General features: G+C 34.9%; 1 protein-coding gene across 1 annotated transcript; it reads left to right on the top strand.

Moving 5' to 3' along the window:
* Positions 1–17,597: 17,597 nt before the first annotated feature.
* On the top strand, positions 17,598–67,654 carry LOC139699956 (zinc finger protein Xfin-like). The gene is made up of 7 exons (XM_071598349.1): positions 17,598–17,777; positions 21,434–21,777; positions 22,089–22,158; positions 39,801–39,914; positions 46,444–46,612; positions 67,143–67,354; positions 67,493–67,654. The coding sequence occupies exons 1-7, from the start codon at positions 17,598–17,600 to the stop codon at positions 67,652–67,654; spliced, it is 1,251 nt and encodes a 416-aa protein (XP_071454450.1).
* Positions 67,655–72,089: the final 4,435 nt, after the last annotated feature.

Raw genomic sequence — 72,089 nt, 5'->3', positions numbered from 1 at the left:
ATAGTCATGAGACTATACCTTGTTCCTGCAACAGATCTTTTCCCAAGCATTTCTCTTCCTGAGGAATGTCAAGGTGACAGTCTTCCTTAATATCCACTTCCTCATTAAAGGATAAGGAAACACCTCCATCTTCCAATGGGTCCTGAAAGACAAACATTACAGATGCAGACTTGTAAATGTATTTTCAAAGAATAATAATGACTAATAGATGTGTTTATATTCTCCCAACAACAACTCCCACAAGAATAGGAACTGCAATGCATAATGCAAAGTGCAACTGTCATGATAAAAAGGGGGATTGCTTAAAATAAACAGGAAAGTTTTACTTTGAAAGAGACTGGATTTAATGTGCAGATGGTTAATTGTGTACACATTATTACATATACACATGCAATATTTTATATACACACTCACGAAATTCTTTGCTTCCACATTGCTGCACCATTGACTTTTACATTCCTGAATTGATGCAACCATTGGCAGTTCTACATCTTTTTCTGTGGCAACAGAGCATCTACTAGAAGTGTCAGTGTCTTATTTTACAATAATAAAGTCATCTAGGACATTCACGGCACTACTGCCAACAGTGTCAAAGGCGAATGCATCCTTATCAATGTCTTTCTAGTTCTCAGTGGGCAACAAATGGAAAGCATAAACAGGTTATAATATTATAATGGCAGACGATAAACATTTACAAATAAGAGCATCAGGACAATACATCTTTCCAGCCAAGCAAATACTAGAACAGCAGTAAAAGACTTAATCACTTTAAGCTAATTTGGTAATTAACTTTGTGAAACAACATTTGTTTTTACTGCATTGCTAGTATAATAGCTCAACTCTATAGCCTAGATCAATACCTTGTAGAATTTATTAGTGGTAATCCAATTCTTCCAAGTGCCCACTGTATAATTGACATCACTATCAATAATTTCTGTTGAAGCCAAATTATATGAATACTGAATGCCCACAATTTGCATTCCATACCACAACCCATATCCTCTCCTAGGCTCTATGCAACTTTGTGGTCATTGCTCAGGACACACTCTTCTCATTATAAACCATTACCACAGCAATCAATGGGAACATCCAATGTTATAGTTCACCCAATGTTAACCCCTACATGTCATTATGTGAAAATTCACCCATTAGCAGTGAATTAATATTTGGGAGTAGATAAATTCTTTCCCTGTGCCACCAATGGTTTTTCAAGATTACATCTGGTATGGAAATAAGATTGAGAATGCTCACGTCTATGGTATAGAGTGACCAAACAGGCATATAAAAATCCAATTCAAGTCTCCTAGATAGGAATTTAATATCTACCACCTGCCTGACATATCTCAATCAACTACTTATAGCTCCTCTTAATCCTATTCAAAAAGAGAAGAAACATTCTGCCTTGATAACATTTAATTAAACCCTTTTCAATTAATTGGAAAAACATTTGGTAGGTCTTTGATGGAGAGTGGCACTACCAAACACAAAAACTAAATATCAACGTGGCAATAATATTAAATGAAAAAGTCAACATAAACCTAATACTCATTAACCTAGCAATAGAAGTACACAGAACTGACAGACTTGATCATTGATCAGGTTTTAATGCCTCTGAGCAATCCTAAGGAGGAATAAGTTGACATAATATGCCATCAAATAGAAGACATAATAGGGTGTGTTTTACTGCAGGGAAACCCTTGAAAGTGACTGCAGAGAGAGATGCGATAAAGGGCAATGGAAGAGATGGTGATGAGGAGGGAGACTACGGTTTATGTGCAACTAATGCCTGTAGGGAGAAAGAAATTGAGTACTGCAGGAGAAGAACAGGGGAAAGTGATCAGCAAACTTGACGATGACTAACGAAAAACAAAAAAAAGCATTTGAATATATGGAAAACTTATTCCAGGTGACTCAGAAGGTTATCGATAAGATTACTTATCATACTCAAGAAAAATTCGAAATCCATATCAGAGGAGATGCAACAAAAGATTCCTTCCAGCCAAAAGATGTATTCGTTTTTGACATAGTTCAATGTAATGAATTAGTTTTTTGGAATGCATTTCCATTTTTTTTAACTTTTTTAAACATGGAAAATTATGTCTCGTGACAAAATTTCCGAGAATATAAAATTTGAAAACTTTCATTTTGCATCATCCTAGGATTGGGTATTTTCGCAACACTTAAAAGTAACTGGCATTGATCATAATGTCCTTTGTGACGACAAAATTCTTTTCCCGCAGATTCGTTTTCACAGAAGGAATATAGTATTCGTTGTTGATATAGTTCAATTTAATAAATACAACTGACCTCTTCTCAATTGGTTATCCACTCCTTCGTCTTAAAATTGAACCCCTTTTTCATGCGATCATAGAAAACAATCGCCACATCGACGCTTAAATAGCCGGTATTCAGTCAGTAACTCCATGCAGAAAGAACACACCAACAAGGGATGAATTTCATCCTGCACAACCTAATAAAATATTTCATAAACAGATATTCACCAAATAACGCACTAAATCTTCTGGTCTTAATATCACCATTATTTTACAAAAGAGTATACGCGACATACAAACGAACGTCTATCTCATATAAGATTTTTTACACACATAACATTCTAAGCACTGAACACAGACAACTAAACTTACTTTGAAATCTATTAAATCTTCTATGGTCTTTTCCAGCAACATTTGTAATTTAATATTGTCGCCGAAAACATTGATCAACAGTCCACGACTGTTTAAACACAATCTACACACTTCAACTTCGGCTGTATCGCACATTATGAAAGTTTTATACTATTCCGAATGATTTACTGCACAATCTCACTCAAAATAATAATGCAATATATTAAAGTTTACTTGCAATAGACCTAAACTTTATTAAAACAGCCGAAACCTTAAGGTAAACAACTCAACAGCTGGACAGTTGCATTCCATTTTTCATCTGTCACACTCCTTTGAGAAGTTCACTTGAATTACAATGGTATCAATTGATATGGAAATAAAAGATCTTAATGCGAACAGTAATAATACGGGGTTTTTCAATGTAATCTAGTAATTAAGGGGATGAAAAATAATTCCGTTTTATATTATTTCATTAGTTGATGAGGGATGATGGGTATTATTTGTTATTAAATACAAATCGAAAAACTAAATATGTGTAATATGTTTCATTCATTCATTTTAAAGATCCGGATCAAAAGATTCAGATACGTTTTACTTACGATTCCTACTTGTAAGAATAACCGAGTATTTATACAAGCGATAGTTATTCTGTGTTGTAGACATACAGTGTATTAAAAATATTACAAGTTCCATGTAACCGTTTTTTCATTCAGTTCCTTCCTGAATAAAAATCAAAATAAATCTTCGACCCGTAGGAACGGGACTTTGACGAACTGAATCTTTTTCTGACGATGTGAATTGATGTCAAGGAAAATAGAAAACGTTGTTTGTTATGGTTAGTCAGATAATTAAGATCTCAAAATAAGCTTATTTAATTTTCACTCTCATTGTTACGTGATGCGTCTAATAATTCCCAAAATATGTTTCTATTTCTGACCCAGATTCAGATCGATCGTATCAATCCATTGATTTGCAAGAAATACTTCGGAAATAATATGAACAGATGAAGAACGAAACGCAAGTGCCAAGCTGGGAAGTTATGTTGTTTACTATTGTTGTTTTAGTAATTTTGTAGGCTAATTCAAGTAAATTGTGAACCTTATTATCATATAATTAGCGTTAGGTTCTTCAGTAAATCATTGGTAGTACTTGCAAGCGATAAAACCGAATTTAAACTTTGCAAATTGTGATTAAAAAATCGCGGTCTGGTGCTTAATGTAGAAATCGAAGTACTCCATTAACTACGAGTTTAAATAATTTTAAGATGCGGAAATTTATTTGAATTTGGTGATCACTTGGAGCCAATATATAACCAGATCGTCTCTCCACCTCGCGCTTAGTAATCGATTCAGAACGAACGACCCATCGATATGTAGTCGGCCATTTAGGAATCTATTGCTTACGAGTTTTTAATGTTGACAGTTGTAAGTTCTCCGAAGATGTCTCGAAAAGAAAATTTAATGTGTAGATTATGTCTTGGCCGTGGTGGTCGGTTGACAAATATTTTTTGTGAAAACGACGATGCTGAGCAGTTGGTGCGGGAAGCGATAGAAGAGTTATTGGAATTGAAAGTAAGCTATCCAATGCATGTTTACGTTTTCACTATGACGCTTTTATCGTAATTTTACCACAAAGTATTTGGTTGTTCCCGGATTTATGTCAAAAAAAAGCCTTTGCATTACTGTGTTCATAATTAAAACCCTTTTGAGAGAAGATGTGTGGGGTTTATTAGCTTGATAATCTTGTTTTCGTAGGTAGTGAGGGATGGAAGCCACCCGTGGATTATATGTTATCAGTGCTTTAAAATACTGACCGATTTCTATATGTTTAAGCAGCAATGCTACGAAAACAGTCTTATATTGGAGAGGCAAGCGGAAAACAAACAGCGAGATAGAAATATTAGTCGTTCAAAGGTAAGTTGTGTTCAACGTATGTTTTTATTGTATAACATTCTGAGCAATGTCCGTTATAACGATATGCGTTACGGAAAGTAAGGTATATTGATTAATAAACGTGTTTATATGAAATGAATTTCCTCCCTAGTGTGTAAATGCCTAAATTTCTAATGACCAAATGACATATACGGGCAATGACTTAAAAATTGCGAATATTGTATGCATTAGATATGCAAAAGGAAAAAAAACTGAATACTTATACGTTTATTATTAGAGCATGCGTAAGAGTACTTAGACTAGCTTACTTTGACGCGTTTTATTCTAATTACAATTATGGTGTTTGTAATCATTATATCTTAACATTTGTTTTGCATGCTTTGTAAACATAATTAGTGTTAAATACAGTAATTTCCAATGCATTGCCAAAGTTATTCCTCTGTTTTTTGGTATGTTTACCACTCTGTCAGTTGCATTAATATATTAGTTTTTAATAGATGTACGTGTATACAGAAATATTTCATTCATGTAAACATTGATTAAATGGTAGTTTTTCATTTAACCTTGGAAACATACAATTTTCCAAGAAAATGACTAGCAACTTTTCTTAAAACGTTAAAGTTATCGGGTCATATGTTCTAAACATACAATTTTGAATGCTTCCTGAAAAAAGAAGAATTTGCATTTAGTCATTGTGGAATGTCTTAGATTTACATTTTCACTTCATGTTTGTCTGATGATAACCTAATATAATTCATTGTTATTACTGAATATCTTTAAAAAATTCTCATCCCTAAATATTAAAATTGGCAAGCAGGTAATTTATTTTTGGATTTTATAATTATTTATCTTATTAATTGGTTTTGCTGTGATATCTAACTCTGCTAGCTATATGTATGTATGTGTCTGCCCACACGTTTAAATGGAAATCTGCTATGCCTTAAGCATAATGTTTTAGCATGAAAGCCTTGCTGTTTAATTTAAAATTGCAGTCATCGCAATCATTTTCATTTGATAGAAAAATTTTGATCATGTACAGATCACAGTGAAAAGGGAGAAAATGGATGTTGAAGAGCCAGAGATTATTGAAATTCCAGCTAGCAAGGAGGAAGTGGACCACAATATTCACATTCAGGAAGGGACTTCTCTCGAGGTAGGGGAAAAATTGAAGCATTTGTGCCATATTGACTAATGCTTAATTTTTCAAATCATGAATACCATGAGAAGAACAGAGGTCTATTTGTCATGCCATAAATGTAACGGTATTTATCCAAGTAAATGGTATAGGTCTTTATGAGGAAGACATATTTTTAGCCTTATAGCATTTTTGCGGTGGTCTGTATATATGTAATTCCTTTCCAATGAAAAAGGCAAAATCATGGAAATGATGCTGATGATATGAGTCATGTATTTAAATAAGTGAATATAGAGATTCATTTCTTAGGATGACATGAGGTGTGCCCAGGATTTTAATCTAAAGTAAGCTGTTGGGATAGGTAATGTCTATTGTGTAGCATGGCAAGTATAAGGTTTGTGAAAAAATTTTTGGGATTAATTTTGTAAAATTAAATTTTTGTAATGCACGATAAAATGCCTTGAAATAGATTTATATCCATTTTGGATGAAAAAAACTTCTAAGCAGATGTTCTACGGTTCGAAGGTGCCCTGGTAGGTGGATTTGGGGAGGTCATTAGGAATTTGAATAAGCAATTCTTTGATAAAACTTAAAGAGCACTATAATGGTATCCTTTTAAGCATGATTTAATTTCAAGAACTGAAAATAAATAGCTTTTGCGAAGTAAGGACTTAAATCAGATGTCAGGATCATGGAGATTAATCTAATAAGGTGAGGTGTATTCAAAAAGGTTAATGTAGTGTTTTGTCAGTTTTAAAGCAGGAAATACACGGTGCCATGTAAAGACTATAAGGATGAATCAGAATTGTAGAGATGCTGTTTAAGTGTTCTGTTATTCTGTAGCTGATAAGCCTGAATGCAATGTTCTGATACAATTTCAAATTCTGTGTGATTGCTGGGATGACTTAATTTATCCTTCTTCTTATTCTTTAAGCATCTCTATGTACAAATCATATTATTTGTTCCTTCTCTTAGACACATATCTATTATTTGTAGTCTGCTATATGCTTTCAGTGGGCTTGGTTAGGCTTGAATGCCTTTCATGACAAGAGGACTCAGATATGCACCATTTCCCAGTTCTTACCTGTCTTGTACTTGCAGGTTTTGAAAGGTTTCCAATCACTTTTATGGAGAAGTGGTCATTAAAAGATTGGTTGTGCGATGCAGGGTGATTAAGCATGGGATAGATAAGGATGATAAGAGTTTTAATAGAATAGTATTGGTTATGATGAAAAGGGAAAGGGTGGTGTTTCATTGACTGATGTACTAGGCTAGACGGAAGTTACAGTAGAGTCAAATTTAATGTTTTTTGCGGTGCAGGTGGTGTTGGATTGCAATTTGGTAGTAAGCAAGTTAAAGGGTGTAAAAAAATTCAGTATGTGCAGTTGCATACTCTGGCAGTGGCTTAGAAGCAATGGGACTGATGGGCATTTAAAATAGAGACAATGTAGCAATGAAAGTTTTGTGCACTGAATCTTATTAGTAATTGAGAAAAGTTAACAGATTATTTAATTTTATTGCTTTTTAATGTGAGATAAGGTTAGGACTTTTGAGGCGGTTTGGTTTAGGGAGAGGAGCTTTTCACGGTACCCACTTTTTCTGAGAAAATCAAGTAGCTGCTAGTAGTATTTTTATTGGAAGGTAGTGTTCTTGTAGGAACGGAAGCCACAGACTGAATTTTGAAAGGGATGAAGGATTTTGTTTGTGATAGATGACCCCAGTTGAAATAAATTTATTGTTAATTGTTGGTCAGAGACATTAAGACTGAAGAGTTAAAATTCTATTGGAAAGGTCTAATGTACCACATTTTACAAGGGCAATTTGGAAAGTAAAGTATTTTTTTATAATGAAAATCAAATTAATTCTCAACTTTCTGTACATCATAGGAAAGCCTAAGCATTTAGAGTTGCCTTGACAATCAATCATGTTTTTCATCCACATAAGCAGCTTTTTAATACTGGAGTCATGCTTTCTCATGCCACATCATGAAGCTAACTGACTACTGCTTCTCGCACTTCCTCGTTAGAGTTGAAATTCTGTCCTCCAAGGCATGTTGTGAGAACAGAAAACAAATGGGAGTCTCTGGGGGCAATGTCCAGGCTTTAAGGAGGTGAATCAATGATATTCCTGCAAAATTCATTCATTAAACCTTCATTCATCAATTTTCACATCAAATGACCAGCCAGAGTAGGGTGGTCATTTGATGTGAAGCCATGTTCACATGTATTGTCATGATGTAAACACACTCCTTTGATGAGACAAGTTGATGTAACCAAGAACCTTTGACACAATATTCTGCACAGAAAAGTTTTCATTAAGTATTCATTAAGGCCTTTTCTATCTCATAAAGAATAATTTCCTGGTTATTGTGGGCAAACTTGTCAAAAAAGGCCACCATTGACTCCGGCAAATTTAGTCACCCCCATGGCTGCTAATCTAGGAAATTTTCCTAGCATCTAACAACATCCTGCACGTTTTTAGCGTGTATTCGATGTCTATACACCTCTCAGCTTACCCTTTCACTAAATGGCAATGAATTTATATTGGGTAAGAGGTCATCAGTTGGCTTCCTGATGCAGCAAGAGGAAGGTATGATGCTGGTATTAAAAGCTGCCTAAAAGGATGCAAAAAGTGATTGATCATCAAGGTGAAAATATAAGAATATAGCTAAGTGCTCAACCTTCCCAAAGATATATGCAAAATTGAGAATAAATTTCATTTTTCATGAAAAAAATAAGGGACCCTACTTTTTGAATCACCTTCGTATATGCAGATGTAATTTGTCCTTTAATTTGAAAGAATTTTAGATGCAGACAGCTTGGGTCAGTTGGAAGAGGAAATAAATGGATGGGGTATGTTGTGGTTTATAGGGAAAGGTTATGCCTCAGGGCTTCAAAACCTTCTTTCTTCAGGGAATGTAATGTATACTGTGGCCTGGAGAATTGTCATTCTGTAAGGAATTTGGATTGAAGTCAATGTTTCAGGAAGTGGTACAAATTTTGCATGCAAGAAGGGTTTGAATTGGCTATAGGTTGAAGGTGGTGGCCTATTAATTCTGAGTTTTGTTCACCAGGTGAGTTGATTCTAGAGACAATGAAGCTTTGGAGGTTATTGGTTAACTGAATTTTTAATAGCATATAGAATTAGGTTTCTCAGGATTATGCAAGGATATAGTATATATGAATACATATTATTATTTTTCTTTTGTAATCTACTGGTTAAGGTAGGTTTTTGGATGGATACAATTACTAATTAAATAATTCGTGAGCCCTAGTAAAACATAACATCCTACTTCACAATGGAATCTTCAAGTCCCTCTACAGCTCTGAGTACTATTTTCCTCTCTTCATCCTGTATAACATCCCTATCCTGTTCTTCCCTTTTCTCGTTTGCCTAACATTCTCCCTTCAAATAGTCTTCAACATCCCACTGCCGGTCAATACCCCCTTCATCCACTTTTCCTGCCTCCATGGAATTGCTCCAAACAAACCCCTCTCTTTGCCCACCATACCAAGTACTTCTTTGTTTGTTTTCTTCTCTGTCCATTTCACCTTCTCCATTCTTCTCCACACCCACATTTCAAAAGCCTCCAGTCTATATTTATCCTCCTGCTTCAATGACCAAGTTTCTGTGCCGTACATAGCTATGCTCCATATCAAAGTTTTTAGGAGTCTTTTCTTAACATCCTTACTCAATGCCCTCATCATCAACTCCCACCTCCTTGTGAAAGTCTCTTTTCCTAGCACAATTCTTCTCATTACATCCCTACCACTTTGAGCGTTGGTCCAAAACACTACCGAGATTTGTAAACTGTTCTGCCTGCTCCAGTTTTTGCCCTCCTATTTTAATGTTAAGCTTACCCTTTTTCCTTCTAGAAAATTGCATAACCTTTGTTTTATTAATATTGATTCTCATCCTATACCTGTCGCACTGAATTTCCAATTCACTCAGCAATGCTTGCAACCCCTTGGCTGACTGACAAACCAAAGCTTGGTCATCAGCAAACTGAACTGATTTCACGAATTCCCCGCCCACCTTCATTACTACCTCTAGTTCTTCCCATGCCTCTTTAATCATTTCCTCTGCATACAGGTTGAACAGCAATGGTGATAATGGGCAAACCTGCCTTGCACCTTTATTTAACACTGCACAACCTGGACTCCCCATTCCCCACTCGTATCTTAGCCTGAGACATGTACAGGTTGCAGATTTGCCTCATTTCCCTCCAATCTATTCTTATTTACTGCAATATACTCATTAGTTTTTCCCAATTCTCTCTATCTTATGCTTTTTTGAAATCTACAATACAGGTAAATACCTCCTGGTTGTTTTCTATATTCATCTCGATTAATAATCTCATTACTGCAATGGTATCATGCGTACCTCTCCCCTTCCTAAACCCAAACTGATAATCCCCTAAGTATTAATGCTTCCTACTCTCTATCCTTTTGTTTATGATCCTAAGAATAACTCTAGCTATGTGGGATATCAAAATTATTGCCCTGTAGTCCTCACATGGTGTAGCCTAAAACTAAAACTGTATGTTACTGATGTAACTAAAACTGATCTCAAAAGTCTTCCGGCCAGATACCTTCCTCATAAATACTACAGCCCATATAGATTTTTCCTTTCACCTTTTCCTAAGCATTTTAAAAGTTCCGCAGGAATGTTATCCATCCACTTGGCTTTATTTAGTTTCCTCTCCTCTAATGCCCTTTCTATCTCCTTGTCTAATATGCTTGAACCTGGGCTATCTTCCTCTATATCATGTTCCTTTCCTATGTCTAACTTTGTTGGTTTAAGCTCTTTACTATACAGTTCTTCTATATATTCCTTCCATTTCTCTTTGACCCTTCCTGCGTCCACTATTACCTTACCTTCCTTATATCTAACTGCTATCGTTGATCTCCCTTTCTAACTTCCCGATAAAGATATAACTTTGCTGTACAGCCCACTGATTTCACCCTTCTTCTGCAGACTTTCCATATCCATGCACATCTTCCACCATGCTTCTTTTGCTTTATTTGTTGCCTGCCTCAAAATATTGTTATTGTATTTCTTTGTGCTTCTTTTTGCCTAATTCTGTATTTACATTCTTTCATATTTGCCGCTCATCCATCTCTGCAATCATCCTATCCCCGATCCATGGTTTCTTAGTCCTTTTATCATTAACCAATAGTGTCTTTTGTGGCTTTCGACTGCCCTTTCTTGAATCTCTCCCACTTTTCTTCGATAGAACTTAGATCTTTACAATTCTCCATGATTTCCCCCACTGCATGTTTGTATTCCTTCCTTTTCAAACCATTTAATGCTTCTACATTCCATTTTCTAACTCCCCATCCCTGCCTTATCTTTTTGAAACATATGCTACATTTCATAACAACTAAATTGTGATCTGAGTCCGCATCCGCTCCCGGGAAGCTGTGGGAATTTATCACACTCTTCCTAAACCTGCGTTTAACCAGGATATAATCTAGCTGATACCTTTCTGAGTCACCTGGCATTTTCCATGTATACCTATGTCTTTTGTGGTGTCTAAACCAAGTATTGGTGATGACTAACCCCTGTCTCCTTCAGAACTCAACTGCATTCTCTCCGCGCTCATTCCTCATGCCTAAACCGTAGTCCCTGACTGTCATCATGTCTTCCTTTGCCTAACATCGCATTTCAATCTCCCATCACTATCAAATGTTTTCCTGCAAGAGTACATGCAAATATGTCCTCTTACTGGTCATATATATCCTCTTCTTCTTTATGGGTGCTTGGTGGCATGTATACCAGAATAATAACTAAGTTTATTAGTTTTGCTTTTATATCTACTAGTAGTATTCTATCCGTTAAAAAGTTAATACATAGAAAACTAACATTACTGTGAAGAAGAAGAGCTTAGGTCCAGGCAAACTTGATGATGACATAGACAGGGCTGTAAAGCAGATAAAGTCTATAAGGTGGTAAGGCTAGACTACATGTTTTCAGAATTACCAAAAGGTTTTGGGAAATTTTGGAAGAAAAGTATATGGACTGATTTGTAGGAGGGTAGAGAAAAGAATCTGGCCAGAAAACTTTGTATGATAAGTTTTAATTCCTTTCCAAATACGGTAAAGGTTATATCAAGACTACGGAACAATAAATTTGAAATACTGCACATCTAAAGTGGTTGTTTGGATTTGTCGATAAAAGGATAGTCAAGCAAAAAATATATAGAGGATTTTTTGTCTTGTTTAATAGCAATAATTGAGAACATTAATTGAAAGGAATTTAGATTATAATCAGTATGTACTTATCTGTTTTGTTGATTTCAAAAGAGGGTCAAGATGGTGTAGGGGCTAACATACTGGCCTCCCACCCAGAGGGCCTGGTTTCAAATCCTGGTAATTGTAAATGTTTTTCAGATGTATCTCAATCCCTACTTGAGGTGCTTTGTAAAGGGCAGTTTGAGTGGGTACGCTATCCGTCAGATGAGATATTAAGCTTCAGACCCCTTGGGGCCTTTTGTAAAGAGTAGGCTAACGCTGACGCCAGGTTTTTTCTTCACCCTTCAACCTTTCCTGTCCATCCTCAATGGCGGAAATGACCTCAGCTGTCGTTCGCCTCCCCTGAGTACTTCTACTTGATTTCAAAAGTGCATTTGATGAAGTGAATTGCAATAAACTAATGAGTTAAATGCAGGAAATAGGAATAGATAGGATAAACTGAAGGCTAAACATTAATCTGTACATATCTTAGACTGGGAAGGTGGGATTGAAGAGCAGATGGTCTGGTTGCGCAGTGCTAAGAAGGGATATAAGTCAGGGTTGTCTATTATTTGATAGATATTGAATGAGATTCGAAGTTAATGAAATAAAGATTGTAGAATTTTGAAGAAAAGGCTAGATTAAAGAGCATTACAAAAGTAAGGCAAAGACTACGAGGTTTACGTATCTAAGAAGTGTTCTGTTGCAATGCTGTCAATGCAGCATTGAGATAAGGAGATAACCTGCACTAGGAAATGTGGCATTAAAATTGAGGAAATTGATGACAGCACATCTAGTGTAGATGTAAAGAAAAGATTTGTTCAAATTTGATATGGGACATTAACAGAAGAGTATTGTAGGCTGTTGAAATGTTTGCATCTATAAGGATGAAGAAAAGGCAATTGACCTTAAAGAAAACAAATCAGAAATTTCTCGGCATTATGGGTTTGTCCAAGAAATCCTATGATGGCAGGAAAAATTGCAGGAAAGCCATTTTGACTGTCGGTGAGAGGCTAAAAACTAATAGAGGGGAGAACATTAGTCAAACAAGGAAAGGGCAGGAACAAGATAACAATTTTGGATTGGGTGAAGGGAAGAAGTACTCAGAGATGAAGGATTACTTAACGTGAAGCATGCCCCTGGATTTTTTGTTGTAAGCAGTCCCAAAATGTTTTATTTGGTACTTATGTCCATCCATAATCTACCTAAACTGGTAATTACCTAAATCAAATTATAATGCATATGAAGTTAGCGCTAGTTGGCAAAGTGTAAAGCCTTAGTTCATGGGTTCCTAATATCTGTTCAATAAGGCTGAGGCCAAATCTCAAGAGGGGTTTCTTTTCATCACATTATATTTTTTTAACCCTCTTAGTGCTGTGGGGATTTCGGGGGTACTAGTGAAAAGTGCAAAGGGTAATTTAAGAAAATACGTCACCTTAGGAAAAAAAACATTATAAAGTTATTTGTTTTAGATATCCATATGCAGTTTTTTATTTTAAAATATAATATTGTACTTAATAATGATGTAATACATTTAAATCATCTGAAAAATAAATGTAATTATTACAGTATCATAAATTTGAAGAATATATTTTGAGTAAAAATATTTCAATTTTTAGACACAAAACTAATATTTTTTTAAAATCATTTTTCAATTAAACTACGATATTTAAATGTGATAAAGAATCAAGAAATCTTGTAGAAAATATTATAAATAAATAAAGAAAAACCAGTGAATTGCAAATTTTTTTTCTCAGCCTCCGCAGAGTTCGACTTTGTTGAAAAGGCTGTTGAATCTCACTGAGTCAAATTGGGACTTTTCCCCTTTCCTTGAGACTGCGGCAATGTGCTAACAATCTAAAGGCAGAAAAAAACCAAGTTTTAACTCACAGAGAACTGCTGGAAATCCATTACACAGGGCGCAATGGATTAGACACGCTGACGGGAAAAGAAACCGAAATGATTGCAAGGCAGTGCTCTCATTTCCATCATCTCAACAAAGTCTGAATAAGCAGATATATATCAATACCACGACACCAAAACACATTCAAGAGATTGCAGATGAAAACAGATTAGTTGCCTTTCAGTGCCTTTTCATAGTGGAAAGACCACTCAGAAAAAAAAAATGAGAAAACAATTAGGCAGAGCTTCCAGTCATGTACAAAACTAAACGAAAAATTATGGTAAGAATTACACTTTTTGAAAAGCATTTACAATTGCTAATAAAAAATTTAAAAAAATATTTACGCAATTCTATGTAATTCAACCTATTGATAGCAGAAAAACCATATATTATTAAAGATAAAACCATAAGTTACAACGATTTAAACAATAGCCTATGCAAAAGCCGATATATTGGCCTGCCACACTAGGAGGGTTAAAGAAAAGGTTTGAAGTGTTTTTCTCTCTGTAAAGTCATATACAGTTACTTCTCTTGTATTTCTCAACAAAACCGGCTGACAGAAAACTACAGTAATATAGTGCATTCAAGTTAACACTTTTTTATCTATATTTACAAAATAATATGTTTTTAAAACATATTTTGCATGGATATCCTGAAAATCTGTAATATTTTTTCTTGCAGGATCATTTTGAAGATGCAGAAATAAGTATGCCCTCTGTGGAGGAAGTACACATTAAGGAAGATTGTGAAACTGAAATTCCTCAGATAGAAGTAAGACTTGAAGGGGAGGTGTTGCAGGAACAAGGTAAGGAGAGCTAAGGAATCTGCTGTCACTTCACTTTTGCTACTCTCTGGTGTAAGACAACTATCGTTGATTAACCCCTGCAGTACTTTTAATGTATTTTTGAGAAACTGGGTTAACTAATAGAATTTCAAAAAAAATAACCGAAGGGCCATTTTAAATATTATGATAAATTGCAAAAAGATGATAATTTTATCATCTTATTCGCAAATATTTATTTACCTGCTCAGACTAGATCTTCTATTCATGTTGCTTTTTTTTCAAGTCTCTTCTTTTGTTTTACTTGATTATGCTAAATTTGGACTTTATCAGTCAAGAAAAATAAATGAAATAATTCAAAACAACCCTTTTTCCTTTCAATATCTTATGTTTTACCCTAAGTAAGATGTAAACATTATGTGAAAGGTGTCAATGCCATTCATTTTTTCTTTTTACATGCCTATATTTACAGTTAGACTATATTCTTTGATTTTTCATGTCTATTATTTCTTAGTAATGTGTGTGCTGCTTTTGTTTGAAGCAACAAGATAGGATTTATTTGTTTTTTTCTAATTGTCTCATAATTTCATTCCTCATAATATTTTCCTGCTGTAATAATTCATTCAGTTTCCATGGGAAAAAACCTCCAATTTCTTACCAAAGCACTTTTTAAAAGTATATAGCTTTTTGAAAAATTAGCCTGCCAAATATTATGCTCTAATTGTGATGTCTGCACAATAGATTTCATGAGATCAGAGTTAGGCTCTCCATTCTCAGGTTGTCCTCATATAGATTGTTTTTCTGACAACAGTTTTGCCTATGTGTCAACAAGCATCTTCAGGTCAAAGTGACCTGATCTGGTTCAAACTGAAGTTGCTCGTTGAAACATGGGCAAAACTGGTGACAGAAAAATAACATACATAGTGAATACCTAAAAATGGGGAGTCTTTCATCTCAATGCCACACAAACCTACAAATCCAAGATGAGAGTTAGTTCAGTGCTTTCTAATTTTACATTTACCCTAAGGGCCCCATGAGATATTGATATGCAAGATAGACTATTGGCTTGGTCAACTTGCTTAAATTTTTGCAAAAATTGATATTTTTTATTTTCAGTTGATTGAGATGTAAAAAAGTCATTTAATAAAACTGAATCAAAAGCAAGAAAAATTCTGAAAAATGCTTATAGAGTTACTTATATTACATTAAAAGAAGTTGCAAAATTAATTTGCTACAAAATAATTCAGTAATTCTTATAATTTAGCCAATCAAGATATACAATTTATGGTACCAACACAAATATTAGATTAATAAAATCATCTGGAAACCCTAAAAAATGTACCATAATTAAAATTAATTAATTGCACAACTTAATGTTAACTGCTATATACTCTGATTTTCCTAGTCCCAATCTTACTTTTTTCTTATTTATGTCATATCCATTGTTATTGATTTATTTTCTGCATTATGTTAAAAGCAGCAGTAGGAAATTTCCCCGATGTTTAAAAATCTTTTCATTGGAAAAAATATATTAATCCTTAAAAATATATTTCCTTTTCTTAATGCTAATTTTATTGTAAATGCTAAAGAAATGTTCTTTTTGTTCCTTCTAGAAGTCATTGTATAAAGAATAATTGTTCTTTCTGGGTAACATTAAGTAAACCCATGTGCAGGAGTAACGTGAGAGAATTATACATCCTTTTGTTAGATAATTTCTTTTTTTCTTTGTAAGAAAAAACAGTTCATTTTACTTCAAGTCTATATTATATTCTTTTTCTTTGCTCAACAATAGCAGTTTTAATCTAAATAATAAAATACTTCCAAGCAAAATAATAAAAATTGGCTCATGTCACTGGATTAAGCCCCCTGTAACTGCTTTAGGTTTCCCAAGCTCAAGAGAGACTTGAAAGGAAAGGACTTTGACACTGATGAAGGTAAAACAAAAAGTGCTAGAAGGCTTAATTCAGAACAGGATTAGGTGATGACAGATGCTTTGTTCTTGGGATTTCAGCATAGCTGATGTTGCTTACATACATGCATAGACAGATTAGTTTGTATAGGCAAGACTAGCCATGATTCTATACATTCATGTACACATATGATTGAATGAACACACATGAGTGAACATATATACCTATAAGTATTAATTTACATTAATTAGTTTATCCAAACTAGTGAAAACAATTTTTTAATCATAGGTATTAACTTATTAATGAATATCTACTTTACTTTATACTTCAAATTTTTCAGATAAACATAAAAAAACAGATGAGGCAGGGGAAGAAACTTCAGCCACTCAACTGCATCTGTGTGAAATTTGCTACAAGGTATTTGAACAAAGGGACCTTCTCAAAGAGCATGTAATGAATGTGCACCTTAACAATGCCATTCAATTCAAATGTGATGTTTGTTGGGAGGTATTTAAGAGAAAAAATGACCTTGCAAGTCATATCAAATTTGTGCATGCTCTTAAGAAGCACCAATGTGAATTCTGCTCCAAAAACTTTCTACATTTAAATGAACTAAAAATTCACATGCTGACATACTTTGGAGAAAAAGGATTATGTTCCAAAGGATTTTCTCGAAAGATGAATTTAAAGAGGCACATGTTGACACACTCTGGGGAAAGGAGACAGAAGTGTGATATATGTTTTAAAGTATTTGCTGATCGTGATTATATCAAGACCCATATGTTGACACACACTGGGGAAAAGTCATACAAGTGCATGATATGTCCAAAAGCATTCATTAAGAGTACTATGCTGAAGATGCACATGCGGACACACACTGGTGAAAAGACCCACAAGTGTCACATCTGTTCAAAAGCATTCGTCCAAAGTGCTTATCTTAGGGAACACATAAAGACACACACTGGTGAAAAGCCGTACAAGTGCATGATATGTTCTAAATCATTCATTAAGAGTACTTTGCTAAAGATTCACATGTGGACACACACTGGTGAAAGGTCACACAAGTGCAACATCTGTTCAAAAGCTTTCAGTCAGAGCAGTAAACTAAAGGTACACATAATGACACACACTGGTAAAAAGCCATATGAGTGCATGATATGTCAGAAAACTTTTAACTACAAGGATGTTCTAAAGAGGCACATGAAGACACATACTGGTGAAAAGCCACACAAGTGCTATGTCTGTTCAAAGGCATTCATTCAGCGTACTCACCTTATCAAACACATGAGGACCCACCCTGTAAAATAATCTTAAAAATGTAAGATATATCATTTATTACCTGGAGCATCATGAACAGAAGAGGGCCAAGGCAACATAAAATTAAAGTGCATTACACTACTGAGGATTAAATGTTATTCTTAAACCCTTCTCAAATATTTGCTTACACTCTGAGAAAAACCTTTGTAAAACATTAATTACAACTTTGTATCAAAATGTCATTATTTTCCCATTTTCTGTAATTTGTTTGAATAAAAATAATAGAGAAAGTTGAAAATCTCTGCATCGTTATGTATATTATGATAAAACTAGTCTAAACAGAAACAATTTAATCCTGTAAGAATTAAAATTACATAATTTTTTTACATGATAATCTTATAATTCATCATTAATTCAAACAATGATACTTTTCAATTTTGGGATCTCCTATACATGAATCAATTATACGGCTTCCATGGCAATGTGTAAATTATATCACCCATTTGTCCATCAATCGTGCTAGGATTGTTATTAATAAGTTCATCTCAATATTATCTACTATGTTTACTGTGTACAAGGAAAAACACTTGTGTCTCATGCCTTTTTGCCTGGAAATTTACCTCCTTTCAATTTCCTTGAGGAATAAGATGAAGAGATCCATTAAATGCAAAGTTTGTTATACAAGAGAAAAACTTTTGTTCACAGGAGATTTGAATATATATGTTTTCCCTTGTCAGTACCTGTGGAAAGCCTAAGTTGGGCAGGGTTTATATGTCAAGAATATTACTGAAGAAAATATATGCAAAAGTTTGGCAGTTCCTTGATGAATGTTAATTGATGGAGAATGAATTATTGCATGATGCCTCGGAAAGCAAGATGAAAAAGTCTTTAATAACACAGCATTTGGTTTGGAAGAAGTAAAGTATGTTTACATAGGTGCCTATATGTGAATACTGGAATGCTGTGAAAGTGTTCCCTAGTTCTTGGTGAATAATTTTAGGGATTGCATTGCTGACATAATCTTTGGGAAAGTGGACCTGGATGTAAAAAGTTTAGAGTATGTCATTATGCACAAAAATAGCATTGAGAACGCTGTTACATTCTGCTGAACTCTTATTCAGAATAATCAGGCATTGAGATATTTTAGTCTGGAACATCCTCTGGTTATGGATCAGCTGAAAATAGGGGGGTCTATGAAAAAATATCAACTTTTCTAGATGTTTTGAGCTTAATTACCTCATATTTCTCCTGCAACTTCTGATGCTTAGTGAAGAAAAGTAATTGAGTGGAGAATATAATGAAAGTTGTTCATAATAAGCATTTTAATAAGTGAGTTTGGATATGAAGTCCCTTTGGAAAACAAGAAACATTTGACTTTGGTTTTTTTGATGCTGAACCACAGGCTTCTAAAACCTGCTTTATCTGTTCTTTTGATGCATTTTGTGATGGACCAATATCTCATTCATGGTGTTAAATTTAAGGTCCCTTCATCTTGGGAATCGGTTGAAATATTATTGTAAAAATGTTTTTCATTTAGCTGGCATCCATCTTTAATCATAACTTGGTCTTCTCCAAGTTAAGGAATGCCATTTATAATGGCTCATATGCATGGCTCAATTAATATGCAGCATAAATTTTATCTTAATATCTCATTGATTCCTTTGGAATAATCATTAAGATACCATAACACCACAGATTTATAACAGATGATGTTGAATGGTTTCACTCATAAGAAGAGAATTATTGGAAAATAGAAAATCAATTTAAATTGAGCAGTAAATGCAAGATATATATATATATATATTTTTAATATTTTAAATGCATGATACAGAATTGTAAGATTTTGAAATTCAGAATGGTCAAATGTTGAGGTACTTTTATAGCTATTTTCCATATTTATATACCTAAAAGGTGCTGTTTATCTTTGATCTAAGACAATCATTTGGAAAATGGAGAATTGCAGTTGTGTTATGATGATGAAGTTGATAATTAGGAAGAGTATGACTTTGACATTCCACAAAAAGATGATGCCTTTGGAGAGGAAGCATTTTAGGTACAAGGTAGAAATGGCAAAGCACAAAAAATTTAGAACTTGTATGAGCTTGGTTTGTGCATCTATCTTGTTTGTGGTTCATCTTGAGGTATATTTCATGTGTGTGTATATAAGATATAATTCTTTGGTCATATTTTTTGTTAATCCTGCTGTAAGTCCTCAAGTGATTGTAATATTTGATGGCCAATAATTTGCATCCCTAAAGAGTGAGATGCACCCAAGAAAAAACATTTTTCCAGTCTTTACTTAAGTATGACTTAAAAACTGATGTGGAATTAATTTCAAAATATATTGTACAAAAATGCTAAATACATGGCAATATAATTCACATAATTTTCATTCTCAGTAATTTAGTGAGGTACTGTTTGTTTAAATGGAATTCTGTAATTATATATTTGAAAACTGTTGTAACATTTACCATTGTAATTAAAAAGCAATTGACTAGGATATTTAATGTTAATCAATGTTCATAAGATAAAAAAATTAGTTGTATTGAAAGAAAATATCAATTTCCAAGCATTTACTAATCTATTTACATCTTAATTTAAAAACAAGATTTGCAAAATAAAACTAGTCTGAAAGCAAGCTTTTCTAATTGTATTATATTTTTTACAGATCTGCTCCTTCTACAGTTACTTCATCTCATAAAATACATTAAAAAAGAAAAAAAAAATAATTTCTTTACCTCAATTATTCTATTAAGTAGTACTTGTTATTTTTACTGCATATATACATAAAGTATATCACATTATATACACATGCATAAATATATGGCAGGACAGATAGTTTGTTTGAATCCAGAATATTTGTCACCTATTCCACAATTAAATGAATAAAGTGAATTTATTACCTCTTCAGGCACATTAACAAGTTCACTCTCCGAAGTTAACTCTTCCTCTTTTTCTAACACTGGCATTGAATACTGTATAGTATCCGCCATCACTTTGTGAAAACGATTCTTTATGAATAAGAAATACTTAGTTTTTGCACAAAAACTTTATTTTTACGACCTGGTTTCAACGAGGATCGTCATCATCATCATCAGGTTGATGATGACGATCCTCGTCGAAACCCGGTCGTAAAAATAAAGTTTGTGTGGAAAAACTAAGTATTTCTTATTCATTACTGGCATTGAAATATTGCCCAACAGTTTTTCAAACCTATTTGTTACACAAGTGACACCCTGCCAACCTTCCAGGATCCCCTGGCTTATTTCTTCACAAGACATTCTTTTAATTCTTCTCGATTCTGTGTAGTCTTTCATGTAATACATCATTCACTTTTCCCAACTAGATTGTAACTTTCTTTTAATATATTTTTTATTTATCATCCTGAGAATAACTTAAGGTGCGTGGGATATAAAACTTATTGTCTTGTAGTCCTCACATGATGTAGCCTTTACCTTTGTTGGAATGGGAACTAAAACTGATCTCACAAAGTTTTCTGGCCAGATTCTTTCCTCATAAATACTACGGATCAGCCAATATAGCCTCTTCCTCCCACATTTTCCTAAGCCTTTTAGAAGTTCCAACAGAATGTTATCCACCCCCATGGCCTTATTTAGTTTTATTGCCCTTAATGCCCTGTCTATCTCATTGTCAAGTATGCCTGGACATACCTTTCCTACCTTATCTCTAAATGATAGCATAGATCTCCCTTAGGTACTTCCATGATGGGGGGGTTGCAAGCCAGCGTGCCCACAGACTCTGCTCATCATACTCTGCGTCCACAGACTGAGTCGCTTGATGCCGAAGAGGCATCTGCTGCAGCTAGTGCCCATCTGGCCAAGCTGAAGGCCTGGAGTGCTACCAGAGTGCCGGTTCCCCCAAGGTACCTGCCCAGGAGGGAGGGCCCCAGCCAAGGAAGGTGGCTGACAGGGGTCAAGTGGGAGAGGTCAGGATGGGGATGGAGGCTGCTCTTGTCTCTCTGGGGAAAATCCACCTTCCCCGTGGTCCAAGCCTTTGAAGAACAGGAGCCATTCTCCCTTCTGTGAGTTTAGTGAGAACTTCTTCGACCAATCCCCCTTCCAGAGCCAGTTCGAGGTGAATCAAATGAACCTCAACCTGATGGAGGACAGCAGCTCTAGCATGAAGATGTTACTAGAGTTACTAAAGAAGACCCCAGGGTCATTACCCCCAACCAGCCAGGGCCTGTGCACTTGTGGGCCAGGGGATGGAATGGCCGCACCACTACCAGCGGAGGCACATGCATTCCTTGCCGTGTGCCCAGACGCACCTCTCAATCAAGGAGTCAGCTTGAGAGGCAATCATCTCCAAAGAGATCTCTGACGACCTGCACAGCAAGTCGGAGGAGAAGTATGAAATGGAAATTGGGAAGTTGCTGGAGGACAGCGAGGACAGCATGGAGGTGGTGAGAATCATCTCGACAATTCCATACCAGATGCCGGCAGGATCCCCAGCAGTCAAACAGCATCATCTGCTGAGGTGGCGGTCAGCTCAGAGGTCATTTGTGTTGACGAGCCAAGGTGCAAGGGAATAATGAGATGGCACCCCTGGACGAACCGACCACCAGCACCAACTCGCTCAAGTTGGGTCAGGAGCAGTTCCTGTCTTTGTCTACATCAGACTCCAGCCACACGGACTCCTCCATGAGGGAGTTCAGCTGGTCTGAGGAGCTTGAACTCATAACATCAGAGGTGCGATGGAGACAGGGTGAACTGTTCCCTGCCCTTTGCTGGTGGAATGGATTCTTTAAATGATAAGGCTGAAATCAAAGAAAAGAAGAAATGAAATATGATCCATTCAAAGAAGTTGTATTTCAAAACAGTTTGTGGGGGAGAAGGGGGGGAGAGAGATCGAGGGGGTGATTTTCCTCCTTAAATTATATCCCAGCATCTTCCCACACCTCTGCCTCTACCTTCTTCAAATCCAGGCTTTCCAGTAAATAATCCTATTTTCTTGGTCAATATTTGCTACTTTTTCTTCCCTTGAATCAAATGCTTAAGGTGAATAAATATTCCATATAAATGACATGTCATTTTACTTCTAATCATTCATTTCAAAACCTGTGTGGCTGTCTTAGATGAACCCTGGCATTACAAATTAATGTGCCCTGAAATTCTGATATTGATGATATTATATTTAAGGATAGACAAAATAGTGAATTAAATGTCCATTAAAGAATAGTTATCATAGATCTATCAACTGATAGATTCTTATGGGTAGAAAGCTCATGGGATCAATACCCTTGATCATCATTCTGGTCTACATATGAAGGAAATACAAGCAGAAAGAAATTGATAGGATTTGCCACCTTTAGAGGACATAATATATCATGAGGTCTTGCAGGAAGAAAGGGCAGCAGTTAACGGTAACATACAATAGTGATTTAAGGTAAGAAAAAGATGAAAGGCAAGAAAAGATGGAGATTAGGTCAGAGAGGACAGTTAATGCACAAGAAATCACTGCATGAAGAAAGGAATTGTGTTCTGCAGGTTAAAGATATAGATCAGCCAATACATTCTCCTTGTGTTGACACCAAAAGACATATGTATGCAAGCAAAATGCCAGGTGACTCAGATAGACATTAGTTAGATAATTATTACTGAGATTTAAGTAGAGCTAAGCATTAAGAATTAAATAATAAATTAACAAAAATGAAACTAGTATAAATTGAATTGTAGAAAAGCTGTCAGAGGGTATTGTAAGTCTACAGAGTAAGGGTGAAATTCGTATACCATTGGGTAATGCAGATTAATTGTCATTTTTATATTGTCATTGGCCTTCTGCTCCTATTATATTTCAGGGAGAGAGTACTCGGAAGGGAGAGGGGGTGAAGAATTGAATCAATTTGTACAAGTGCATTAAACAATAAATTTATTTTCCACAAAAATGTGCATTATTTTATGCTGGAATATATATGATTAGTCACCATATTACCTGCCTCTTCATTGTCTGACCAATGACTGTTACCTTCCTGTGTTGATGCAACAATTGATGAATGAATATCACCTGCTGGAGAAATAGCGGATCTAAACGGCCTCCTCTTTGAAAATGATGATGTCATCTGGGATGCCACAGCCCTCTTGTCAATAGCGTCACTGTCAATTCGATACAACCTACCTCTTCTCGATTGGTTATTACGTATTTCCTTGAAGGATAGCTTCCCTTCTATATTATTATAGAAAACAAAAAAATCACTCGGCACATTGACGTTATAGCAGCCGGAATTCCGTTAGCTTCTCCACCCAAGGAGAACACACCAACCAGGGATAATTGGCATCCTCCACAACCTAATAGAATATGCCATAACCATGTATTAACAAAAGAATGCGCGTAACTCCTCTCGCCTAACCTTCAATTCACATTTAGACAACAGTGTTCGGAGTATATTAACCTAATACCAATTAATTTAGATATCTCCTGAAAATCTGTGATGTTTTTTCTTTGATCTTGCAGGATCCTTTGGAAAATGCAGAAATAAATATACCCCCTGAAGAAGAAGTTGATATTAAGGATGATTGTGATGCTGACATTCCTCAGATGGAAGTAAGACTGGGAGGGGAGGTGTTGCAGGAACAAGGTAAGGAGAGCTAAGGACTGTGCTGACACTTCACTTTTTCTACTGTCTGGTGTAATATAACCATTGGAGATTAACTCTTGCAGTACTACTAAGGTTTTTTGGAAAACCTGGGTTAATTTTTTAAAATTGTTTTTAAAATAACAGAAAGGCCATTTAAAATAGTTTGATAATTTGCAAAAAAGATATTCATTGCTTTTAGAATGATTTATAAATGTATATTATATTATTTATTAAGCAACTCAGACAAGATCTTTTATTAATCTTGCTCTGTTTTTAAGCTTTTTTCTTTTGTTTTGATAAAAGATTATTATTTTAGATTTTATCAGTAAAGAATGATATCTTAAGAAACCCAAAACAACCATTTCCCCATTTCAATATCTGGTTTTCACCTTTCACCAAAGCATTTGTGAGAAATATTAAGCTTATTAAAAAATTGACATGCAAAATTTTTTGATGTATTTGTAATGTCTGCACAATTCTTTTAATGAAAAATTAAGATGGGATTAAGACTCCATCTTGGGATTTCCTCCTATAGGTTTTTTTTTGACAACAGTTTTGCCTGTGTTTCAATGAGCATGTTCATGGCAAAGTTACCTGATCTGGTTTACTTAAACCTGAAGTTGCTCATTGAAACACAGGCTATACTGTTGTCAGAGAAATTACCTGCATGGTGATATCCTGAGAATGGGAAGTCTTTCATCTGAATGCCACAAAAATCTATCATCCTAAGATGTGAGTTAGTTTAGTACCTTCTAGTTCTACCCTAAGGTCCTCATGGGATATTTTGGTATGGCAAAATAGACAATTTGCTTGGGTAACTTGATTTAATTTTGCCGAAAGTTGATATTTTTTATTTTAGCCATTAAAAGTATATACAATTCATTCAATGAAATCAAATCAAAAGTAAGGAAAATCAATTTTTTGAATTAATTAAATTTAAGAAGGTCAGTACACAGCACTGCCTCACCATTGATCTTGTCAATAAGTTATCAAGATAGGCTAAGACATATACAGGATACCTTTAGTGCTGCAAAAATTTAGTGTGAAAATTTGATTAATTAGTTTTTTCATGAATCTAAAAATAATTTTAATGAAATATCTTCTGAAAAATGCATATAGAGTTAATTATAATTCATCATAATAAGTAGCAAAAATAATTTGCCACTAAGTAAATCATTATATTTTAGCCAAGAAAGATACAATTTATGTTCCCAACGCAATCATTAAATAGTTCAAATCATCTGGAAACCCTAAGATATGTACGATAATTAAAACTAATTAATTGCACTATTTAATGTTACCTGCTGCATACTCACATTTTCCTAGTCCTAATCTTAATTTTTTCATAATTATTTCATATCCATTGTTATTGATTTATTTTCTTCATTATATTAAATGCAACAATATGAAATTTCCCTGATTTTAAAAATTCTTTTCACAGAGAAAAATATATCATACTTTAAATGATATATTTCCTTTCCTGTATGCTATTAAATACTTCAGAAATATTCTTCTTGATCTTTTTTGAAGGTCTCATATAAAAAATAATGGTTTTGGTATCAGGGTAACACTAAGTAAACCCATGTGGAACAGTGATGTGAGACAATTATGACCCCTTTTATTAGCTATTTTCCTTTACTGGTTGTTTATTTGCAATAAAAAACCTGAGTACATTTTACTTCAAGGCCATGCTATATTCCTTTTTTTGCTCAGCAATATCAGTTTAAATCTAATCAATAAAATATTACCAAGCAAAATAACCTAGTTTGTATCTCTCATTTATTAGAAAGATATTGAAGATATTGTAAGTGACTTTTAGTACATACTTTATATTTTTACAAAGGATAAGGTGCTTATTGATTAAGCATGATGGATGAAATAAGCAATTGACATAACAACAGAAAAGGTAAAATTTTGCAGATACACAAACGAGGACCCTAAGGTATCAGAAAATTGGATGCAGTAGTCAATAAGAGCTGTTTCAGTGGAACAATTTTTTTTTCATTTTGCAAGAAAACAAGGTGGACTATTCAGAGTAAAATACTGCAGTATAATTTTATTTCCTGTTGGATGAATTACCAGTGCAACCATTAGTAATGCTCAAAACTTGTTATGCCAATCTCTTCTAAGGAAACCCAGAGTCTATGAGTGATTTATACTTTTGAGAACCAATTCAATTCAAAAGACCAATCACAGTCAGGCTACCCTTCAACATCAGCAACTGATCAAAATATTGACAAAATCAATGCACTCATTGGTGAAGATCATCACAGAACCATTAATCAACTCTGTAAGATTCTGGAATTTCCTTGCATTTCTTTTTGGTTGATTTTTTCTGAAGATTTGCATTTGAAAAGAAAGATTTTCATACCTTATTGCAGCCAAATTGGGCTCATACCCTTCTCTTTGTGATGCAATTTCTGAAAAAAATAGCATGACATCATTTCTCCACTCCCCCTACCCTGAGAAAAACATATTGACTCTGACGAAGGTAAAAAAAATGTGCTAGAAAGCATAATTCAGAATGATCTGAGGCTTTCCTGGCAAATACTGTGGATGAAGGCTTCTCCGGTTTTGCACCAGGTCATGTAGAGTAGCACCAACGTTTCGACAGCTAACTTTGCCATCGTCTTCAGGGTGAATTGGCATTGCCAGGAATGTGCCCGGGATTTATGTTTGCTCTTGAGTCTGCCGACTCGTGATTACTAATCTGGAATCAATTGTCTCAATTTACCTGGTTCTTGTTCAATCTTATGTGGACTCCTTCATTGACAATCCGGTCCCAGTATCCATTGGCTGGACAAAGGACCTTTGTCTTAGAGAATTCTATTCTATGTTCCTTTTCGGTGCAATTTTCTGCCACCGCCAATTTCTTGGTGTAGCAGAGTTGGATACATCTCTTGTTTTCAATGAGTTGCTTTTCCACTGTTCTCCCCGTTTCCCCAATGTATGATCTCCCACACTCGCAGGGTATTTCGTAAACCCCAGCTCTTTTTAGATTCTGGTCGTCCTTCAAGGTGGATAAGAAGGATTTCAACTTGCTCTGAGGTTTATGTATTGTCTCCACCTTATGTTTCTTAAGAATCCTGCCAATCTTTTTCAATATGGTGGACAAAAACAGGATGTAGGCTCTGGCAATCAGAAAACAGCGGACTCCAAGCCAAACATATAAATACTGGGCACAATCCCGGCAATGTCACTTCACCCTGAAGACAATGGTGGAATTATCTGTCGAAATGTTGGTGCTACCCAACCTGACCTGGTGCGAAACCAGAGAAGCCCTTATCCCCAGGCATAATTCAGGTCAGCTTTAGTTAATGACAGATGCTTTCTTCCTGGGATTTCAGCACAGCTGAACTTGCTAACATACATACATACATAGACAAATGACTTTTTACAGGAAAAGATGTGTACATGCATACCTATAATAATTTATTTAAAATAATACGTTTATCCAAACTGGTTTAAACAATTTTTTTCATTGCAGGAATATATTATTAAATGAATATCAACCTTACCTTATCCTTCAAATGTTTCAGATGATTACCAAAAACAAGATAATGCAGGAGAAAATGCTTCAGCCACTCAACTGAATGTGAATAAAATTTGCAACAAGGTATTTGAACAAAGGGACCTTCTCAAAGATGATGTAGTTCATGTGCATCTTAACAAGGTGATGCTATTCAAATGTGATGTTTGTTTGGAGGTATTTAAGAGAAAAAAACACCTAGAAAGTCATATCAAATGGGTGCATGCTCTTAACAAGGAGCACCAATGTGAATTCTGCTCCAAAAACTTTCTAAATTTAAGTAAACTCAAAAGGCACATGTCAACACATACTGCGGAAAGGCCATTTCAATGTGCATTATGTTTAAAAGGTTTCGCTAAAAATATAAATTTACAGATGCATATGTTAACACACACTGGAGAAAGACCACACAGGTGTGAAATATGTAGCAAAGAATTTGCTCTTAATAGTAACTTAAAGAGGCACATGTTGACACATACTGATGGAAAGAGGTACAAATGTGATGTGTGTTTAAAAGCATTTCCTTATAAATGTTTTCTAAAGGATCACATGTTGACACATACTGGTCAAAGGCCACACAAGTGCAACATCTGTTCAAAAGCATTCGCTCAGAGAAGTCATCTGAAGTCACACATGATTACACACACTGGTGAAACACCACACAAGTGTCATATTTGTTCTAAACCATTTGCAACAAAAGCTTCTTTAATAGGCCACATTATGACACACACTGGTGAAAAACCGCACAAGTGTGACATTTGTGCAAAGGCATTTGTTATGAGAAGTCATTTAAAGACACACATAATGACACACACTGGCGAAAGGCCACACAAGTGCAACATCTGCCCAAAAGCTTTTATCCAGAGCTGTGAACTAAAGGCACATATGCTGACACACACTGGTGAAAAGCCACACAAGTGTGTCATTTGTTTGAAAGCTTTTGCTGTGGGTAATCTTCTAAAGAGACACATGAAGACACACACTGGTGAAAGGCCATAAAAGTGCGATGTCTGTTCAAAAGCATTCATACAGCGTTGTCATCTAATCTCACACATGCTGACACACTCTGGTGAAAGGACTCACAAGTGCAATGTCTGTTCAAAAGAATTCATTCTGCGTACTCACCTTATCACACACATGATGACACACCCTGCAAAATGATCATAAAAATGTAAGATCCTAGAGCTTATTTCACTCTATAGAAACGATTGTAAAACTTTCATTAAAACTTTGTAACAAAGTGACATTATTATCCTGTTTTATGTAATTTCTTCAAATAAAAAAGAATTGATAAAATGACAAATCTCAGCATTATTATGTATATCATGATAACAATAATTAATCTTCTTAGTGCGGCGGGGATCTCAGGGGTACTAGTAAAAAGTGCGAAGGGTAATTTAAGAAAATGTATCACCTTAGAAAAAAAAATATGAAGTTATTTGTTTAGATATCCATGTTCAGTTTTTTTAATTTAAAATATAATATTATAGTTAATAATGATGTAATATATTTACATCATCTGAAATATTAATATAATTACTAAAGTATCATAAATTTGAAAAATATTATTTTAGTAATTATATTTCGATTTTTAGACACAAAACTAATGTTTTTTAAAAAACATTTTTCAATTAAACAACAGTATTTAAAAATAATAAAGAATCAAGAAAACATGCAGAAAATACTGTAAATAAATAAAGAAAAACCATTGAATTTCAAATTTTTTTGTCAGCCTCTGCATAGTTTGATTTTGATGAAAAGGCTGATCTCACTGTTTCAAATTGGGACTTTTCCCCTTCCATGAGGCTGTGGCAATATGCTTACAATAAAAGGCAGAAAAATCCAATTTCTAACTCACAGAGAACTGCTGACAATGTAATCCATTACACAGGGCGCAATTGATTAGATAGGATGGACGGCAAGAGAAACAAAAATGATTACAAAGCAGTGTTCTCATTTTTATCGTCTCAACAAAGTCTGTACAACTCTGGGGATTGTATTGCTGACTTCATCTTAAAGAAAGTGGGTTTGGATGTTTGGAGTTTGAAGTATCAGGCTCTGCAGAAAAATAGGTTTGGATTGCTGTTACCTCTTGTGGAAGCAGCCTTCTAGATAAATTAGCATTGAAGTAATTTATTCATGAGGACCATCTCTTGATGGAAGAAAGGGAAATAGGGGAGACTACCTAGAAGGTTCACTTATCTAGACATTTACAACTTCGGGTTCCGGATGGGTTTGCATATCAAGGCACTTTGCCAAATTAGATGGTTCTACTTGGGTATCTTTGGCACTAAGATTCTGGCTTTCAAGGAAGGCTTTGATGGATATTTTGTTTCTTGCTGGTATTGTTAGGAGCCATGTCTCATTAATTCTGATAATTCATAGCAAAAAATGGATCAGTTTCCTCTTTAATTATTTGAAAAATTGCTAAAAATTTGTTTAAACATTTGCTGGTAAATGGCTTTTAGCAAATGCAGGATTCACCTTGCCCAGATATTTCTTATCCCTAATTCCTTGTAAAAGTAATTTTGCTCCTTATTCGTATAATAAACTTGTGGCCAATCTATGTTTAATGTGTTGCTTAAATTTATGGCCACTCTTCAGGTGGATCATTTCCAAGGGATATAAGATCATGTTTTAATTAACCTTCCTAGTTTTTAATGGTTGATATTGAAGAACTAGAGTCACTGTATATTCAGTTAACTTTGGATAAATTTCCTCAGAGAATAATGCATCCATAATGAAGAATTCTGAGGCTGCAAGAAATTCAAGTTAATTTATTTCAACAGAAGCAATATAAGGAGCCACCTGCATGGGCTCCAGCCCTGCAGACACAATTTGATTCCTTGTCCTAAGAGATGCAGACCATTAAGCAATCGCAAATCTAGCCTGGTCAGTCAGCAAGACCAGTAACACCGCTACCACCAGCACCAAGGATGGCACTGGAGAAGATGTTTGTGGCACTACGCTCTGCAAGCCCGGCGACGTGGATCACCCCACCAGAGGACAACAATGAGGTCTTCACCATGTGCCATCAAGTTAAGGATGGCAGGAATTCATCTAAGCTGGCCCGGCATGACCTCCACGAGTTTCATGTAATGGTAGCCACTTTGGCCAATTGAATGATGCTCCTGGGCCTGGTAAAACATGTAGTATACAAAAGAATCTGGGTACTTGCTATCCTCCAGGCACATGGCTGGGAAACAGCCACGCGATTGCAAGAAACAATGGGTAACACCCTGCAGGGGCTGCCTTGGAATACAATCCAGCTACAGCTCACTGTTATAGTACAAGCTCCAGCACAACAACTATACCAGCCAGCAAGATAGCCCAGCAGACAAGCAGGAGCCAAGAATGCCTATACTCAGCCATCCTGGCAGCCTTTTCAGGGCAGAGGACGGTGTAGGGACATGCATTCCTGTGCCAAATGCCTATGCCCATGCCATCACACCCTGTGGCACCAAGCGATCTGAACAAGATGGCTAATGAACCTGGGGTCCTTGTTGAGTTTCTCAAATTCCAGAGCCCCAAGACACCAAGGAGTGGAGGACAGACTCCTTGTCTTCAAGAGAATCATTGGTAAATGACAGTGAGAAACAGGAATTAGTGACAAGTGAATCAAAACAGTGGGAGATAGTGGACTTGATATGGACCCATACCAAGAGATGAGTGTATAGCAATTGCCACTGCGACTCCCTATGCATGAAATGCATGACAATGACGAAGGCTTTGTTTCTCAGAGCTAGACAAGGAACAGGAGCCAAGGGAGCAGCCACTGTCACCAGGACTAGAAGAAGAAGGAGGCTCTTCTTCCTTAGCACAAGCAGATATCCATATAGATTTGCATCCCCCAGTTAGACCATTGGTTGGGGTGCCAACAAACTAAGACCAGAAAGGAGCACCCTATATCTTCCTGCCCACGTGGTCGACACCGGTGATCAATGCATATGTGATGATGCTGGTAAACAGTGGGATCCTGACAATGAAAAAGACGATGTGCACCTTTCCCTTTGTAGCAATCTTGAAAGTGGGAGGTGGCAAGAGGATCATTTAAGACTTGTAACCATCTATCAAGTATATCTGAACTCCAAAGTTCAACCTCCACTCAGCCACACAGGTGCCGGAGGTAAATCCCATCAATACCCAATTGATTAAATGGGATATAAAAGATGCCTTTTGACTTAGGAAAAATACTATCATTGCTTTCTACAAAATAAACTTTATTGGTCGTTTAGCTTTGTTACACTGTAACATCCTCAGGACTAGTGGTACAATATAGATTTATCTCAGTTATATACTTGGTTAGGTAGAGGTAAGGGATGGGAGATGGGGGAGTGTAATTAAGGAAAGGAGAGGTATAATAGGGGAAGGGGTAAGGGTTGGGAAGGGAGCATGGGTTTGTGTCATGGGGATTTTTTGGGGTGTAGAATAGGAATGTCCAGGAGGGATGAGTGGAAAAGGAAGAGGTGGTCATTAGTTATCTCTTCCTTCTTCTTAACCATATTTAGAAATTCTAACTGCTCCCAGATATCCAGCTGCATCCCTTTCCGCACTCCGTGCAGTAGTTCAGGGGTGAAATCTGCTCGGTGGCCTTCCTTCGTAAGATGAGTTGTAAATTGGGACATCCCAGTATGCTTTATAAAATCCGTCCGGTGTTCTTCCGCTCAAACCGTTAAACTCCTGCCTGTCTGATCAATGTACTTAGCATCATAGTTGCAACATTTCAATCCCCACTCTAGAGGGTTGGTTTCATGGGGTGTTTGACTGCCGGTAGCAAACTCCTTAGGTTTTTGTTATTGTAGAAGGCAGGTTTTATGTTCATCATCACTGAGTACAGGGCCTATTTTAAAGGAAGATTTTCCTACATATTTAATGCATCGCCATGACTCAAGGTCTCTAGGTGGGGGACAGTAAATTTCTCTGAATAAAAGTTTTTTTCCTTTTGTTATCTCAAGTCATCAATCAATTTTTCTGTGTGCCCATTGGCCAAAGCCATTTTTTTTCCAAAGCAAAATTTGTTATTTCCAATGTGAAGGCTGAGGGATCTAAAGGGATAGCTAATGCCCTGTGTATCATGCTTTGAAAGGCTGCAAGTTTTTGGGTGAAATGCATGTTTTGATGATGCATGGATGCCCTGGTCTGTACAAGTGGGCTTGTGAAAAATAGAAAATTTGTGTTTTTCCTCTTTAATGGAAATAGCTAGATCCAGGAAATTCAAATTAAAACCCTCTTGGACGTCCTTGGTGAATTAAATCCTTGAGGTTAAAGAATTGATGAGCTTTAAAAAATTTACCAATTGTCTCTTTGTATCTGTCCACAAACATAATACATCATCTACGTAACGGAACCAGTAGTGCATATTTTTGAGGAGAGGATTTTCACTTTTGAAAAGTTCCATTTCTAGGTTATTCAGAAATATTTCAGCCAGTAGAGGCGATAGGGGGGAGCCCATAGCTAGACCTTCCAATGGTTGATATAGGTTTCCATTAAACAAGAAATAATTCTAGGGTTGTGAAGTGCAAATTTGTAGAACATTCCCAATTTCATGGAAAATATAGCATAAAGAGCTCCATAGAACTGACAAACTCCTTAACACATATAACTCCACCAACGAATTCCATATTAGTGTCATTTGATGTTGTAAACTTATTCACAAGTGTCCCAAGAGAAGAAGCAGTGCTCCTAGCAAAGGAAGTGCTACTCAATGCTAAAACACCAGAAATTATTTGCAATGAAGTCATATCTTTATTGAAATTTTACATAAATTGCATGTTGTCAAATATTATGTTGACTTAGTTTTCTGGTGAGATTGAAAAAACATTGGTGACAATGCCAGTGATGCTGAAGAGAGTAAGGCTGTGAATGTCCATGATGATGTGATCCTTGTCAAAGAGGAGGTTCACACTTCTAGTGGTTGCTCTGTTGCTCCAGAAAAGGATGAAGAATTGCCAATCAAATCAATGCAAGGTGACTGGTCCAGCAATGATAAAGCAGAGAATTTGGTGAGTGTTCATATTCATGTTGTTTGCATACTTCGCACTCTGTGCTTTGAAATTGGTATTGTTCACAGTTGAACTTTGCAATTTGAATTTTTATTATCTTCCCTCTTAAAATGTATTTGCACTTTCTATTTTGTTATTGAATCTACTCACTTGAGTTATTGTGAACATTAAAGACGGCAGTTTATATACCTCTGTTTGCAGTATTGGTTATTAGAATGTACACAATTCTGTCAGTCAATATAATTAAGGAGTTATGAAACCATCTTTGCATCTCTAATGCTTTTCTTTGATCTTGCAAGATCATTCAAATAATGGATTATTCTGCTTGTCTTTAAATTAAGAATTGGAAATTAAGGATGAGTGTGTAATTTAGATTCCTTGGGAGGAAGGATGCCTGGGAAAGGATCAGTTGCTGGAACAAGATAAGATGGTCTCATCACTGTTGTGGGTATACTTTTTCATCAGCAAAAGCCTTTTCACTGCCCTCAGTTTTTCCTTTTTAATTATTATGAACCATCAGTTAGGGTGCATCAAATATAAGTAATATCAAAATGCAAATAAATTGTTTCAGTTAGGAATTTATAAATGCCATTTCAATATCATTGGCTAATATTTTATTCAATTTTTTGAGTGTTAATTTTGGTATAGAGGCAGTTTCTTTGTATGTGGTTAGTTTGCAAACCATGCCATTTTATATGTGCTTTTGGCTGAAACCATCAGATAGACCAAAACTCTGACTTCATCATTTCTTCCTCCTTAAGGTGTTTGGCAGCAGTTTCATCTCAATCTACCACTACAAATTACTCATTTGTTTTCCTTTCTCTCCACTTTACCTTCCCAAAACCCACATTCCAAAGATTATGTTTCTGATCGACATGAAATCAAAGCTGAATGATCCAGTCACTAAAATTATTAAAGGCTTGTTATATGATGAGGTACACTGTCTGAAGTGCCAATAATTCCTTGCCTTCTAAATTGTACAACTTACCACAACCCTTAATATTAGAATCAATAATTTCCTCAATACTCACTCTAAAATTCTTCCAATTGGGATACTTCCGATCCTAAAAAAGCCCCAGTTCCTTTCATAAATACTACAATATCTCCATTTTAATATCTCTCTCATCCTTATGCCATCAATTCAAACATATAATGACTAATTGATTTTTCAAATACCCAGGTGTTAATATTAGTTATTAATTAACTCAATCTTAACTTCTGTTCAACTTCTATCTGGGGAACGAATTAATGCAACTTTGGAAGGCAAATGTAATTGTAAATAGATATTAAGTGAGTATCTATTCATGAGCATATGGCCACCATTAAACATTCAATTCCTTCTGGGACAAACAATGCCTTGGGAGAAGACTTATGGAAGACATTAGAATGCAGATGGTTATGGATTGAAATAAATGATCTTAGTCTGATCCCAAATATTTGGGGCTATTTCAATGTAATCTAGTAATTAGGTAAATGAAAAAAACAACCCTTTTATACATGTTTATTAGGCGATGAAGTATGACAGGCATTCTTTGATATGAAGTGTAAAACAAAAAAATTAATTACTTCGTAAATGTTCCGTTTATTCATTCGAAAGATCTAGGAAATTTCGAAAACACACAATTAAAAGAGCTAGCGAAATAGACTTCTGAACTTACTTTATAATCTACTAAATCCTCTTTTTTCTTTTCAAGCATGAATTGTAAATTAGTCTTCTCGCCAAAACATCGATGAAAACGTCAACTACAACACAACCTGCAGACTTAAAGTACCGCTATATTGGAGAGTCTGATCGTTATCAAGTCTACAGAAGAGTTGAACTAAAAACCAACTATAGAAGTTAACAGCAATTTTTCACACATTACTTCACAGAGCATTTAAAGTTTTAAATATAGCAATAACACACAAAATACGTAACTCGTCTGCTGGTCACTTGCATTTAATTCCTTATTTGTTTTGAATGGAAAAGGAATGGGTTGGTGTGAAAGAGAGGATCTTATTCCAGATCACACATATTTAAACCTTCCTCTCGATTACTTAGATTTAATTCAAGGCTGAGTCATGGATAATCGGAATCCGCCTTTCTTAAGATATTTATGAGCTTTTGTAGTAAAATGAAATCATTTGAATACACATAAAAATAAATGAATGAAATCATTGCTGTTCCGTTGTTTAATTTCAAAGATCCGTGTCAAATGATTTACAATAAGCATTGTTTACGAAGAAAACATTCATGGATTAACCAATAATACAGGCATCTATTAGCCGTCGTATTCCTAGGGTAATGCAAATATATTATAAATTCTACTGTGCCGTTTTTTCATTCGGTTTCTTTCTGAGTGCACGTCAAATTAATTATTCGATAGTTGACGTCCCCGTTTCTGAAATTCGATAAATGTTGACCTATATTCCAACATAGATTAATGACTTCATGCTAATATTATTCATTTCATTAACCTGAGGTAAATTTATTTAAATATATTCGGTTATGATCATACATATTTATGTAATATACGTGCGTTCGTAAGCGAATATTTGTCATATTCATGAAATCAGTCTCACTTGATGAACTGCTGTAATAGTTATAAAATAGTAATGGGCATAGGAAAATCTGGGAGGTAGAATATCTTAAGATTATTACGTAGAGCCATTATACTATTATTATCTTGATCTAATGGAAAAATCTAATCGAACTGCCATAATAACGAACACCTACCTTTGTTTATACGAAGGTGGGTGGGAATAGTATCTAAGGAATATATCACAGATTGGAAATCAATAAAATTTCATAAACAGATATCCACCAAAGAACGCACTAAATCCTCTGGCCTTAATTTCACCATTCTTTTATACAACAGTGTACGGGACATACAAACGACCTTCTACTTCACATAAGATTTTTACACACATAATAATCTAAGCACTGAACCGAGACAACTTAACTTACTTTGAAATCTATAAATATTTTATAGTCTTTTCCAGCATGATTTGTAATTCACTATTCTCGCCGAAAATTTTGATTTACAGTCCACGACTGTTTAAACACAATCTGCACACTTCAAATTCGGCTTTATCAAATATTATGAAAGTTTTAGACTACTCTGAATGATGGACTGGACAATCTTACCAAAAATATTTCGGCAATATGTCACAGTTTACTTGAAATAGAAATAAAATTTATGAAAACAGGCGAAACCTCAAGGTAAACAACTCAACAGCTGGACACTTGCATTCCGTTCTTCATCTGTCACACTCATTTGAGAAGTTCTCTAGAATTGCAATGGTATCGATTGATATGGAAATAAAAGATCTTAATCCGATCACAAATATGTCGGGGTATTTCAATGTAATCTAGTAATTAAGGGAAGGAAAAATAATTCCGTTTTATATAATTTCATTAGTTAATGAGGGATGACGGGCATTCTTTGATATCATATACAATTCGAAAAAACCAAAAAGTTCTAATATGTTCCGATGAATCATTTTGAAGATCCGGATCAAAAGAATCATATAGGTTTTGCATGCGATTACTAAATGTAAGAATAACCATCCATACAAGCGACAGTTATTGTGCGCAATAGACATAGAGTGTAATCAAAATATTACAAGTTCCATGTACCCGATTTCTCATTCAGTTGCTTCGTGAATAAACATCCAAATAATTCATCGCCCCTTTGGAACGGGACTTTGACCAATTTAATCTTATTCTAACGATGTGAATTGTTGTCAAGTTAATAGAAAACGTTGTTTGTTATGGTTAGTCGGATAATTATGATCTTAAAATAAGCTTATGCAATTTTCACTCTCATTGTTACGTGATACGTCTAATAATTCTCAAAATACGCTCCTATGTTCTGACCCAGATTCGAATCAACTCTTCCCGTATTAATCCATTGATTTACAAGATGCAACGTAAATAAAATGGAAAGATTGAAAAAAAACGCAAGTTCCATGTTGGGAAGTTATTTTGTTTGTTAGAGTTGTTTTAGTATTTTTTTAGGCTAATTCAAGTAAATTGTGAACGTTGTTGTCGTATAATTAGCGTTATGTTCTTCCGTAAATCATTGGTAGAACTTGCAAACGATAAAGATGGGCGATAAAGCCGAAATTAAACTCTGCAGATTACAATTAAAAATTCGCGGTCGGTTGATGAATATAAGAAAGTAAAGTACTGAATTAACTAAGAGTTTAAATAATTTTAAGATGCGGAAATTAATTTTGAATTTTGTCATCACTTGGAGCCAAAATATAACCAGATCGACTCTCCGCCTCGCGCTTAGTTATCGATTCAGAACGAACGACCCATCGATATATAGTCGGCCATTTTGGAATCTATTGCTAACGAGTTTTTATTCTTGATAGTCTTAAGTGCTACGAAGATGGCTCGACAAGAAAGTTTAAGGTGTAGATTATGTCTTGGCAGTGGTGGTCGGTTGACAAATATTTTTAGTGAAAACGACGATGCTGAGCAGTTGGTGCGGGAAGCAATAGAAGAGTTATTGGAATTGAAAGTAAGCCAATCAATTGCATGTTTACGTTTTCACCATGACGCTTTTATCGCAATTTTACCGCAAAGTTTTTGGTTGTTCCCGGTTTTATGTCAAAAAATGCCTTTGCATTACTATGTTAATAATTAGAGTCCTTTGGAGAGAAGATGTGTGGGGTTTAAAAGCTTGATAATCTTGTTTTCGTAGGTAGTGAGGGATGGAAGCCACCCGTGGTTTATTTGCTATCAGTGCTTTAAAATACTGACCGATTTCTATATGTTTAAGCAGCAATGCTATGAAAACAGTCTTATGTTGGAGAGGCAAGCGGAAAACAAACACGAAGAGAGAAATATTAGTTCTTCCAAGGTGAGTTTTGTTCAACGTATGTTTTTATTGTATAATAATCTGATCAATGTTCGTTATAACAATATTCATTAGGGAAAGTAAGGTATATTCATTAATAAACGTGTTTCTATTAAATGACTTTCCGCTCTAAAGTACAAATGCCTAAATGTCTAATGACAAAATGACAAATACGGGCATTGACTTAAAAATTGCGTATATTGTATGCATTAGATATGCAGAACGGTAAAAAATTGTATACTTACACTTATACTTTATTATAAGAGCATGGGTAAGATTACTTTGTCTATTTTCCATTACGCGCTTTATTCTGATTACAATTTTCGTGGTTTTCATCATCATATCTTAACATTCATTTTGTATACTTTTTAAAAATAATTAATTTTCGATACAGTTTTTTACAATGCATTGCCAAAGTTATTCCTATGTTTTTGGTATGTTTACCACTCTTTCAGATTCATTAATGTATTAGTTTTTAACAGATGTACTTGTATACAGAAATATTTCATTTATGTAAACATATACTCAATGTTAGTTTTTTATTTAACCTTGGAAACAATTTGCCAAGAAAATGACTAGCATTCAATTTTTAAAACGTATAAGTTATAGGGTCATATGGTCAAAACATACAATTTTGAATATTCCTGATTAAAGAAGAATTTGCATTTAGTCATTGTGGAATGTCTTAGATTTTAAGTTTCTCTTCATGTATGTCCAATTATAACATTATATAATTCATTTTTATTCATCCACATCTTAAAATAATTCTACTCCCTATATATTAAAATTGGCAAACAGGTCATCTGTTTTTGGATTTTACAATTATTTATCTTATTAATTTGTTTTTGCTGTGATATCTAGCTCTTCTAGCTATGTGTATGTATGTGTCTGCCCACATGTTTAATTGGAAATCTGTTATGTCATAATCATAATGTATTAGCATGAAAGCCTTGCTGTTTAATTTAAAATTGCATGCATCGCAATCATTATCATTTAATAGAAATTGTTGATCATGCACTCAATTTCAATTTTTACATTGCTATTCTAATTTTTTTGATATTTTTCAACCTTTTTAACAATTATGTACAGATCACAGTGAAAAGGGAAAAGATGGATGTTGAAGAACCAGAGATTATTGTAATTCCAGCGAGCAAGGAGGAAGTGGACCACAATGTTCATATTCAGGAAGGGACTTTACTTGAGGTGGAGTAAATTGAAGCATTTATGCCATATTGACTAAAGCTTAATTTTTCAAATCATGATTACCTTGAGAAGAACAGATGTTTATTGATCATGCCATAAATGTAACGGTATTTATCCAAGATAATGGTATAGGTCTTTATGAGCAAGACATATTTTTAGCCTTATAGCATTTTTGCGATGGTCCATATATGTAACTCCTTTAAAATAAAATGGCAAAAGCATGAAAATGCCACTTATGATATGAATCATGTATTCAATTAGCTGAATGTAGAGATTTATTTCTTAGGATGAGATGAGGTGTGCCCAGGATTATGAAGCAAAGTAAACTGTTAGGATAGGTAATGACTATTGTGTAGCATGGCAGGTACAAGGTTTGTGAAAAAATTCTTGGGATTAATTTTAAAAATTAAATTTTTAAAATTAAATTTTTGTAATGCATGATAAAATGCCTTGAAATAGATTTAATTCTATTTGGGGTGAAAAAAACTTCTAAGCAGATGTTCTACTATTCGAAGGTGGCCTGGTAGGTGGATTTGGGGAGGTCATTAGGAATTTGAATGAACAATTCTTTGATAAAACTTAAAGATCCCTCTAATGGTGTCCTTTTAAGCAGGATTTAATTTCAACAACAGGAAATACATAGCTTTTGCAAAGTAAGGACTTTAATGAGATGTCAGGATCATGGAGGTGATTCAAATAAGGTGGGGTGTATTCAAAAAGGTTAATGTAGTGATTTGTCAGTTTTAAAGCAGGAAATACAGTTTGTGCCATGTAAAGACTATAAGGGTGAATCAGATTTGTAGAGATGCTGTTTAGGTGTTCTGTTATTCTGCAGCTAATAGGGCTGGATGCAATTTTCTGATACAATTAATATGGGATGGAAAAAACATCTAAGTAGATGTTCTAATATTCGAAGGTGCCCTGGTTGGTGGATTTGGGAAGGTCATTGTAACCAATCATAACCAATAGTATTGGATATGATGAAAAGGGAAAGGGTTATGTTTCATTGACTGATGTAATAGGCTAGACAGAAGTTACTGTAGATTCAAATATAATGTTTTTTGTGCTGCAGGTGGCGTTGGGTTGCAATTTGATAGGATGCAAGTTAAAGGGTCTGAAAAAATGCAGTACGTGCAGTTGCATTTACTGACTGTGCTTAGAAGTGACGGGGCTACTTGCAGGTGGACTTGAAGATGCAAATGTCCCACCAGTTTTATGGGCATTTAAAATAGGGGGAAAATGTAGCAATAAAACTTTATTGCACTGAATCTTATGAGTAATTGAGAAAAGGTCATAGGTTATTTAATTTTATGGTTTTTGGATAAAGAACTGTTTATCAGGTTGGGACTTTTCAGGCAGTTTGGATAAAGGACAGGAGTTTATTAGGTTAAGGTTTGAGAATTTAATTATTCAGCAGTTTTTCAGGGTACCCACTTTTTCTGAGACAATCAAGTAGCTGGTCCCATTATTTTTATTGGAGGGTAGTGTTCTTGTAGGAACAGAGGCCACAGACTGAATGAGAAAGGGATGAAGAATTTTGTTTGTGATAGATGGCCCCAGTTGAAATAAATTTACTGGTGATTGTTGGTCTGTTTCATTCAGACTGAAGGGTTAAAATTCTATTGTAAGGGTCTATTGTACCACATTTTACAAGGGAAATTTTGAAGGTAAGATATTATATTTTTTTATAATGAATATCATATTTATTCTCAAATTTCTGTATGTCACAGGAAAGCCTAAGCATTTAGAGTTACCTTGACAATCACTCATATTTTTCATCTATGTAAGCCACTTTTAAATACTTGAGTCATACCTTTCTCATTCCGCAACATTAAGTTAACTGACATCTGCTTCTTGCACTTCCTCGTCTACCTTGAACTTCTGTCCTCCAAGGCATGAAGACTGAAGAGTTAAAATTCTATTGGAAGGGTCTATTGTACCACATTTTACAAGGGCAATTTGGAAAATAAGGTCTTGTATTTGTTGACATTGAAAATCAAATTTTTTCTCAACTTTCTGTACATCATAGGAAAGCTTAAGCATTTAGAGTTGCCTCGACAATCAATCATGTTTTTCATCCACGTAAGCAGCTTTTTAATACTGGAGTCATACTTTCTCATGCCACGTCATGAAGCTAACTGACTACTGCTTCTTGCACTTCCTCGTTAGAGTTGAAATTCTGTCCTCCAAGGCATGTTGTGAGAACAGAAAACAAATGGTAGTCTCTGGGGGCAATGTCCAAGGTTTAAGGAGGTGAATCAATGATATTCCTGCCAAATTCATTCATTGAACCTTCATTCATCAATTTTCACAACAAATGACCAGCCAAAGTATGCTGGTCATTAGATGTCAAGCCAAGTGCACATGTATTGTCATGCTGCAAACACACTCCTTTGATGAGACAAGTTGATGTAACCAAGAACCTTTGACACAATATTCTGCACAGAAAAGCAGTCACACTATTCAGTAAGGCCTTTTCTATCTAATAAAGAATAATTTCCTGGTTATTGTGGGCAAACTTGTAAATTAAGGCCACCGTTGATTCTGGCAAATTCAGCCACCCTGATGGCTTCTAATCTAGGAAATTTTCCTAGCATCAAACAACAACCTGCACTTTTTAGCATGTTTTTGATGTCTTTACAACTCTCAACATACTCTTTCAGTAAATGGCAATGAATTTCAATTGGGGAAGCGGTCATCAGTTGGCTTCCTGATGCAGCAGGAGAAAGGTATGATTCTGGTATTAAGAGCTGCCCAAAAGGATGCAAAAAGTGATTGATTATCAAGACGACAATGTAGAAAAATAGCTAAATGCTCAACCTTTCCAAAGATGTTTGCAACATTGAGAATAAATTTCATTTTTCATGAAAAAAAATAAGGGACCCTACTTTTCGAATCTCCCTTGTTTTGCAGACATAATTTGTCCTAAAATTTGAAAGAATTTTGGATGAAGACTGGTTGGGTCAGTTGGAAGAGGAAATAAATGGATGAGGTTTGTTGTGGTTTGTAGGCTTAAAGTTCATGGCTTCTAAGCTTTCATTCTTTAGGGAATGCAATGTATACTGTGGCTTTGAGAATTGTCATGCTCTAAGGAATTCGGATTGACTGTCAATGTTCCAGAAAGTTGTACAAATTTTGCATCCAAGAAGGGTTTGAATTGGCTATGGGTTAAATGTGGTGGCCTATTAATTCCTGGTAATTTTTGGTAGCATATAGAATGAGGGTTCTCAGGATTATACAAGGATATGATATATATAATTCTGGACAAAATTAGGGTATTATTCAGCAAGGTTTAAATCACTACTAGATAGTAAGAAGGAAAGATGTATGCTAGCAATTAGAGATGAGTTGACTAAGATTATAGCTGACATAGAAAATATCTAAGAGAATTGAAAGGAATATTGTGTAAAACTGTTTAAAAAAAGTTTATACATAGAAAGGTAAGATGACTGTGAAGAAGATAGCCTAGGTCTATCCATACTCAATGAGGACATAGAAGGGTTACAAAGCAGATTAAGTTAAATAAGGCAGTAGGGGTAGACAATATGTTTACAGAATTACTAAAAGGTTTTGGGAAATTTTGGAGGAAGAGTATATGGACTGATTTGTAATAGTGTAGAGGAAGGAATCTGGCCAGAAAAGTTTGTATGATAAGTTTTAATTCCTTTCCAAACAAGGTAAAGGTCATATCAGGACTATGGAACAATAAATTTGAAATACTGCACATCTAAAGTGGTTCTTTGGATTTGTCGATAAAAGGATAGTCAAGGAAAAAATATGTAGAGGATTTTTAGTCTAGTTTAGTAACAACTAATGCAAACATTAATTGAGAAGAATTTATATTAAAATCAGTATGTACTTATCTGTTTTGTTGATTTCAAAAGAGGATCAAGATGGTTTGGGGACTAATGTACTGGCTTCCTACCCAGAGGGCCCGGGTTCAAATCCTGGCAGTGTAGAATATTTTTAGAGGTATCTCAATCCCAGCTTGAGAAGATTTGTGGAGGGCAATTGAGTGAGTATGGATCCGTCAGATGGGATGTTAAGCTGCATACCCCTTGGCACCTTTCATAATGAGTTGGCTAATGCCAATGCCGGGTTTCTCTCCACCCTTCAACCTTTCCTGTCCTACCCTATGGTGCAAATGAACTCGGCTGTTAGTTGCCTTCCCTGAATAATACTACTTGATTTCAAAAGCTCATTTGTTAGGTTGAATTGGGATGAACTAGAGTAAAATGCAGAAAATAGGAATGGATAGGATAAACAGAAGGCTAATCATTTACGAAGTAGAGGTAAAAGTACTCAGAGATGAAGGGGGGCTTAATGTAAAGTATGTCACTGGATTTTGTTTTGTTAGCAGTCCCAAAATATTTATTTGGTATTTATGTCCATCCATAATCCATCTTAACTGGTAATTACCTAAACAATATTACAATGCATATGAAGTTATTACATGTTTACAAAGTGTACAGCCTTGTTTGATGGATTCTTATTATCTGTTCCATTAAACAGAGGCCTTAGAATAATTAAGTCTCAAGGGGCATTTCTGTTTATCATTTTTTTTAAAACAAGGGATTTTAAGAGTTTTTCACCCTGTAGAGTCATATGTAGTTTTTTGTCTTGTGTTTCTCAACAGAACTGGGTGACAACTTTACAGAGTGTCTCTGATTATCTCTGCATACATTAATCCTATCATCCTAACCAATGCAAGTAAATTATTTGAAGAAAAAATTTTTTCAAGAGGTATCAGCTAAAATATTATTTGTTATAACAATTTAATGTATGCGAGTTAACATTTTTTTCATCTTAATTTTAGAAAAAACATGTTTTTCAAACATTTTTCATGGATATCCTAATAATCTGTAATTTTTTTTCTTTGATCTTGGCAGGATAATTTGGAAGATGCAGAAATAAGTATGCTCTCTGAGGAGGAAGTAAACATTAAGGAAGATTGTGATACTGAAATTCCTCAGATGGAAGTAAGACTGGAAGGGGAGCTGTTGCATGAACAAGGTAAGGAAAGCTAAGGACTCTGCTGTCACTTCACTTTTGCTACTTTCTGGTGTAATACAACTATTGTTGATTAACCCTTGCAGTACGATTAATGCATTTTGGAAAGACTGAGTTAACTTTATAGAATTTTATTTAAAATAACTTAAAGGCCATTTAAAACAGTATGATAAATTGTAAAAAGATGATAATATTGTCATCTCTTATTTGCAATTATTTACGAACATATTTAATATTATTTATTAAGCTACTCAGACTAGATCTTTTAATAATCTTGCTGTGTTTTCAAGCCATTTCTTTGTTTGCTTGATTATTCTGATTTTAAATATAATCAGTTAGGAATTATAAATGAAATAACCCAAAACAACCATTTTCACTTTCAATATGTTATGTTTTTCCCCTAGTAAACATCTAAAGATCTAAACATAGTGTGAAAGGCTGAATTTAGCTCCCTGTAACTTCTTTAGGTTTCTCTGGCTCAAAAGAGCCTTGAAAGGAAAGCACTTGCCACTGAGGAAGGTAAAACTAAAATGGCTAGATAGCCTAATTCAGGTCAGCATTAGTTGATGACATGCTTTGTTCCTGGGATTTAAGCACAGCTGATGTTGCTAAAATGCATACATAGAGTGATGAATTTCTACAGGAAAAGACTAGACATTCGATTGTATGCAAATTCATGTACACATATATGATTTAATGTGAACATGCATATCTATAATTATAATTTTGCATTAATTAGTGTATTCAAACTGGTGAAAACAATTTTTTCATCAGAAGTATTTATTTTTTAATGAGTATATACTTTACCTTATCCTTCAAATCTTTCAGATGAACACCAAAAACAAGTTAATGTAGGAGAAGATGCTTCAGCCTCTCAAAGATATATTTGTGAAATTTGCTACAAGGTATTTGAACAAAAGGACCTTCTCAAAGATAATGTAATGCATAAGCACCTTAAGAAAATGATGCAATTCAGATGTGATGTTTGTTTGGAGGTATTTAAGAGAAAAATTGATCTTGCAAGTCATATCAAATTGGTGCATGCTCTTAAGAAGAAGCACCAATGTGAATTCTGCTCCAAAAACTTTCTATATTTAAGTAAACTCAAAATTCACATGTTGACACATACTCGGAAAAAACATTTCCAATGTGCATTGTGTTTTAAAGGTTTTGCTGGAAAGATACATTTACAGATGCACTTGTTGACACATACTGAAGGAAGGGCACACATATGTGAGATCTGTTCTAAAGTATTTACTTGTATTGGTACTTTAAAGAGGCACATTTTGACACACACTAGTGATAGGCCATACAAGTGTAGGATATGTCAGAAAACATTTACCATAAATTCTAGTTTAAAGACTCACATGTTGCCACACACACTGCTGACAAGCCTTACAAGTGCAGGATATGTCACAATTCCTTTACCAAGAATTCTACTCTAAAGACTCACATGTTGACACACACTGGTGACAAGCCACACAAGTGTCAGTTGTGTCTAAAAGCATTTGCTGTCAAGAGCAATCTAAAGTCACACATCTTGACACACACTGGTGAAAAGCCTTACAAGTGCAGGATATGTCAAAAAACTTTTACCCAGAGTAGTAGTCTAAAGACTCACATGTTAATACACACTGGTGAAAGGCCACACAAGTGCAGGATATGTCAAAAAACTTTTACCCAGAAGTGTAATTTAAAGACTCACATGTTGACACATACTGGTGAAAAGCCAGATATGCGTCACGTATGTGATACAGAATTCACTTTCAACAGTCAGATTAAGTCTCACAAGTTGATACACCAGTGAAAAGCCATTCAGTTGCATTATATGTTCCAAAAGGTTTATTAAGAGTAGTTATTTAAGGTCACACATGAAGACATACTTCAAAATAATAACATACATATAACATATAATAATGTAATATGTATACAAAATCATTCCTCTATGCATACTGATGACAGACAATATATATATGTGAAATATATTTTTAAGAATGATAATGTTAAAGCTTCATAATCAACAATTGTTATTTTATATAAATTTCTTTTAAAAAAGAGATAATTATTCAATCTACACTTAATTAGTTCCTTCTTTACCAACATTAATATTCACATAAATGAGATGCTTACATTATATATATATATATATATATATATATATATATATATATATGTATATATATATATATATATGTATATGCATACACATATATATGTATACACACACATACATATATACACACGTATATGTTATTTAAGGTCTAACTATGTTAAAAAACACACACTTCAAAATGATAACATATAATAATGTCACATGTATTCAAAATCATTCCATATGGGAAGGCACTTGGCCCATATAAACTTCTCCATAATGGAGCTTAGCTGATCTGAGGAGCTTGAACTAATGCCTTCAGAGTCAGAGGTGTGAAAGAGACAGGCAGAAGTATGTCCTACCCTTTGCAGGTAAGTTGGATTCTTAAAACAATAGGGCTGATATCAAAGAGAAGAAAAAATGACATACCATCCATTCAAAGAAGTTTAAAAATTGTGTTTAGAGGACAAGGGGGAGAGAGGGATGGAGGGGGTGATTTTCCTCCACAAGGTATATCCCATCATCTTCGCACACCCCTTCCTCTACCTTCCTCAAACCAAGGCTTCCCAGTAAATAATCCTATTTTCTAGGTAAATTTTTGCTACTTTTTCTTCCTTTGAATCACATGCATAAGGTGAATAAATATTCCATCTAAATAACATGTCATTAAACTTCTAATCATTTATTTCAAAACCTGTGTGGCTTTGTCTTGGATGGACCCTGGTATTACAAATTAACGCGCCCTGTAACTCTGATATTCATGATATTATATTAAGGATGGACAAAATAATAAATGAAAATGTTGATAAAAGTAAAGTTATCATAGACCTATCACCTGATAAATTATTATTGGTATAAGTGCATATGGAATCGACACCCTTGATCATCATTCTGGTCTACTTACCATGCAATTATAAAGAGAAAAAAATTGATAGGATTTTCCACCTTTATAGGGCAATAAATCATGAGTACATTCGGGAAAATAGGGCAGCATTTCTAACATATGATAGTGATTTAAAATTGTAATAAGATAAATGGCAAAGAAGAGATGGTGTTTAGTTCGGAGACGAGAGTTTATGCACAAGAAATCACTGCATGAAGAAGGAATTTAGTTCTGCAGGTTACAGATGGAGATTAGCCATTAGTTTCTCTTTGTTATGACACTAAAAGACAGGTATGCATGAACAATGCCAGGTGACTCAGATACGTATAAGTTAGATAATAAATACTGAGATTTAAGTAGAATTAAGCATTAAATAATTATACACATTAAATGCACATATTAAATAAAGTATACACAACTAGTGTAAAAAGAATTGTAAAAATGCCGTCTGAGGCTATGGAAAGTCTAAAAAGTAAGGGAGGAATTGGTGCACTATACAGTAATGCAGCCTAATTGTCATTTGTCCAATGTCATTGGCTTGCTGCTCCTATCATACTTTCAGGGGAAGAGAACTCAGAAGGGAGAGGAGGTGAAGAATTAAATGAATTTGTACAAGTGATTTAAATTATAAATTTATTTTCCCCAAGAATGCACATTATTTTAATGCTGGAATATGTATGATCAGTTACAATGTTACCATGTCTGACCCATGACTTCTATCTTCCTTCATTCATGCAACAGTTGATGAGTGAATATCCCCTACTGGAGAAGTGGATCATGTTATGGCAATGTCAACCTCCTCTTTGACAATGATCATGTCATCTGGGATGCCACAGCCCTCTTGTCAATAGAATCACTGCCAATCAAGCTGTCAGAATATTATTTCTCAGGTTCACCAGGAATGAATTACAAACCATTAAAATGCCATTATTCATTTATTCAAATATCCATTTTATTAATCTTGCCAAAGAAATACAACAGCCGAATATGTAATTAGTTAAATAATAAACAGAGGTAATTCACTTTTAGAAAAGGGAACCTTTGACAAGATACGGTGTGAGGATATGGAAAATCTAAAGAGTTGGGGTGACATTGGTGCACTATACAGGAAGGCACAATGTTTTTTATTTGTCCAAAGTCATCGGCTTGATACTATTATGGAACTAAATAAATAAATGATGCAAACTGCTTCAAAGACTAAGAAGGGCTGACTATTTTTCACCCAAAAAGCCAATTTTTTGATCAATGTGCAAGTGTTTTTTTGTCATTCAAGTTCCAAAGTCAATGAAACTGAATTTTCCACACTTTTGAAAAAATCAACACCACCTTTTTAGATAAATTGTACATAAAATCAATTTCGAATTTTAATGTTTACATTACTCTATCCTGAAAAAGTGGTATTTTCGATAAAATTCAAATGACTGCTATAAATCGCAGAGACGGTAAAATGATATATTTACCTACATTTTAATCGAGGAGCATGACAGGAAATATTAATTTTTAGCCAAATTTGTCCTCCTTATTAATATTGTTCATATTATTAGATACAACTGACCTCTTCTCGATTGGTTATTACATAACTCCTAGAAAGATAGCTTCCCCTCTTGGATGTGATTATAGAATTCCGTTAGCTTCTCCATGAAGGCAGAACATACCAACCAGGGATAATTTTCATCCTCCACAACCTAATTGAATATGCCATAACCATGTATTAACAATAGAATGCACGTAAGTCCTCTCGCCTAAACTTCAACATACATTTAGACAACAATGTACAGAATATATTAACCAAATACCAATTCATTTAAGATATCTCACAAACACAATTTTTGAAACGCCTAAAGCAGACAACTGAACTTACTTAGGCATCTATTATATCCTCTATAGTGTTTTCCAGCATGATTTGTAATTTACTATTCTCGCCGAAAACATTGATCAACAGACCGCGAGTGTTAAAACATAATCTGCAGACTTCAAATGCGTGTTTATCGCACATTATGAAGGTTTTAGAGTACGCAGAATGATTTACTGGACAATATAACGTTAGAAAAATAATGCAATATGTCAACATTTTTTGAACTTGATTTAAAATTTATTAAAACCGCTGAAAAAGCTAAGTATACAACTTTATAGCAGGGCATTTGCATTTCGTATTTCATCTGTTACACCCATTTGAGAAGGAAAGTTAAGGATTGAAATAAATAATCTTAATCCGATCCCAAACATTTGGGGCTATTTAATTGTAATCTATTAATTAGGTAAATGGAAATAATCAACCCTTTTATACATGTTTATTAGGCGATGAAGAATGACAGGCATTCTTTGATTTAAAGTGGGAAACAAAAAAATTAATTACTTCGTAAATGTTAGGATCAATCAATCGACAGATTACATTCAATCGACAGATCTGGGAAATTTCTTAAACATATAATTAAAATAGTGAGCGAAATAGACTTCTGAACTCACTGTAAAATTTATTAAATCCTTTATTTTTTTCCAGTATGAATTGTACATTGTTTAAACAATTGTTGTTTAAACAATTAAAATTAAGTTAAAATTCAGCTTAATCGGAAATTCTGATCGTTTTCATGTATGCAGAAAAATTGAACTAAAAACTAACTATAGAAGTACAAAGCCGTTTTTCACACATTACTTCACGAAGAATTTAAAGTTTTCAGTATAGGAATAACACAAAAAATACGTGACTCTTAAGCTGGCCACTTGCATTTTGTTCTTCAGTTGTTACGAAGTTGTTTTGAATGGAAAAGGAATGAATTGGTTTGGAAGGAGAGGATCTTATTCCACATCACACATGAAAACCTTTCTCGCGATTACTCAGATTTAATTCAAGGCTGAGTCATGGAAAATCGGAATTGGCCTTTCTTAAGATATTTATGAGCTTTTGTAGTATAAATGAAATAAATGATAAATGAATGAAAACAATGATGTTCCGTTCTTTCATTTCAAAGATTTTTACGATGCAAACATTCAAGATTAACCAATAATACAGGCATCTATCAGCCGACGTAATCCTAGAGCAATGAAAGTATATTATAAGTCCTACTGTGCCGTTTTTCCATTCGGTATCTTTAAGAATACTCGTCAAAATATATTATTCGATAGTTGACGTCCCCTTTTCTGAAATACAAAAAAAGTTATGAACTATATTCCAATATAGAAGAATGACTTCATGCTAATATTATTTATTTCATTAACCCTGGGTAAATTTATTTAAATTCATTCCGATATGATCATACTTACTTACGTAAATTATGTACGTTCTTAGGTGAATATTAAACTGTCATATTCATGAAATCAGCCTCACTTGCAGAACTCTTGTTATAAACTAATAATGGGTATAGGAGTATCTGAGCGGTAGAGTATCTTAAGATTATATCATAGAGCCATTATACCATTATTATCTTGAGATTATGAAGCTTTAATAGCCTAGCTTTAATTATACGAATGTGAGTGAGAATATTATCTAAGGATTATATCACAGATGGGAAACGAAGCTATTCAACATACAGTCCATGTCTGAGAATGCTATCAGGTGCGAGTAGGAAGAGAAGAGTCAATATGAGCAAATTGAAAAGTATGACTATGGCATGCTGTCTATTCTATTGTCACCTGTCCTGCTAATTGGAGCCTTTTCTAATATGAGTATGGAGAAAAATTCAGGTTAAGCAGACAGGATTGAAAACGGACAGAAATTCGCAAATAAGGGAGGGATTTAAGAATTGTTTTGGAGAAATCCACAGAATGCATCATTAATGCGTTTTTATGATGAATGAAATTGTTAATTCAATGAAAATACATGCATAAAAATTTATTATTAATTATTATACTAACACAAAACTGCCATTAAAACTTGGATTTATAGCAAGTTTTTATTGGAGTAAACAGGTTAAGAAAAATCTAAATATTAATTTTTAGCTATTACTAATAAGGAATGACTATTAATTCACACATGACTTTGGATTTGCCTCTTTATAGTTAACGAAAACCCGGATTTAATTAATTCACATTACAAACGTCATGTATTTCGCATACTACTGGGCACCAGGATAATACCAAATACTTTGTTTTGAGGAAAAGAACTATCAATTTAAATGGTCTGGTTCAAAAGAATGATTACATTCAATTAAGTGAGAGTTTAAATAATTTAAAAAAGTGGAAAATTATTTGAATTTGTTGATCACCTAGGGCCAAAACAAAAGAAGAACGATTAGCAAACTCCCACTTTGGGATCGATTCAGAACGAACGACTCATCGATACATAGTCGGCCATCTTGGAATCCATTGCTTACGTGTTTTTAATGTTGACGGTTGTTATTGCTACGAAGATGTCTCGGCAAGAAAGTTTAAAGTGTAGATTATGTCTTGGCAGTGGTGGTCGGTTGACAAATATTTTTAGTGAAAACGACGATGCCGAGCAGTTGGTCCGGGAAGCAATAGAAGAGTTATTGGAATTGAAAGTAAGCTATCATTTACGTGTTTACTTATCCATCAAGACGCTGTTATCGTAATTTTGCCACAAAGTTTTTGTTTGTTCCCTGTTTTATGTCAAAACAAAGCTCTTGCATTACTATGTCAATAATTAGAGTCCTACTGAGAGAAGATGTGTGGGATTTAATACCTTGGTAATCTTGTTTTCGTAGGTAGTGATGGATAGAATCAACCCGTGGTTTATTTGCTATCAGTGCTTTAAAATACTGACCGATTTCTATATGTTCAAGCAGCAATGCTACGAAAACAATCTTATGTTGGAGAGGCAAACGGAATACAAACAGGACGAGGGAAATATTAGCCCCGAAAAGGTGAGTTGTCTTCAAGTTATGTTTTTATGTCATAATGTCCGTGGTTACAATATTCGTTACGAATTTAGTCATATTTTTCAATAAACGTGTTTATATTAAATAGATTTCCTCCCAAGGATAAAAATGCCTAAATGGGTAATAACCAAATGGCAAATACGGGTATTTACTTAACCATTGCGAATATTGTTTGCATTAACAATGTTCGTGAGAAAAAAATTGAATACTTGAATGCTTATGAGAAGAGCATGCATGAGAGTACTTAGACTGCCTTCTTTTAAAAAATTAGTGAAATTAGTTCATAAAAAAAGGTAATTACGCTTCATAAATTGTAAAAAAGCGGGAAAGATTATGAATTTACGTATGTACCTATGTGAAATATAATCTCGTGGGAAAATACTATATTGTAGTAATGACTTCTTGTTCAAAGCCATTTTCTTGAAGAAATTTCCTCCTCATGAAGAAACTCCAAGAATTATTAAGTAAAATTTGCAAGTGTGTAGTTTGTAATCTGTGCTATTAACAGAATTTGTAATTTGAATTTGGGTTACATCTATAGTTCTTTTAACCAATCTTGCAGCCTAAGAGTAACTAGTCATAGTTGCGCAAGGATTAAAAATTAATGCAGGTTCCAAATAGGTGTAAAGTGGATGTTGGAAAAATGATAAATCCTTTTTTTGTTTTATTTATTCATATTGATTAGTAATTTTCCATCTTCTCTAATAATTATTGGCAAAGTCGGAAAGCAGTTGTTTTTAATTTTTTAAACGGTTTTTGTTACAACAAAATATAAGCTTCTAATTACATTGGATAATAATTTTCCAAAGATATGAATGTTATCTACCCATGCTAATTTATAGGCTAGACATATTTTTGTAATTTTTTTTATAATATTATATATTACATAACAGGCAATATATGACGATTCTGCTCATAATTTATTCATCAAATGTGGTATTGGTGTATTGAGGAGAGCTTATATTTTCCCAAATTATCTTATTTTGTGATGAAAAAATCACTTCAGTGGGCACTTTTGATGAGTTTCTTTGCAAAGAGGAATGTTAAGCTCTTATTTTTAACACATGTTTCATGTTCTTTAATTCTTTCCTTAAATTTTCCATCCTGTTCACGCAATACACTTTGTTGATCACTTTAACTCTCATATTTCTCTCCTCTCATTTTTGGGGACTTTGTCTTTAGTATAAGTGATCAGGATCTTAAGGCATTAACCACTGGAAAATGACATTTGATTTTTCCTTTTTGGTTCTATTTCAATTATATTTTGAGGCATGGTCCCTAGATATAATCCTGGTCCCATTTGGCAATGAGATATTTTAAATTATTAGGGCTTAATGTAATGGGACTTGGCAATTTCTGTAAGTTTCTTCTGTTATAATTTAGTAATTAAATCTTCTGAATAGCCTTTGTTTACTGCTAATGTTTTAATTACATTAAGTTCCTTCTTTGCATTGAATTTTGGCATAGGGATAGGTATTAAATAATAGATCAATGCATGAAAGCTTCAAACCATTTCATCCCACCACCATCCATCTCTGACCAAACCCCTGCCATTGATCAGAATGAATAAATACCAAGTTTGATTCTATTAGGACCATCTGATGATGACATTCACTTTAGAAATCTGGATTGTGTCTTTAAATAAAGTGTTAAATAATAAAGTGAATAATTACTTTTAATTTCATTATATAATGCAAATTCCATAAAGTTACTCCAATGAAAACAAATTTTAGTTATATTTTATTATTGTAATTCCAGTCCTTTGCTTTACAAACTCACAGCCCACTTTCATTCCTACCTCGAGTTCTTCCCATGCCTCTTTGATTATTTCCTCTGCATACAGGTTGAACAGCAATGGTGATAATGGGTAACCCTGCCTTACTCCCCTTCCTAACACTGCCTATCCCGTTTCCCACCAACTCCCCGTTTCCGACCCGCACCTGAGCAGTCTGAGACATGTAGAGGTTGCGGATTAGCCTCCTTTCCCTCCAATCTATTCCTTTTTTCTGCAATATACTCATTAGTTTTCCCCAATTCACTCTATCAAATGCTATTTCAAAATCTACAAAACAGGCAATAATCTCCTGGTTTTGTTCTATATTCCTCTCGATTAATAATCTCATTACCGCAATGGCATCACGAGTACCTCTCCCCTTCCTAAACCCAAACTGATCATCCCCTAAGTAATCATTTGCCCTACTCTTTATTCTTTTGTTTATGTTCCTGAGAATAACTTTAGCTGCGTGAGATTTTACCTTTTTTGGAATAGGAACTAAAACTGATCTCACTAAGTCTTCTGGCCAGATTCCCTGCTCATAAATACTACGAATCACCCCTTTTGCCTCTTCCTCCCACATTTTCCTAAGCATTTTAAAAGTTCCACGGGAATGTTATCTACCCCCACGGCCTTATTTAGTTTCATCTCCCTTAATGCCCTTTCTATCTCATTGTCTAGTATGTTTGGACCTAAGCTGTCTGCCTCTATGTCATTTTCTTTTTCAATGTCTAACTTTGTTGGTCTGAGGTCTTTACTATACAGTTCTCTTGGATCTTTCCTGAGTCAACTATTACCTTACCCGCCTTATCTCTAACTGTTAGCATAGCTCTTCCTGTCTTACTTCCCGATAACAATTTAACTTTGCTGTATAGCGCATTGATTTCACCCTTCCTCTTCAGACTTTCCATATCCTTGCAATGCGTCTTCCAGCATGCTTCTTTTGCTTTATTTTTTGCCCGCCTCAATTTATTGTTCAATTCTTTGTACTTCATTTTGCCTAATTCTGTATGTATATTCTTCCATTTTCGCCGCTCATCCATCTTTGTAATCATCTCATCCGTGATCCATGGTTTCCTAGTCCTTTAAGTGTTAACGGTTCCAATAGTGTCTTTTGAGGCTTTAGACAACCCTTTCTTGAAACTTTCCCATTTTTCTTCGATAGTACTTAGCTCTTTACCATCCTCCATGATTTTCTCTACCGTCTGTTTGTATTCCTTCCTTTTCAACCCATTTAATGCTTATGCATTCCATTTTCTAACTAGCCGCCCCTGCCTTATGTTTTTGAAACGTACGCTATATTTCATAACAACTAAATTGTGGTTTGAGTCCGCATCCGCTCCCAGGAAGCTGTGGGAATTTACCACACTGTTCCTAAACCTGTGTCTAACCAGGATATAATCTAGCTGATATATTTCTGAGTCACCTGGCATATTCCATGTATACCTGCATCTTTTGTGGTGTCTAAACAAAGTGTTGGTGATGGTTAACCCCTGTCTCCTGCAGAACTCAACTGCTTTCTCCCCGAGGTCATTCCTCGTGCCTAAACCATAGCCCCCACCTCATCACCATCTCTTCCTTTGCCTACCGTCACATTCCATCCCCCATCACTTTCAAATGTTTCCCTGCAGGAACACACGCGATCATGTCCTCTAACTGATTGTATATCCTATCAACCTCTCCTTCCTTATGGTTGCTCAGTGGCATGTATACCTGAATAATAACTAAGTTCATTGGTTCTGCTTTTATCTCCACTAGTAGTATTCTATCCGTTACCTGCTCTATGTTGACTACGCTTCTTCCTACCTCTTCATTTAATACTATGGCAACCCCTCGTTGGCTCTCGTCCCCACTGCTGTATATTATTCTATACTTATCACTCCAGTAATCCCCGCTATCTTTTCATCTCACCTCGCATAGACCTAAAATATTTATATTTCCCCTTTCCATCTCTGGCTTATCATTCTCCAATTTCCCTGTCCTCATCATTGTCCTAACATTCCACCTTCCTATTTCAACTAATTTGGTCTTCTTCTCCTGCATCTTCTGTCCTCCTGCTGGTGGTTTTCCCTTGCAAGGGTTTCGTGGGATGATGACCGCGGAAGCCTTGCCTCCCTCTGCCGGGCATAACACATTGCCAATTGGGCCGAGCCCCGTGGTTGCCAGGACAAAATATCTCTATTGTCTATCATATTTTTCTTGGGAATGATAATTGAGGTGGTTTCCAGTTGCCTTCCTCAATAGTGTTTTTAACGTGACACCATTACTTACTGGCCGCCCTACTGGGGTCAGATGCCATTGCAGCTGCCTCACTGAGGAACAGACGCTGCGTGGACTACCTGTCATCTGGCTCCTAACTTTCAACCTATCTGGCATGGGTGACCCTACCTGGAGCAATAATTATTACTCCCGCCAGCACAGCTCTAGGGGTCATCGGAACACACAAGCCCTTCCACCACATCAAGGTTGTAGTCCGGGGAGGGAGCTCAAGTATATGTAGATATAAATGATCTTCCCACAGATTTAAATGGAAACATGTTATTCCATAAGCATAAGATATTTGAACAAAAGCCCTGCTGTTTAATTTCGAATTGCAATTATCACAACCGTTTTCATTCAATAGAAATTGTTGATTTAGCACTCAACTTTTATTTTGATGTTGATTGATGTTGGTTGATTTTGATGCTTTATTTATTATTATTGTTCAACATTTTTAACAAACATGCAGGTCAGAGTGAAAAGAGAGAAGATGGATGTTGGAGAACCGGTGGATATTGAAATTCCAGCAAGCCAGGATGAAGTGAACCATAATATTCAAATTCAGGAAGAGGTAAGGGAAAAATAAGAGCAATTGTTGCATAATGACATACTTAATTTTTCAAATCATGACAACCATGACAAGAACAGATTTTTATGTTTCATGCCTTAAATGTAATGCTATTTACCAATTTAATGGTATGAGTGCTTATGTAAAAGACATATTTTTGGCCCTATATCATAATACTGATGGTCCTCATATGTCATTCCTTGGCAATGGAAAAGACAAAAGCATTGAATTACTACACAAAATATAGGTGGTGTATTGAAATAGGTGTATGCAGTGATTTTCTCCCTAGTGTACAAATGCCTAATGACCAAACGACAAATACTGGCATTGACTTAAAAATTGCGTTTATATTGTATGCATTAGACATGTACAAAGGAAAAAATTACAATTATTTCCAAAGCATTGCCAAAGTAATTCCTCTGTATTTTGACATGTTTACCCATCTGTCAGATCCATTAATGTATTAGTTTTTAAAAGATATACTTTTATATGGAAATATTTCATTCATGTAAACATTGATTCAATGGTAGTTTTTCATTTGATCTTTGAAACATAGAATGTGCCAAGAAAATGACTAGCATCTATTCTTATAAGGTTAAAGTTATAGGGTCATATGTTCAAAACATACAATGTTGACTGATTCTTGATAAAAGAAGAATTTGCAATTAGTCATTTTTGAATGTCTAAGATTTGCATTTTCACTTCAAATATGTCCAATAATAACCTATTATAAATCATTTTTACTACCCAATATTTTTCAAAAATTCTCATACATAAATGTTGAAACTGGCAACAGTCTAGTCACAATTTTTACTATTGTTCAACATTTTTAACAAACATATGCAGGTCATAGTGAAAAGAGAGAAGATGGATGTTGGAGAACCGGTGGATAATGAATTTCCAGCAAGCCAGGATGAAATGAACCATAATATTCAAATTAAGGAAGAGAGTTATCTATGCAATAATGACTAATGCTTAATTTTTCAAATCATGACTACCATAAGAAGAACAGATTTTTATGTTTCATGCGTTAAATGTAATACTATTTACTCAAGTGAAAGGCATAGGTCTTTATGAGCCAGACTTATATTTTAGGCTATATAATGTTTTTGCGATGATCCATATATGTAATACCTTTCCAATGAAAAAGGCAAAAGCTTTGCATTCTTGCTTATGATATGAGTCTTGTATTGAAATAGGTGAATGTAGTGCTATGTTTTTCTTTTCTAGTCATATTTTTTATTATTGTTGAACGTTTTTAACAAACATATGCAGGTCATAGTGAAAAGAGAGATGATGGATGTTGGAGAAGTTGAGACTAGCAAGAATCAATGCAATATAGTACATCCGATCTAGAGGATGGGTGATTTTTTTTCATTTGTAATAATTTTCAATTTTATTTCACTCTGTGTGAATAGTGAGCCCCTGACCCAGAGGGAAACCTCTTGTAAGCCCTGCTATAGTGAGCGTACATGTTACAGGCAAGGATCAATGCTGCTTAAGTAATCCAAGCTGGAGATTTTATAATTATTTTGTTTTTATATTACGTGTGCCTCACTGGTGCAGAGGGAATCTCTTGTAAGCCCTGATTGAATGTGATTGCTTAAGAAGAGCAAGGATCCTTGCTATATAGTACATCTGAGCTAGAGGGTGCATGATTATTTTTCATTTGTTATAATTTTTAATTTTATTTCATTATGTATGATTAGTGAGCTCCTGGCAGAGAGGGAAACCTCTCGTAAGCCCTGATAGCAATTGACTGCATGCGAGAAGCAAGGATCAATTCTGCATGGTATATCCAAGTTAAAGAGTGCGTGAACAATTTTCATTTATTATTATACTAAATTTAGTTGTATTACTTATGTTTGAGTGCCTGAGACTAGCAAAGGTCAATGCTTTATTGTCAAAGCTAGATAGTAAATGATTTATTTGCAGTCTTCCATTTCATTGTTCCAACCATTTGTGGTATTTAATTAATTTTAGTTTTTTTATTATCTTTATGATTGGTTTTATTTTCAGGTATTTATTTATTTTTATTATTTTTATTGATATATTTGCTTATATCTTCCCCAATTTCCCTCACCCATCCTTTGCCCATTAATAAGAGTACGGCTGGGGTTGACTCTTTCCATTATATTTGGATGTTATTGGTTCTCTAAATTTTTGTTAGCATATTTATTATTACATGTGATGATATTTATTTAGCTACTCAGACTAGATCTTATATTAATCATGCTGTGTTTTCAAGTCTCTTCTTTTGTTTTACTCAATTATGCTGATTTTGGACTATATCAGTGAAGAACTATAAACAAAATAACTAAAAACAACCATGTTCCCTTTCAATAACTTGTTTTACCCTAAGTAGGATCTAAACATCATGTGAAAGGTGTCAATGCCCTTCATTTTTTTTTTTTACATGTCCATTATTTACAGTTAGACTAATTTCTTTCATTTTCCATGTCTATAATTTTTATTTATGTATATACTGCTTTTGTTTGAAGCAACAGGATAGGATTTATTTGTTTTTTCTCTAATTGCCGCATACTTTTGTTCCTAATATTAGTTTCCTGCTGTACTAATCATTCAGTTTCTGTGGAAATAAACCTCGAATTTCTTATCAAAGCACTTCTAGATGTATGTACCTTTTTGAAAAATTAACATGCCAAATATTATGCTCTAATTTTGATATCTGTGCAATGGATTTAATGAAACATTAAGATGAGAGTTACTCTCCGTTGTGGGGATGTCACATGCAAGTGGTTTTTCTGAGAACTGTTTTGCTTGTGTTTCATCAAGCATCTTCAGGTTGAAGTACCCTGACCTGGTTCACTTCAACCTGAAGACCCTTGTTGACACGGATTAAACTGTTGTCAGAAAAATAACATACATGATGACATCCTGAGAATGAAAGTCTTTCATCTGAATGCCACAAAACCTAGTCCCAAGATGAGAGTTAGTTCAGTGCCTTCTAATTTTACATTTACCCTAAGGTCCTCCTGGGATATGTTGGTATGGCAAAATAGCCAATTGGCTTGGTCAACTTGATAAAATTTTGCCGAAATTTGATATTTTTATTTTCAGTTGTTAAAAGTATAAAAAAGTCATTTAATGTAACCAAATCAAAAGTAAGGAAAATGGATTTTTTGGAATAATTGAATTTAAGTAGGTCATTACACAGCACTGCCTCACAATTGATCTTGTCAATAAGTTATCAAGATAAGCTAAGTCATATTCAGCACACCTTTTATGCTGCAAAAATTTGGTGTTAAAATTTGATTGATTATTTTTTTCAATGAAATTAAAAAGAATTTTCATTAATGAAATTCTTTAAAAAAATGCATAATGAGTAAATTATAATACATTACAATTAGCTGTAAAAATAATTTGCTACAAAATAATTCAGTTATTCATTTAATTTAGCCAGGAAAAATGTATAATTTATGTTACCAACACAAAATTGAATTAATAAAATCATATAGAAACCCAAAAAAATGTCTAAAAATTATAACAAATAAATTGCACAACTTAATATTACTGCTGTATACTCTCACGTTCCTAGTCCCAATCCTACATTTTTCTTAGTTATGTCATATCCATTGCTTTTGATTTATTTTCTGCATTATGTTAAAAGCAGCAGTATAAATTTTCCCTGATGCTTAACAATCTTTTCGTGGAAAAAATTTATCATTTCTTAAATGATATATTTCCTTCCCTGTATGCTAATTTTATTTTAAATGCTTAAGAAATGTTCTTGTTCCTTCTTGATGTCATTGTATAAAAAATACTTGTTTTGCTAGGGTAACACTAAGTAAACCCATGTGGAACAGTTATGTGAGACCATTATAAACCCTTCTATTAGATAATTTTCTTTATTGGTTGTTTATTTGCAATAAAAAAACAGTTCATTTTACTTCAAGTCTATGCTATATTCCTTTTTCTTTGCTCCACAAAAGCAGTTTTAATCTACTGCCAAGCAAAATAACATAATTTGTATTCTTCATTTATTAGGCAGATATTGAAGATGCTATGAGTGACTTTTAGTACATACTTTATGCGCTTACAAAGGATTATGTGCTCATTGGTTAAGCATGCTTGTCGAAATAAGCAATTGACATAATAACAAAAAGGGTAAAATTTTGCAGATACAAAAAGGACATGAAAGTAACAGAAATTGAGCTACAGTAGTCAATAAAAGCTGTTTCAATGGAACATTTTTTCATTTTGGCAAAAAAACATAATGGTTGATTATCCAGAGCAAAACACTGCTGTAAAATTGTATTTCCTGTTGGGTGGATTTGCAGTGGAAACATTTGTATTGCTCAAGACTTGTTATGCATAACTCTTTTAAGGAAACCCAGAGTCTATGAGTGATTAATACTTTTAAGAACCAATTCAATTCAAAAGACCAACCCCATTCAGGCTACCCTTCAACATCAAAAGCTGACAAAAATATTGACAAAATCAATGCACTAATTGTTGAAGATCATCACAGAACCATTGATCAACTCTGTGAGATGTCTGGAGTATCCTTCATTTCTTTTCAGAGGATTTTTTCTGAAGATTTGCATATGAAAAGAAAGATTTGGATACCTGGTTGCTGCCAAATTGGGCTCATACTGCCCTCTTTGTGATGCAGTTTTTGAAAAATTAACAGCATGACATCAATTGTCCACCCCCCACAGTCAAGGGATTAAGCCCCCTGTAACTTCTTTAGGTTTCTTAGGCTCAAAAGAGACTTGAGAGACAAGCACTTTGACACTAATGAAGGTAAAACAAAAAGTGCTACAAGGCCTAATTCAGGTCAGCATTAGATGATGACAGCTGCTTTGTTCCTGTAGTTTTGGCACAGCTGACATTGCTAACATAAATATAACAACTGATGAGTTTGTGCAGGCAAGAGTAGATGTACGATTGTATAAATTTATGCACCTTTTTAATGAATATCTACTTACCCTTCAAATCTTTCAGATAAACACCAAAAACAAGATGATGCTGGGAAAGATGCTTCAGCCTCTCAACTACATGTGTGTAAAATTTGCTGCAAGGTATTTGAACAAAGGGACCATCTCACATATCATGTAATGCATGTGCACATTAACAAGGTGATGCAATTCAGATGTGATGTTTGTCTGGAGGCATTTAAGAGAAAAAATGACCTTGCAAGCCATATCAAATTGGTGCATGCTCTTAAGAAGAAGCACCAATGTGAATTCTGCTCCAAAAACTTTCTAAATTTCAGTAAACTCAAAATTCACATGTCAACGCACACTGGTGAAAGGCCACACAAATGCAACATTTGTTTAAAAGCATTCACTCAGAGAATTCATCTAAAGTCACACATGTCAATTCACACTGGTAAAACACCACACAAGTGTACCTTTTGTTCAAAAGCATTTGCTACAAGAACTCATCTAAAGAGGCACATGTTGACACACACTGGTGAAAAGCCACACAAGTGCAATGTCTGTTCAAAAGCATTCATTCAGCTTTTTCATCTAAGGTCACATATGACGTCACACACTGGTGAAAAGCCTTACAAGTGCTACTTCTGTTCAAAAGCATTTGCCCGGAATGCTGATCTAAAGGGGCACATAATGACACACACTGGAGAAAAGCCTCACAAGTGCAAAATCTGTTTAAAAGCATTTATTCAGAGTAATCAACTGAAGAGGCACATGAAGACACACCAGTGAAAAGCCTTACAAGTGCAACGTCTGTTCAAAAAAATTCATTCAGCGTTGTCATCTAATCTCACACATGATGATACACCTTGCAAAATATCATAAAAATGTATCATATATCCAAAATCATTCACTAACTTGAGCATTATAAACAAAAGAGTGCTTAGGGAACATAAAATTGAAGTGCATTAGAATGCTGAGGATTATTTGTTATTCCTTAACCTTTCCCAAATATTCCCTTACACTCTGAAGAAACCATTGTAAAACATAAATTACAATTTTGTAACAAAGTTGCATTATTGTCCTGTTTTTTGTTATTTCTTTAAATAAAAAATAATTGGTAACATTAAAAATCTCTGCATTTTGTGTATGATAACATTAATCTAAAGAGAAACAATTTCATCCTGTAAGAATTAAAATTTCATAATTTTTTAGATGATTATCTTTTAATTCATCATTAACAGAAATAATGATACCTTCCAATTTTTGGACCTCCTAAACATGAATCAATTATAAGGTTTCCATGGCCATGTGTAAATTATATCATACATTTGTCCATCAATCAAGCTAGGATTGTTATTAAATATAACAAACAACTCTGGCTTCTATCCAATGCTTTAATGGATGTTTTTTTGCTTGTAATGTTGGGAGCCACTTCTCATATATTGTGATAATTCATAGAAAAAAATGGGTCAGTTTTCTCTTAAATTGATTGAACGATTGCTGCTAAATATGTTTGAACATTTTCTTGTATATGGCTTTCAACAAATGCAGCACTCATCTTGCCCAGAGATTTCCCATCCCTAATTCCTTGCAGAATATTTTTTGCACCTTTTCTTACAATACACTCATGACCATTTAATGTTCAATGAGTTGCTTCACCTTATGGCCATCCTTAAGGTGGATCATTTCCAAGGGATATAAGATCATGTTTTAATTGTGCTTCCTACTTTTTAATGGTTTATATTGAAGGAGTAGAGTCCCTGTATATTTAGTTAACTTTGGATTATATTCCTCAGGGAACAATGCATCCATATTGAGGAATGCTAGGGCTGCAAGAAATTTAAGTTTATTTATTTCAACAGGAAACATAAACAATTTACTGCAACAATATGTCTAAACAAACTACTTTTAAAGATTAAGTTGAAACTGGTCGAAGGACATATATCCAGACAGAAATCCTAATTTATTCTCATTTAGGGATACGAACTATGGGCCTGGTACAGAACATTTCACCTTATCCACTTCTATCATTCCATTTCATACTCTTAGAAGATTCTTTATCTTAATAAGGTTTTTCCTCATTAAAGCAGCTGTATTCCTACAACCTCATTGAAATAACAGCTCATCCCCAATAAAGAAATCATAAACATCACTTAAATTCCATAACAGCACCCTGTTTAACTTCTGTTGATAAAGCTTTTGAACAGGCTCACATACATCCATTTCTTAAAATATGCTGACTGAATGAATTGTCCTCAAACCTGCAAGTGGGTGATGAGGAGATATGTTACCAGGAATGTTTATGAAGATTAATTTTTTATTGTACAAGGACATATTTACAATAGGTATCAGCCTACTCCTTTTAATCTAATTACATATACATCTCAACAGATTTAAATAGCTTTCTAGAGACAAGTGATGAGCAGAAAAGCTCTTAAAAATGTGACCCATTAAATAGTTTTAAATTTGGCAAACTTATGATACAATAAATCTTTATAGGAATAGTGGGTACTGGAAATCTATCATAAATATCTTTAGAATGTTCAAATTATATACTTGAGGACCATCTCATTCAAAATGCATTGCTATCTTCATAGATTAATGACATTGATTCGAGTTGACAGTTGAAACCAGCTTTAAATACAATTTCTTTTGAAAACAATACGACTGATAAAATTTATGATAGTGGTCTCCAATTACCATTATAATGCTTATTAAGAAAGAGGTCTTGATCAAACTTGGCAACCGGGATTTAGGAGCCCTATACAGTGTATGCATACAACATTGATGTTATACAAATAGGAATTAAAGAGTTTAGCGCAAAATTTCTCCCACAAAAAATGGCAATTCTGATTTTATATGCTCATTTGACTTGAGTTGTATTACTTTTATGTTATGTCAACACCAACAGTCATTAAAATATGGACTTAAGTTTGTTTCAGCAAGCATTTGTTTCAGAACAGCTGTAATACCAACCAGGCATGTATTTAGGGTACTTATTCTCATTAACAGTAAAGCCTTGATTAAATGACGTAAGTGTAAAAGAGGATCCGTAAAAAAAAGTCTACATAGAATTTTAAATTGAATAAATAGCAATTGAAAAGTTCTGTGCAAAATTGCCCTCTTCAAAAATGGCTGGTGGAATTTTATATCCTTATATTACTTGAATTGTATTACTTATTATAATATTTAAACATAACCAGGCATTAAACTATGGACTACAGTTTATTTCAGCAATTTCATGATTACAATATAGCTGTAATATAAGGCAATGTTTTCACAAGGCAATGTAATCAGCATTTTCTCTCAAATCTCTTAACTATCAAAGAGTTAACAACATTGTCAACAGAATAAAATGCTTAAAAATTTTACGGTAGATGGGAAATACTAAAATATACAAAAATTAGTATCAAAAATACAGTAACAGATGAGATTATATGCATATATATGCACAACAAAACTCTACCGAAAACATACCTCTATGTGGCTAAAAGCACATAGTAACAGTAATACTAGCACACACACTCAATACATATAATAATGCACATGCATAAACTTACACGCATGAGATGGCACATATCTGGGTGCTCCAGTCATTTAAACGTCCAAGATTGAATCATGTCCAATTTCAGTCACCACTAAACAATCCCCTCTCACCACCTTGTCAATTTCCTATTGGACAAACAGAACTTCTCCCCTCACAATTCCCATACCAAAACTGTCTTCATTTTTCCCCCAATGACTACTTTCTGATGGCTACCATCAAAATTAGTCACGTAAGTATCCTTTCTTTGTTCTTGTAATATCTTGATCCATATTTTTATACATTTATGCATGGTCATGGAGCACTGTGTTTCAAAGATAATTATATAAGTATGTATATATATATATGAAAATACACATAAATATATACATATATATATGTATGTAAAAGTGGGTTGCTGTAGTCCAGTGGGTAAAGCATTGGACTGCTGAACAGAGGGTCCTGGGTTTCAATCCCAGGCAAGGTACTCAGGGCACCTGCAGCTCCACTAAAGCTTAAGTCATTTTTGGGTAGCAGGTCTTCCAGAGAGAGCATAACTGGAACAGAGAGAGGAACTGGCTTCCATACCCTGATAATTCCCTGATAAGTTCTGAAATTGTGTCTGCAGGGCTAGAGCCCATGTGGGTGGCTCCTGCTCCCTAATGCTCAGTGGTTATGATGGGGCTCCCAAATCCAGTCTGCTTAGCCTCAGATTTGGGGACCAAGTGCATATATAGGTGAGACAAGGCCTGAGTTGGTCATTTGGTCAAAAAGGTTCAGAGAGACAGAGTGCCTCCAGATCTCTCCATTGTTAGTGGTGGGTACCCCATCGCGCACATGTCAAACCAATTGACCTCACTGGTCTTCAGTCCGAGACATCTGGCGACAAGCAAAACATCCAGAAGTTGGACACACATCCCTTCCCCAGCCACGCATGTCTCTACCATCTCCTGAACCAAGGAACATGTCACCAATGCTGAGCATGGGGGAGAAGGATCACCCGCATGGGCTCTAGCCCTGCAGACACAATTTCAGGCCTCATCTCAAGAGATGCAGAGCATTAGGCAATTGCAAATCCAGCCCGGTAAGTCAGCAAGACTGATAACACTGCTACCGCCAGTACGAATGATAGCACTGGAGATGACGTTTGTGGCACTACACTCTGCAAGCCTGGCAACATGGACCACCCTACCAGAGGACAATGATGAGGTCCTCACCTTGTGCCATCAAGTTAAGGATGGCAGGAATTCATCTAACCTGACCCGGCATGACCTCCACAATTTTGATGTAATGGTAGCCACTTTGGCCTATTGAATGATACTCTTGCACCTGGTAAAACATGTAATATACAATAGAATCCGGGTACTTGCTATCATCCAGGCACATGGCTGGGAAACAGCCACGCGATTGCAAGAACCATCAGGAAATGCCCTGCTGCGGCTGCCCTCAAATACTATCCAGCCGCAGCCCTCCATTATAGAACAAGCACCACCATGACAACAATACCAGCCAGCAGAACAGCCCAGCAAACAAGCAGGAGCCAAGAATGCCTATACTCAGCAATCGGGGCAGCCCTTACGGGGCAGAATATGGTGCAGGGGCACATGTTCCTCCTCTGCCAGCTTTGACAACTGAGCAAATGCCTGTGCCCATGCTGTTGCTCCCTGTGGTGCCAAGCCATCTTAACAAGATGGCTAATGAACCTGGGGTCCTTGTTGAGTTCCTTTAAGGTTCCAGAGACCCCAGACACCAAGGAGTGGGAGACAGACTCCTCATCTTCAGGAGAATCAATGGTAATTGAAAGTGATAAACAGGAAATAGTGACAAGTGTGTCAAACACATTGGGAAATAGTGGACTTGATATGGACCCATATGAAGAGATAAGTGTGTAGCAATTGCCACTGTAACTTGCTAAACATGAAACGCATGACAATAACAAAGGCCAGAATTATAACTCGGAGCCAGACAAGGAACAGGCGCAAAGGGAGCATCCACTGTTACCAGGACAGCAAGAATAAGAAGGAAAAAGCACTCCTTACCTCAGGCAGATACCTGTATAGATGCGCATCCTTCAGGCAGACCATCCATTGGGGCACCAATGTACCAAGACCAGAAGGAATTTGGACGAGACTCCCAATGGGTCTTTAATTGGCAACCACCATTATGCAACAGTGGATACAGGCAGTTAGTAGTGAACTGTGCAAGAAATTCCAGGTAGTCATGATAGCATATCTGGACAATTGGCTAATCCTGTTGAATAATGACCAAACTTCGTTGGTGCAACAAATAGTCCAGTTTATACAAGTAGAGCTAGGAATAATGGTCAATCTTGAAAAGAGCTTCTTAATTCCATCAGTGAGAATTAAATATCTGGGGTTACATATAGACACCGCTTTAATGTAGCTCAGCTTGACAAAGTACACATTAAAGCAGATCAGATACATGATTGATGTGGTCCAGAGAGTACAACAAAAGGATATACCTGAGGTGGCATGATATATTGCCTGGATAACCTACATTTTCAAACTCCCCCTATATGGGGGGAGCTGAGCTTCCCGACATGTACAAAACTGAACGAAAAATGATAGTATGAATAATACTTTTTGAAAATCATTTAACATTGATAATAAAAAATTTAAAAAATAGCTATGTAATTCTATGAAATTCAACCTATCGATAGCACAAAAACCATAAATTATTGAAGGAAAAACAATGATTTAAACAATAGCCTACGCAAGAGCCAATATATCGGCCCGCCGTACTTTTTGCTGAGGATACGAAAGCCGATATATCGGCCCGTTGCACTAAGAGGGTTAAAGTTATGTTATTCACCAGCTATGGCTATGGCATATTTTATAGAACATTCAGTTTGTTTTTTTTTATTAAATAACTGTAATTTTGGCCTGACTTGCCAGTCTTACTTCTGGAGCAGGGAAAGGGACTGGCTCTCTTACCCTGATATGTGAATTCCACATAGTAAGGCTTAGTACTGGGTGAAATCTACTGCTTGCTAGCATACCAGCCAACCTTCAAGTTAATTACAGGTTACAGATTAACTTCTTAACCACTTAGCTGTATGTTTATTTATACTCTATATACGTATGTATACTATATATATATATATATATATATATGCATGTATTTACTGCTTAGCCACATACATATAGGTACATACATGTATATCCCTCCTGAATGAGGGCAGTTCGAATAAATACCTGTGTTTTACAAGAAAAGGCATTCCTGAGGGTAGTATATATTGTCATTGTGTGCTGCCATCTATCAAATGATGGGGAAATAAATTTCAGACTGATTTAAAGGTTATTTTGGATTTGGCAGCCATTTGAGAGAGACGTGTTTAGTGATTTTTGCAGAGATGGAAAGGGAGCAGTATTATATAGTAGTTCACTTTTTGTTTTTGAATGGGAAGAAATGCAAGAAGATAAAAGCAAAGCTGCTTGCCCTTTATGGAGACACTTTGCCAACTATGATAAGTTAAATATCGGTTGAATAAATTTTAATGTGGGCAAACATCCGTTTTTGATGAGGAGCGACCAGGACACCCAGTACAAGTGGTTCTCAAGGAAATCATTCCAAAAGTCCACACCATGGTTCTTCATGGTGCACAAAATAGCAGTGGTCATGGGTGTGTCAACCAGAATGGCAATAATTCACATAAGTAGGGGATGAAAAAATAATCAGCCCAATGGATGCCGCAATTGCCTATTGTGGACAACAAGCTGATCCGGAGATGTCGTCACCAAACTGCATGAATCTGGCTCCCTGCGACTTTTTTTATATTTTTTAAATTGAAGAAATGTCTTGCAAGAGAAAAATTCAGCTCAAAAAAGAAAGTTATTGCAGAGACATAGGCGTATTTTGGAGAGTTTGACAAATCTTATATTTTGGAGGGGTTAAAAAAATGGCTGCAACGTTGGAAAAAGTGTATCTTTCTAAGAGGGGACTATATAGAAACAATAAAAATGTTTTTTAAAAATGGTGTCTTCATTTCTTACATGAGTACTTATTGAACTGCCCTTGTATATGAAGAGAAATTTTTCTTACATGAGTACTTATTGAACTGCCCTTGTCTATGAAAAGAAATTTTTTAAGGGTGGGACAGAAGGAAATAAGGAAAATGTTTTAACAGAAAGGTCGGAGGATGCTGGACGGAAGGGCTAGGTAGGATAAGGGATGTAAAAGGATGAATTGGATGGTGGAACTGTATTTCTAGAAGGGTAGGGTTAACATGTAAGGTGTTGGGGGTGGAGGGGATTACCATGTATAAAGAATCAGTAAAATTGAAAATCATTAAACATTTGTCTCCAGAAGTAATGATTATTCATGGAATATTTATTATTCTGTAGAAATCTGAGGATTTGGTGAAGGCAGGCACTTTGAAAAAGGGCATAGCATAGATTTGAAAGGAAATTATCTCAGTAGTCAGGGCGATTACAGATTTTATCTTTTTATGGATTGTTAACCCTCTTAGTGCAGCGGTGATTCCAGGGGTACTAGTGAGAAGTGCGAAGGGAAATTTAAGAAAATGTAACACCTTAGGAAAAAAAACATTATGAAGTTCCAAAGAAACTGCGGGAGATGCCGCAACAGTAACTTTTAACGGAGTCATCCGCTAATGTGCATTTTAATGCAACAATTTCAGAGCGAGGATATTGAGGGATCTGGGTTCGAGTCCCAGTCAAGGCGAATGATTTTTACGCTCTGAAATTGTTGCATTAAAATGCACATTAGCGGATGACTCCGTTAAAAGTTACTGTTGCGGCATCTCCCGCAGTTTCTTTGGAATTTGTCAAAGGGAAAACACCATACGTGTTTAAAGTTGGCTTTTAACCTCGTGGACAGTGGCGCCTCGCGCACGACTACGAATGCATGTGACATTGTATGTACGGTATTTCGTCATAACATCTAGTTCCTTTAAAAGCCCCAAAATTTCAGAGTTTAAGAGGACGCCTCGGTAGCTTAAGTGGCTAAAGCACTCGACCGGATTGAGGGATCTGGGTTCGAGTCCCAGTCAAGGCGAATGATTTTTACGCTCTGAAATTGTTGCATTATGAAGTTATTTGTTTAGATATCCATATGCAGTTTTTTTTATTTTAAAGTAAAATTTTGTAGTTAATAATGATGGTTTATATAGACATCATATGAAAAATAAATGTAATTATTACAATATTATAAATTTGAAGAATATTTTTTTTTGCAATAATATTTCGATTTTTTGACACAATACTAATATTTTTAAAATAACATTTTTCAATAAAACTACGATATTTAAATATAATAAAGAATCAAAAAGACATGTAGAAAATATTATCAATAAATAAAGAAAAACCAGTGAATTGCAAATTTTTTTGTCAGCCTCGGCAAAGTTCAATTTTGTTAAAAAGGTTGAATACACCGATTCAAATTCGGAATTTTTCCCTTACCTTGAGACTGCGGCAATGTGCTTACTATCATAAGGCAGGAAAAAATGAAGTTCTAACTCACAGAGAACTACTGACAATGTATTCCAATACACAGGGCACAAATGATTAGATAGGATGGACGGCAATATACCAAAATGATTACAAAGCAGTGCTCTCATTTCCATCGTATCAACAAAGTCTGAATAAGCGGTTATATATCAACACCATGGCACCATAACACATTCAAGAGATTACAGATGAACACAGATTAGTAGCCTTTCAGTGGCTTTTCATCATCAAAAGACCACTCAGAAAAAAAAACAAGCAGACAATTAGGCTGAGATCCTGACATGTACAAAACTGAACCTAAAAGTATTTTAAGAATTATACTTTTTGAAAAGCAGTTTAAATTGCTAATGAAAAATTAAAAACTGTGTTATATAATTGTATGGAATTCACCCTATTAATAGCATAAAAACCATAAATTATTACAGAAAAACCATAAGTTACAGCGATTTAAACAATAGCTTATGCAAGAGCCGATATATCGGCCCGCCCCACTAAGGAGGTTAAAAAAGAAATGGACTATTTGGTTTGATATGGGTAGCAACTGTTACAATGTAGGTATTGTTCTTTTTTGGTCAGTTGCATATGTACAGATGAGTAAAATCTGGGTTCAGGAATATCTCTATCAGTGTAAACACCTTGCAAGAAGCCGGACATGATTATTGATTCTAACATTGAGAGGTGTGACACTCTCCAATAATAGAGGGAATGGCAAATTTGGTGATTCAGAAGATAATTGGTTTACCTGAGATACATGATGAGTAGGGATTTGGCGTGAAAGTTAAAAACTGTTTGGGATAGGGGTTTGTAAAACAAATATTTTGAATCTAATTTTACTGCA

The sequence above is a fragment of the Hetaerina americana genome, unplaced genomic scaffold (genome assembly GCF_022747635.1).
Source record: "Hetaerina americana unplaced genomic scaffold, ioHetAmer1.1.p SCAF_99, whole genome shotgun sequence".
NCBI classification, from domain to species: domain Eukaryota; kingdom Metazoa; phylum Arthropoda; class Insecta; order Odonata; family Calopterygidae; genus Hetaerina; species Hetaerina americana.
The sequence above is the reverse complement of the archived record's forward strand: the minus strand, read 5'-3'. Positions and strand labels throughout refer to the sequence as shown.

Bases quoted from the DNA above. Each gene is read 5' to 3' on its own strand.
- LOC139699956 (XM_071598349.1), top strand. From the start codon at position 17,598: ATGACACACACTGGTAAAAAGCCATATGAGTGCATGATATGTCAGAAA. The intron at 17,778-21,433 runs GTAAAATAATCT...TCTAAATGATAG, and splicing joins AACACATGAGGACCCACCCT to CATAGATCTCCCTTAGGTAC. The intron at 67,355-67,492 runs GTGCAGGGGCAC...AGTTCCTTTAAG, and splicing joins CCCTTACGGGGCAGAATATG to GTTCCAGAGACCCCAGACAC.